This window comes from Achroia grisella, unplaced genomic scaffold, assembly GCF_030625045.1.
Source record: "Achroia grisella isolate CSIRO2021 unplaced genomic scaffold, CSIRO_AGI_Agris_v1 utg2167, whole genome shotgun sequence".
Taxonomy (NCBI): Eukaryota; Metazoa; Arthropoda; class Insecta; order Lepidoptera; family Pyralidae; genus Achroia; species Achroia grisella.
In genome coordinates, this window is record NW_026712716.1 from 1,351,457 (window position 1) to 1,423,545 (window position 72,089).

General features: G+C 32.8%; 4 non-coding genes across 4 annotated transcripts; 2 read left to right on the plus strand and 2 right to left on the minus strand.

The window, feature by feature from the left end:
* The first annotated feature begins 30,145 nt into the window (after positions 1–30,145).
* LOC131842380 (5S ribosomal RNA) lies at positions 30,146–30,264 on the plus strand. Its single transcript, XR_009357488.1, has one exon. It is a non-coding gene; the product is annotated as a 5S ribosomal RNA (ribosomal RNA).
* A 437-nt stretch (positions 30,265–30,701) lies between these two features.
* Trnah-gug (transfer RNA histidin (anticodon GUG)) lies at positions 30,702–30,773 on the minus strand. Its single transcript has one exon. It is a non-coding gene; the product is annotated as a tRNA-His (tRNA).
* A 2,116-nt stretch (positions 30,774–32,889) lies between these two features.
* On the plus strand, positions 32,890–33,008 carry LOC131842381 (5S ribosomal RNA). The gene has a single exon (XR_009357489.1). It is a non-coding gene; the product is annotated as a 5S ribosomal RNA (ribosomal RNA).
* Positions 33,009–55,165: 22,157 nt separating this feature from the next.
* On the minus strand, positions 55,166–55,255 carry Trnay-gua (transfer RNA tyrosine (anticodon GUA)). Its single transcript is given in 2 exon segments — positions 55,166–55,201; positions 55,219–55,255. It is a non-coding gene; the product is annotated as a tRNA-Tyr (tRNA).
* Positions 55,256–72,089: the final 16,834 nt, after the last annotated feature.

The window sequence follows — 72,089 nt, forward strand, 5'->3', positions numbered from 1 at the left end:
GCTGGACCCATTTTGACGGGACTTTTTTTGGCAGGTAGCTGATGTAATAAGAAGTAACTTAGGCTAGTTTTATATTAAGAAAAAAATATTTTCTTTTAGAAACATAATGTTAAATTCCACGCGACTAAGTCGCATGTACAGCTAGTATGTAATAAAGCTGCTTAGATTGATCTCGGAACAAAGGGCCCTTACAGCCTTTGGCCTTTCTGAAATTCAACCATTGTCCATTTCGCTTCGGGCGGCATAGTGACATGACCAGTTTAATTGACCTTTATTAATCTGAGGAATCCTCCAAACTCCCCATACAGTGTGAGCACTGGATTGGGTCTGTTTGAACCGGTTATAACCGCATCGAACCAGATGGAAGGGGAATGAACCGGAATATTATACTCGGTAGGAACAGAATGTGGTCTCCGTATATGAAATGGTGACATCTGATCACCTATCAGTGTATAGGTATATTATTATTTTGTAGTGATGTTTTGTGTGCTTATGAATATTTGTGTAAAAAGTTCTCTTAATTACAATGACGAGAGCCCTGCTAGCTCAGCGGTTTAGCACACCGCTTTATTTCCAATCGGTCGCGGATTCGATTCCTTGCACATCTTATTGGTATTATAAACGCGAAAGTATGGTTGAATATTTGTTACTCTTTCACGCAAAAACTACTGAACGGATTTTAATGAAACTTTACAGTAATATAGCTTATATATCAGAATAATATATAGGCTACAAATTTGACACAGATGAAACCGTGGGTACAGCTATGTTACACAAGATATCACTATATTTAAATATTTTCTTATATAAACAAAAACCCCAAAATAAATATAGATTAAAAAAAAAATTTTTAATTACACGATACAAACTAACACATCTAGTGTCTGGTTCGTTGTAGTATCGTTAGTGTAAAAGTGTTTTAAGTAACAAATAAAGATTTTTATCATTAACATACACAATTAAACAAAAATGTATGTAATTATGTGAATATTATAAAGTATCGACATATCTTAGTACATCCCTATCATTCCAATCACAATTTCCATGCTCAGAACTGCGACATGTTACGCGTTTAGGTAAACCGAAACTGAAGTTATGTTACCCGACTGTGCAGAAATGTATTACTATAATTGTGTAATATTAATAGAATTGATGATTATACTTTAAATTAATTTAATAAATATTTATATATATATGCACTATCTTCGCCAATTACTCTTAATCGATATCGATGATTCTTTTTTATAGTAAATCGATCACAGTGGGTGAACCCATTACAATATTTAATTGACAATATGTCATTACTATAAGGCATTGAATGCGAGCAGCGCAGGACCGATCGTCGTGGAGATCTTTGGGGGAGGCCTATGTCCAGCAGTGGACGTCTTCCGGGCTGAGATGATTAGATGAGATGATGTCATTACTAAATTTATAATAAGTTTCTTTAATTATATTACATATATATGTGAATATATATCAATATTTATAATATTTTTAAAACCTTAAAACAAATGGATGCCAAGCGCATTCGAAATTTAAAATAAATACGAAAGAGCTTTTTTGTCTCGTACAATAAAGAAAGAAATAAAGAAAGAAAGACAGAAAAAAAAATATTTTATTCAGTGCATATCAATATGTACATATAATCTGTCCATTACTACAGTTTACATCCACATACATTTACACTATATTGCTAGCTTTAATTAGATCCATCGCCAGAGGCCACGACAGCACGAGGCCGAGATGAGAGCGAGATAGATAGCCCCGCATGACAATATTGGTATCTCGTTAATTATGCATTAACTGTGCACACATAGTGATTAATTAATTTAATTGTATTATAGTATTCAATTATTTATAATTGGTTTCTAATGGTGAGTATATAAGTTGTGTATTATTATTTGATTATTTCCTTGACTTATTTCCAAAAAACAGCAATATTCATAATATAAATACTAGATTTAAAGATAAACTTGCTGTCCCCGAGTATCGTTTAGAAAAAGTCAATAGGTCTTTTATGGGAATAGGTATAAAATTTTACAATAAGTTACCAAAGGATTTTTTGAAATGATCCTTAAATAAATTCAAAACATCTGTTAAATCATATTTACTGAGCAAGGCCTATTACTCACTAAACGATTACTTGAATGACGAGCGTGCATGGCAATAGTTTTCATGTTCGGGATTTTCATTTAATGTTAGACATAGATACCTATATAAATACCTATGCATTGTAAACAAACTGGATTTAAAAAAAAAGTGATTAAATTGAGTTTCTTGCCAGTTCTTCTCAATTGGATCTATATACCGAACTGGACGGTAGAGAAAATAAATTATAATGTAAAACTTGACGTTCATAAGCGGCTAAAATGTCCTACATGAATAAATAATTTTTGAATTTGAATTTGAATTTGATTGAAAATTCTAGTTAAAAATACTTGCAATAAATAGTGGTACAATCATCGTCTGCTTCTTCCTTATCCCATTTATTTATGGTCGGCATAATATGTTTTTCTCTTCCATTCATCCCTGTTCGCAGTTATCTCGTTATTTACTTCCTTTCTTACCATATCATCTTTCACACAGTCCGTCCATCTCTTTTTCGGATTCCCTCTGCGCTTATCATACCATCCAAATAGTGGTACATATAAATAGTCGAAATTATTTGTTTCTATTATTAAATTATTATCATCACAAGCTGTGCCCGCGGTTTCATCTGCGTTAAATTTCAATAAATAATATAGGCTATGTGTTATTCTGATGCATAAGCTATATTACTGTAAAACAGACATTCACAAACTTTTTTGTGTCATAGAGGGGAGAAAATATGGGACCCCTTCCCATATTTTTCGGTTTTGGGTAGACCATTCTCACCTGGTATTGATATTTTTGTAAATTTCTAACTGTAGTAAAGTTTAGTGTTAAAAACAAAGTAAAAACAACAAGATGTTACTGGTTACATTATGTGCAGTTTACAAGTTCAGAATGTATTGCGACCACAAAGCGAATGCCTATATGCTACAATTTTATAAACATGTATAATATTTTTTTATTTCATAGGTACTTTTATAAATAACTAGCTGTCCCGGAAAACGTAGTTTTGCCTTAAAATAAAAAAAAAATTTAGGGGTGGACTACCCCTAACATTTAGGGGGATGAAAAATAGATGTTGGCCGATTCTCAGACCTACTCAATACGCTCACAAAATTTCATGAGAATCGGTCAAGCCGTTTCGGAGGAGTATGGGAACGAAAATTGTGACACGAGAATTTTATATATAAGATATGTATATCTTTATATATATGTATATCTATGTAAGATAGCATAATGTAAATAAATAAGTAGGTACTATCAGTGTATGATAGATCCACTATCATGGATAAATTTTCGTTTCATGAACCCCCAAAGTTTTTTTTGCTGTCGTAGACCCCTTGCAGTTTATCATAAACACGTGGAGGTCGATATAGACCACTTTGGGAATCACTGCTGTAAATTTCATGTTTCATAAAAATGCATTCAGTAGTTTTTACGTGAAAGAGTAACAAACATCCATACTTACAAGACCAATAAAAACAATCATATCATATATTCTATCAGCTGTCCTCTACTATTGTCTGGAAGAGATTGCTGATGCAATTAGACCGTCTTTTGTACCTTATTATTCTAATTTATATTTTTTGTCTATAATATAGAGTTCAGAAATAAATATTCAGTAATAAAAATATTTGTCTTAGGAATCGAACCTATGACCATCGGAAGTTAGATGCTGCACCAAACCGCTGGACCACCGAGGTCATAATGGATACTTTTCCATTTTATATACGGAATAGCTCTTACACATGTCCACTACTACGTCACTATCCCATAATCCTGAACCTAAATCACCCCATAAGAAGTCCGGGGCGTTTATCTTCCCGCGATGACAGTTTTATGCGCCCCACTCCGACTACGGCGTGAACAGCTACATAAAATATTAATACACAATTTGTCCAAGTGGCCGTCTGTTAATCTACTTTTATAGAGGATTTGGTGCAGATTAATTATCTAGAAGTGAGTTAGTGAGAAATATTGTCCGAGATTTTTTGCAAGTAATAACACGTCGTTTTGGTTTTATTTTAAAGTGAGTTAGTGAGAAATATTGTTTGAGATTTTTTGCAAGTAATAACGCCTCGGTTTGATTTTATTGTTTTATTTTAAAGTGAGTTAGTTAGTGAGAAGTATTGTTCGAGATTTTTTGCAAATAATAACACGTCGTTTATATTTCATTTTAAAGTGAGTTAGTGAGAAATATTGTTCGCGATTTTTTGCAAGTAATAACGCGTGTCGGTTTGATTTTATTGTTTTATTTTAAAGTGAGTTAGTTAGTGAGAAGTATTGTTTGAGATTTTTTGCAAGTAATAACGCGTCGTTTTGGTTTTATTTTAAAGTGAGTAAGTGAGAAATATTGTTCGAGATTTTTTTGCAAATAATAACGCGTTGTTTCGTTTATATAATAACGCGTTACGTCGATTTGGTTTTATTTTAAAACTCACTTTAAAACGGCTTGATCGGTTTTTATGAAATTTTATATGCATATTCAGCAGGTCTGTGATTCTGCTGCTATCTATTTTTCATACCCCTATTGTTGTCCTCCCCTAATTTTTTTTTATTTATAGACAGAATTTATTATTTTACTTGTTAATAATGTATTTGTATTTGTACAAACCCTACATTTTCACCGTTTTATCACAACCTCTATTTTTAATACTGATTTTAATTTATATGGCAAAACAACGTTTGCGAGATCAGCTAGTTTCAAATAAATAAACAAATTACAAAGAATGTAAAATAAAAATAAATTTTATAATACATCAATAGTTCAAAAATTTATAACTTCATAGTACAGCACATTTAAAACAAAATATTTAATTTACTAATAAATACGTAAATAACTTATTAATATATACATACTAACTTAGCGAACAAATTGCTTACAAAATAAGTTTCAAGCTTCTAGAAAAATAAGTTAAGACGATAATTCCGTACAAATTTTATCTCTTTTTCAACCCTTTACAACCTTTTAAACACTTCAAATTCCTTTAAACCCTTTTTCCGCATTAAAAATTAGCCTATATCCTCTCTCCGGATCTAGACTAACTTTGTACCAAATTTCATTTAAATCGGTCTATCTCATTAGTTTTGTCGTAGCAAAAGCGAGACATACAGACAGAGACACAGACAGGTATACTTTCATCTATACTTATAAAAAATCTGTAGAGAGGTCAATTCTGTACATGAAATATTTTTCCATAATAACTATCTGGGGGTGATTAGAGATCGATACTGATGCCAAAAATGTAATCAGTAAAATTTATTGTTTGTCTGTCTATCTGTCTGTATGTTCGTTATAGAAACAAAAACTACTGGACGGATTTTAACGAAACTTAGTACAATTATTCTTCATACTCCTGGGCAGGTTATAGTATACTTTTCATCACGCTACGATCAATAGGAGCAGAGCAGTGAAGGGAAATGTTAGGAAAACACATCAAAACCACTGAAAAGTGAGGAAGCACATAGGTTACTTATTTTACGAAAAACGACGGAAATGCAGACGAAGTCGCAGGCAACAGCTAGTATAATATTAGCAAGGATTAAATATTAACTAAATGAAAAGACTGTATAATATATTCGACAATTATTATACAGACTCCATAATATTTATACATACTACAAATTAATTGTTTTTCAATAACAATTTTGTTGGTAAATTCACAACGAATATTGAATTTACAATTAATTGCACTGTAAAAGGGACTCTGGTAATGGAACAATGTAACGCAATGGGAACCGCTTTGATATTATAATTTGTATGTATGTATGTATGTAATAGTATCTATACAGTTATCTCAATTCCAATAATTGCACACGTGATGCCATATCGACATTCTGTCTCATTAGGTGCAATGTTGATGACGTGGACCATAGGTTCTCAAATCTATATTTGCCACCTCACTTTGAGAATTATATATGTATCATTCTATTATATACATTGCATATATAATGTAGTTACGTATATTTACATATATAGTACATACGCATACATAGAAGTTTAATTAAGTAAAATAATAAATGAGTTTATTAATAACTTTGTAAGTAAGTAATATAACTTTAAAAGAATTTAAATTGATGTTTCTGGGAAGGAACTGACTTACGCTAATTAGGAAGTTAAGACTGCAGAAAACTGTGATGAAAGTTTGAAGAAACATTATTAATATTATAATATAATAGTATATAAAATATACGCTTATCCTATATAGATATATATATATGTATGTATGATGATACGATATACTTTTCCTATATTTTACATATATAGTTTCCGACTAAGCTGTAAAATATAAATAAGTATGACCATTCAAAAGTGCTTAAATTTAAGTCTATGAAAATATTCTATCAACTTAGACATAAGATAATATAGAATTAAAATAGTAAAAAATATAGTGCAGCAATTTCGGTGCTTATTCACTGCTGTTGTTGTTAGCAATTAAAAAGATACGCAGTTTTATACAATTCACGTACAGAATTTATTTAGTAGAAACAAAGGAACAAGACATTTCACACAGTACAAGGATTTCACACAAGAGAGAGAGAGAGAGAACAAGAAAGAGAAAGTATTACATATCCGTTTCCAGCACAGATTAATTATATGCTACATTGACACAAATTATAAACAAAGTTAGGGTTGACATACACTTCTTCAGTAATTATAACAAATGCAAACGAACAAACAATCTAATCTTATATATATATATCCCTCATAATAGATTCTAGAAGCTATAATTAAAAAATTACAAACAAAGTACCTTATATTAAAATCATTTAAACCTATCCACACTCTCCACAGATTATACAAAACTAATAGATACAGAGAATTAATTAAATAGATTTGCACGTCACGTCGGTATGTCTGTGCCGGTCTAATTACAGTGACATCTGCGGTGTCACGGTCCACTGATGATCATAGGTTGCAATTAGTTGGGTCACCATCCGTGTAATTGTAATTTTTGTCGACGTCAAATCCAGGAGCTATGGACAATGTAAACAGGGGTCATTTAAGAAATAGAAATAATCTTTATTTTATTAATTATGAAATAGAAATAATTATTAAACATTATTAATGATGAAATACAAATAACCTTTATTCAAATAAACTTAAAGAAACACTTTTGAGTAACAATCAAATGTAAATAGTCATATTTTTTCTCCTACCACTCATTCGGAACGCAAATAGAAGAAGAATGAGCAAGAAATTTGCGTGTTGCTCTTTTAAAGGTAAGTTGATCTTAAATTAATAATGAAATAACCCTGGACACTGCGCCATCTAGTCCCACGGTAAGCAAAGCTTGTGTTATAACTACTTATTACTGATATAAATACTTAGATATTTTTTTGTAAATACACACGAATATACATATACATAGAAATTACCCAGATCATACTTAACAACTATACTTTCGAATACAAATGTTTGTACCGTGCTAGGAATCGAACCCGCGACCATTGGAACTAAAGCGATGTGGTAAACCGCTAAATCAATGAAACCATCAAGTAATGACGATAATGGGTTCAGACCTGTTGTGTTATTTTTTATCTAATATAAATATTAATTGTATAAACTATTCTAATTTTAATAAAAATAAAAAAATGAAACATCCTAGTGAGCAGCAAATAAAGGTTATTAATAAACATTTACGATGTACAATTTCTCTTTAATAGAAATGAACAAAGAACCATGAAGTCAACAAAACTGATATTATTGCAATAACCGTACCATTCCCGGTCCATTGTAAAAATGAAAATATATACAAACAGTCGTAAGATGTACAAAAGATAATTGTTTATATGGTGTTTCAACACCAGTGAATAATATAGAATATACCAATAACAGGTTTAGTGGTGTAATTATTGTTTATTATGACTACAATTTGAGGTAGTTCCTATATTTAGAAACTATCTCGAATCTAGACTGCTATCTTGAATTAGATATTTATATTAAACCTGTAAAAACGAATCAAAACTGCTTAAATATTATATTGTATGTATTAAATACCTACTATATATTTATATTATATACTACTAACGGACTGACTGGAGACTGACATATTTGTTATCGTGGAGTGACACTACGAGCGTAGCGTAAAAACATAGGCTTATAATCTTAAAGAATTTTCTATTCTGTAAAATTCTGGTCTGAACAAAAATTAATAATTTCCATGGCATTAAATCTCAAGTTAGGCAAGCTTTATACCATTTCTATATTTTATACATACTTAACAATCCTTAGCTTAAGTTAGTGTAGTAACCTACCTAGAAAAGACTCACGACCCAGTTGTCGTTGCTCCTGGAGCAGATGCCGGGATAAAGGGGCCCCGAGGCCCCAACCTACATCAGAGGGTATTCAGATGACCTGTCACATCAGAAACACACAGTTTTGCTTGTGCACTAATAAAATAACTACATAATGCAATAAACCGCACACCCAAAACAAGATAATATCATAACAGTAACTCAATATATTCCACAAATTGAACACGAAATCAAAATTTTCACAAATTGCCGTGGAATTTGCATGCTATGGCGTTTATTGGATTTGGGTTTAGGTGATAAATACGGTCTCACTTAGCGTGATTAAAATCGATGGAACACAGCGTTAGCCGGCAAATTTATTTTACGTTTAACAGCTATTTACTGGGATTGTGGCGTTTCTGGATTATTTGCGATAGTGCCTTCACTTAATGTACTAGTTTTGATCACTATTGCAGTATAGTCAAATACGTTTTAGAGTTTGGTTTGACTGCAGAAGCACTAACCACTGCTTTAAAGGAGCAAGTATATTTTACAATAATTTTAGTTATGGTCACACACAGTTCTTCTCAATTGAATCTGTATACCCAACTGGACGGTAGGAAAAAACGATATAAAAAAAATTGCGTTCATAAGCGGCTAAAATATCCTACTTAAATAAATTATTTTTGATTTGCTTTGATAATTCTAGGTCTATAAATGCTACTGATTAACAACAAGTCCTTTGCCAGCCTTAAAAGAAGGAATAAGCAATTTTCTTGAAGATTTTAATATTGTATTAATTGAGAAATGCCATTGCTGGAAGGTGATTCCACAATGTAGTTTCATCTAGTATTAATCCGAACAATTCATCAGAATGCTCTCATTTTTTTCTGTGCTAACTGACCTAATTTCTTGCATCTTATAATACTCCACTGGTGCCCCACCACCGTAAACCTTTAGCACAGACGGGTGCACCATTTCAATATCACGGATAAAAAAATGCTGATAAAAAAGTAACTAAACACAGATATGAAATTTAAAAGCAAATTATTTATAGTTAAATAAAAGTTGACGACAAAATTGTAGCGTAAACAGGACGATAAAATGCAACCAGTAAACTGTTTTATAGTAAAACTCACTTTAACAGAAACGAGCCAATCAAAAGTTACGCTAATGCTGCGGCAGTTAAACTTTAGAACCAGAATGCAAATGGTTAGTCATGTCTTATACGTTCATGACGATGGATAATGATCTTTGGTTTTACGGTTCACTTTGATGGTCATAGTATTATTATTATTTTATTTAACGAGTATAGGAAACAACTGACAGTCATGCTAACTGTAGCGGAATTAAATTGATTGTTGACTTCTACGACAAAAGAGATGAGATCTAAATGGGTGCCAAGTTCAATGGTCTGTCCTAAAATGTATTTATAACAATATAAAATATCATTTCTTCTTATAACTTAGGATAATATACTGTAGCCTAAGGTCTAACTTGACCAGTTTTCATATACCAATTATTACTTTCGATTGCTAGTTACTACTAATATTAAAATAGGAACCGACAAGTAACATGTTTAGAACTTGCAAAGGCTACAGTATATTTCGTATATGAAAACTAGCCAAGTTAGACCTTAGTCTACAGTATATTATCCTAAGTTATAAGAAGAAATGATACTTTATATTGTTATAAATATATTCTTAAAAATCATTACTACCTACCAATACGATTCTTCTCCCTATGGAAGTAAAACATATCTTAGTATTTCAACTTTAATGTACCGATAGCAGCATTTGTGTGGATTTACAATGCTTTTAGTCACACGCCAGTGGTCGGCTCACACGTTTGGTTCTGTTTTGGGGAATATAAGCAACCGATGTAGGAGTATGAACATGGATACGGTAAATGTTTATTTTATAAAATACACATGACGTGAATGTAAATGAAAATGTGTTATGTAAAGTAAAACTAGATACTAAATAGATTCATTCTTTATTTAACAATTACAAACAGAGAATAAATGGTACAGACAAAATAAATAAACAATTAATAGAAATAGAGATAACTTTGTACCAAATAGAAATAGAAAATCATTTATTCAAATATACTTACATTGAAGCACTTTTGAATAATCATTACATTTTTTTAATCTACCGCTCGTTCGGAAAGCTGTCTCATCACAAGAAGAACGAGCAAGAAATTTGCGTGTTGCTCTTTTAAATAATTTTATTATTACTTTACATTTTTAAGTTTAAGTGTGTGAATACAAACCACCAATTAACCAACCACCAAATGGGTGAATAGGCAATCTACTCGGTATAAAGCTACAGACCTGTAACGCTTATATTCTGTGGGCTAATATAACGATTTATTATTTGATAAATGATAAACATATAAATTTATGTGTTTACTATATTAATTGATATACTTCTGCTAATTAGATATAGCTACAATTTTGTGCCTAATTCTATGGTTCTTAGTTCTACTTTTAAAAAGCATTGTGCTTACTAACTTTCTCAGTTTGGCTTTTTAATTTATTCTTTCTTATAATAATGACGACCTCGGTGGCCTAGCGGTATAGCACACCACTTTACGTCCGATGGTCGCGGATTCGATTCCACGCACGTCACAAACATTCATATTTATGAGTATGATTGTTTGTGTCGGTCTTGGTGTTTTCTATGTGAAAAAAAAATCTATGTATTTGTATCAGTTATATAGTAACTGTAACACAAGCTTTAGCTAGCTTAACTTGGGTCTAGATGGCGCTGTGTGAATTGTCCTGAGATTATGATTATTATTAATAAAGAATGATTAATTATAAATCTACCATTTTTCTACATTATAAATCTGTTTCTAACTGCGGATGAATGGATGTTTGTTACTCTATCACGCAAAAACTACTATATGAATTTTAAATCAACTTTACAATATTACAGCTATCAGCATCAGACTAACATATAGGCTAAAAATTTCACGCGTGTGAAATCGCTAGCACAGCTAGTGTTAAATAAAAAATGCCTTATCCAAATAAGCAATGGTTAGACTATAGCAAATGAAGTCAACAGTACCAAAGGGGAAATGCAGATCGCACTTTGCCATTAACATGTATATCGCCTTTAATTTATTGTGAAAACCTTTCTGCGATGAACGTCTGCTATTTAATTCGAGAGAGACACATTTTCTATAATCTTACTAACGATATTGACAATGCCAGAGTATAAGAATCTTTCCATTGTGATGAATCTGAGATTTTCTATAATCTTACTAACGATATTGACAATGCCAGAGTGTAAGAATCTTTCCATTGTGATGAATCTGAGATTTTCTATAATCTTACTAACGATATTGACAATGCCAGAGTGTAAGAATCTTTCCATTGTGATGAATCTTTATGTTAATACATGAAGCAAAAACTTTGCGTCCCTTTTTATAAAAATTGCGCGGACGGAAGTGTAAATTGTAATTGTAATTGTAAATTGCGCATATTTATGTTACTAATATTTAAAAAGCGAAGGTATGGGAGTGTAAATGGATGTTTGTTACATTTTCTCGCAAAAACTACTTCATTGAGTGTAACGAAACTTTATAATAATAGTCTATGCGTCTGTTATAGATGATTTAAGGCGTGATGACTGACTTCGGGTCGTCCGCTGGTCCTTGCGGACCGCAGGGTGCGGGCCTCGAGCAGGGCTCTTTACCCGAGCTTACTGCTGGTGTGAACCAACCCAGCGTCGTTCGTTTACCGGCCGGCCTGTCAGCCGGCCGGCTGTAGGCGTTATGTGACGGTGGTCGTACTTTGCTCGCCGAGCCGGCTTAACGCCACGTCACGCAAGTGACGTGATCACTCGGTGGAGAGTAGGTCGCGCGGGAGCGCGCAAGTGGCGTCCGGTGGGCGCACGTGTAGGATGGCGAGGTCTCGTAGGTGTGTTTCGCGCCCACTGTCCGCACGCGAGAACATCGCGATTGGACCTTGAGAACCAAGGGCGTGATGGTCCGTGAACAGCTCTTTTCGTGGCTGTATAAACCGATACGAGAGCCACATGGCCTACCACAGGCTCGACAAGAGAAAATATAGACAGTCAGCACTGAACCGCCTGGATGGCGCTACCGTTTCTTGTCAGCAAGATTTTGAAGCCAGATATCATCGCAAATTTTTCGACCCTCCACTACACGTCTGCACTAATCTGAACGAAACTTTACAGAAGAAAAAGAAATAGAAATAATCTTTATTCAAATAAACTTAATATAAGCACTATTGAATAGTCAAGTTTTTTTTATTCTATCGCTTATTCGGAATGCAGATTCATCACAAGAAGAATAAGCAAGAAACTTGTGTGTTGCTCTTTTAAATAAATATTGATTTACTTATATTTAATTAACAACAAGGATTAGGCATGCGACAATCAACATAGACACGCTACGCACTTAATCTCTGTTCAATCAGATAACATTGTCAGCGCTATGAAATTTAAGTTAGATATTTTCTACAAAAACATTATTATCATTTATAAATTCTTCAATTTTACAATAAGCTTTTTTACAAAGAAAATAATTTATGATACATTTGAATTTCTTTTCTGGCAAATTGACAACAGTAAGAATAATTTATAGGCTACAAGTTTTATGTATGTGAAACCGCGGGCACAGCTAGTAGTTTATATAGAGAAGGAGTGCAGAATGCTTATATTATTGTATAATTGAAAATTTCTAATGGAAGAGCTCATAGTAATTAAACACAAGTCGGAGTCTTAGACTGTGAAATCAATTTTAATATCGCTCAATTTGATACACTTATATTTCAAGCAATCAGTCCTCATTTAGGACAATTTGAAAACGGCAGTGCTTGAGAGCAATCACCGAAATACGACATAAACTTCTATTGTAGAAATGTACAACAGCATCCAACATAGCTAGATCTGTCGACGTTTGCAGTCGCTATAGAATTTGCGAAGCATTGAATAGAATGTGTTGTGATTTCATAGGTCAATATTGGGTGGATGTATTTGGAATAAAATAGGGAAAATAGGGGCATATTCGGCAGGGAATCTTGAATATCACTTAGCGAAAGAAAAGTTATAACAATAAATTGATGGTAACATTTGCATACGGGTGTTTGAGTCGGAGGGTGTTTTCATAACGGATCGCTTAACACCTTAATGTGGACTTCAGTTCAGGCATTCGTTTTCCTGTTGAGATTTTGGGTTCCTGCAAAACTGGTCAAGGCGTAACTGCCATGTTATTTATGGTAAGTGGATTGTATAGAAATGGGAATATACAAGTACTATTTTTTATATTAAAAAAATAAACTTTTTTGTAAACGTCTGCAAAATGATGTAGATTTATTTATTTATTTATTAGCATACAAAACAGATTACAGTCAATATAATAATATAATAGGAGCGTGTAGTTCGGTACAGAACTGGATTGTAATCCAACACTATGTATGCCTAAGAGCTAAATTATATAGACGCATTTTAATATACGCTAGATAATTAGATAAGGTTATATAAAAAAAGTAAACTAAATAGAAAATGATATATAACTACGTAATGCAATGAATTATCATGTTAACAGAATTTTATTTATATTAAAGAAAAGAAAATTGGTACAATGTTAAATATAACATGTCTCTTCACGGTGGAAATTTAATTGTCTCCGGAACTGGACCAGCGTTGAATGGAAAATATCTATATTTCTATTCGAGACAAGAATTTCAGATTATTATTCTTTGACTTAAAAGAGTTATGTGCTCCTTCCCTTAAATTTCTTATTTCTTTTTTAGGGTTTAGAGCTATTTTCAGGTGCTTAGACCTGTTGCATGCGATCTACAAAGATATATTGTGCTCGCTCTTTTTCAAAGTCTCATATCTAGACCCATCAGGGACAACAATTCGATATTCTTAGGAGCGATGGTTTTTATCTCCTCAGAATAGAGTGTATACTTTTCAACGGAGACATTTCGTTTATGCATGAGTGGGCTACAACCACATATGTATGATGTAGTGGCGTTTCCTCTTCGGCTTGGCTCTTACACATATTATACCTATATAACGAATCTTACATATTGCTTATTTGATTTAGTAATCTTATTAATAATTGCATTGTCATGATAATATTAGAACTAAAATTAGCATCATATTAAAAAAAGAAATAATATAATTTAACGAATTTTCGTACATTTATGTTTACTTACATAATATTCGGAATATACATTTCCAGCAGTAAATTAAATATTTAATAAAATTGTCAAAGACTAAAATGAATCCACATATTATACTAACTCTTTCACTGTCCAAGCCATTCGCCTTTGGAACTCCCTACCACTCTCCATTCGATCCGTTCAATCCCATGCAATATTTAAGAATCGTCTAAAGTTTCATTATCTCTTTCCATAGCTTATTTTTTTTCTATTCATCTCTGAAATCTTCTAATATGTAGTATATATGTATGTATATGTGTATGTCTATTTATTCATTTAATAATTATAGTGTCTTGTGTATGCCATCTACCTCTTCTATATACTTTAGTCCTATTACTTATTAGTAGGTTTAAGAAATTGCTTATAGCGATAAGATCGTCTTTTTTAATAATTTTTATTCACTGCTTTTTTTCCTATTGTATCTCTTCTATGTGTACAATAAAGGGTTTATTATTATTATTATTAAAATTAAAAACTATTAATTCATCAATTTTAATTTCATAAATAATAAAGCACAATTAATTTCATTCAATCAACGACCATTCACACTCGCCCCTACTATGTTGCTTCGGAGTTCTCACAAACACTCGAACGGATTCCGAGCGAAACAACGCGATCCGCACCGCACACGGAAATGACCGTAGATTTGTCATTGTCAAATTTGAATACGACAAAACGGATGTGGGAAAAACGAATGTCATCTGTTTGCAGACTCCGACTGTCTAGATGTGTTGATTGTTTTGCTTTTGTTACAAGTCATACGCCGTTCTAAAGTTGGGCATAGATGGATCGTCTCATTGCGATTCCAATCTTTGAATTGGGATTATTTCTTTATTATTCATATCTCTATTTGCTGTATTATATTACTAACTACCCGCCACGGGTTCGCATGGATGTACATGTATTATACATACTATATTATATATACTTTCCTCTTGAATAGAAAGATTACTACTTACTACTACTAATAGACTATTGTTAAAAACTACATTAAAATCCGTTTCGTAGTTTCAAAGATCTAAGCGAACAGACAACGGAAGCGATTTATTTTATTCTATGTAATGTATTCATAGGTATTATTATTTGTAATGGACAGGTATTTTCTATGTTTATTATGTTAAAAAAAAACTTTTATATGTCTTTATAGCAGTTGTCTAATACCCACAACACAATCTTTGCTTAGACTAAATGACTCTGTGCCCAGGGATAGTATTTGATATTGTAGCCGAGTGTTACAGCTACAACGAGAAAAAAATTTGCATACAATAATGATAGGATTTAGTCACTTCTTATATATAATAATTCAAGTTAAGATAGGACACAATTATTTTTGTACAAAGATTAAATAAATAATTTGCTAAATTTTTAATAGTATAAACATTTTGTTATTACTATTATTTATTTTAATTTTGTATATCAAAAATATACATTAGCCCGACTATGAATAACTACTAATATAAATAATGACAATCTAGTACAATAATATTTAATACCGTGTTACGAGTACAAAGTCCCTAAGTCCATATAACTACCTACCTGTAGTTACACAATCGGCATGGATACAGTGATTGTTCTTGGAAAGTATGACCTAATACTTTCCAACAGTTACTGACTGAAATGAGCGGCATCCAAGAAGTACGAGAACAAAGGAAGGCAGGTGGACGAGCACTCTAGTTTAAGTCAAGAACGCGAATAGTCTAATCTAAATATATATAACTCAAAGGTGACTGACGTAGTGATCTATCAACTCACAGCCCAAACCACTGGACGGATCGGGCTGAAATTTGGCATGCAGGTAGATGTTATGACGTAGGCATCCGCTAAGAAAGGATTTTAATTAATTCTACCCCCAAAATGATAAATTAGGGGATGAAAGTTTATATGAAACTTTGTCAATTTTAAACCGATCGGGCTGACTTTGCATGTATAAAGCTATTATGACGTAGCAGCCCCTAAAAAAGGGTTTTGTTAAATTACACCGCTAAGGGGATAAATTACCGCGAGCGAACCGCGGACAAAAGCTAGTTTAGTATAAGACGAATCAATCGCGATTCCTAAATTGTAAGTTGGAATTAATTAATTAAATTAATTAAATGAACTTTTAAAAAACCCATCACAGACCGTCCGAAAGTAATAACCGCGTCTACAATGCTTTACATTGCATATTTATTATGTATTACAGCATATTATATTGCATATGTAGTACATAATAGTATCTACCAAAATACTTAATTACCTGTGCATTCACATCGTATTCTCAATAAAACATACGTCATTTAAATTCCTATTTTGCACCGGCCATCTATTATTTAACACGCAGGCTTAGTGGGATTCACAATTTCCGTGTTGTGTCGTATCTCGTTCGGGTATTTGTCATAATTTCGAGTTTTCGTAGTTGTTTTATGCACCTGCGAGTTTCTCGTCCGCCATATTACGATATTAATTGGAATGCATCTGTTTCTACGTTTGCATGGAGCAGTATTTAAAATTACGAGAACTTATTAATTATCTATATATCTGTACATATAAATAATATTGGAGTGTTTGTTTGTAAAAATCGTTGTCGTCTGTTGTTCAAAATCGGACCAGTAGTCTTGGAGATTACCCCCAAGATGTCTTATAATAATTTAAGTAATATGTATTACTTGATTATGAGAAATCTATACATATAAATAAAATTGGAGTGTCTGTTTGTAATATTGTAATAACCGTTTTTTACTACATACATATGAATATAAATACGGTACATACACCAAAATTTTTTTACCTGTCTGTTTGTTCCGGCTAATCTCTGAAATGGCTGGACTGATTTTGACGAGACTTTTTTTTGGCAGGTAGATGTAATAAGGAGTAACTTAGGCTACTTTTATTTTAGAAAAACAAAGTTAAACTCCAAGTGGACGACGTCGTGGTCACAGCTAGTTATTAAATATATTGCAAGCAAATTCTAAAATAAAATAAGATTTTATCAGGCCGCCTGTTGTTTTCTTACTGTAATGGAATTACGCTTTTTATATTTATATAGGTACATATTAGTTTATATTTATGTATTTTTTTTTAAAGAAATAAGAAAGATTCACAAATGAGTGAATCTTTCTTATTTCTCTAAAAAAAAAATAATTACATAAAATAAATAGATATAAGTATAATGTATTAATATATTGGAAATATTCTATTTTTATTTAAAATTGGTGTCTTGTTATGTAAATCTGTTTTTATTATACCTTAGTTCTCAATATTGACAAAGTAGAGGCGTACCTACCACGGGTCTCACAACTTATTTTGCATATACTAGCTACTCACCCCGGCTTCGCACGGGTGTACATGTATTATATATATAAACCTTCCTCTTGTGTTGTGTGTTCCACTCTATCTATTAAAAAAACCGCTTCAAAATCCATTCCGTAGTTTTAAAGATTTAAGCATACATAGGAACAGACAGTGACAGTGACTTTGTTTTATACTATGTAATGATATAATATGAACCGGTTTATATTTTTCTTGTTTTGTTACAGATAATATACCTCTCTTTGTGGTTGTTTGAAGTCATTTGATAAATGATATTCATCAAGCATAAGTAAGTAGTACAAGAGTTACGTGCATTAAATAAACATGCGAAATGATGTCCATTGACTTGGATTCAGCTCGGTAGCGGGTTCAATCATTAATCATTGCAGACTTGTATGTAAATTTGGTTAAGTGCCGCTGATAAATGGTCAGTGGTCAAGCTTTGCTTGTTCGACCACATGAAGTTTGAACTTGTGTAAAATTCTATAATTTTATTTAATGGGTTTAGGACGTTGTTGGGGCTCCCTCGGTTCTGTAGCGCATCAGAGATGTTTGCAGCAGCGCGGGTAGATGGATTTGAAGCCATAATGCGTAAAAGAGCTGCATCACTGATGTCTAGAATTCGGGGCAGCTCAAACAGCATCCTAACTGTTGCGAATATACCTGATTGTTCGCTCCAGAGGCACTGGATATCGTTGCATTGTGGACCCAGTGCTTCTGGACGTGGACACAGATATATGAAATAAATATATCTCTGGATCTGTATGTTATAAGTTACTAACATAGTTTTATAAGTTTTTACTAACACAATATTGATGTAATCCGAATTAAAATAAATAATAATAATTTATAGGGACTTGAATAAAGAAAGAGATATGATGAAGTTTGAATTCGAGTTAAATTGTCCAATTTGATAGGGACTTAAATATAAATGACAAAATACGCACCTCTATCTGTTGAAATAATTAATAAGACTATTTACTTTCCATACAAGTATAGGCTTACCCACCAAAAAAATGTGACTTAAATATATTACTAAGTATAAGAAAAAATATAGTTTTTTTTATTAAAAATATATTTTTAATAAAAAAACCTCAATTAAAAAAAGGCAGTAATTAGTTAGTACTTAATACTTGAAAAAAAAAGTTATTAAGATTTTTACTGTACTAATATATTCGCAGCTATTAAAAAAAAATGTAAATATTTTCATAACCTTATACGTTTGTTGTTACAATTGTTTTAACTTATTATACATAAATAAAGTAATCATATAATTATAATAATCTCAGGACAATTCACACAGTGCCATCTAGACCCAAATCAAGCTAGCTAGATCTTGTGTTAGGTACTAAATAACTGATACAAATACATAGATTTTTTTTCGTGAATACATACATCTATACATAGATAACACCCAGACCGACACAAACAATCATACTCATAAATACAAATGTTTGTGCCGTGCGAGGAATCGAACCCGCGACCATCGGTCGTAAAGCGGCGTGCTAGACCGCTAGACCACCGAGGTCGCCTTTTAATTGTTTATTTATTTTGTCTGTACCTTTTATGCTCTGTTTGTAATTGTTGAATAAAGAATGAATCTATTTAGTATCTAGTTTTACTTTACATAACACATTTTCATTTATATTCACGTCATGTGTATTTTATAAAATAAACATTTACTACAGGAATCGAACCCGCGAATTGGAAATAAGTCGGTGTGCTAAACCCCTACACCACCGAGGCCGTCATATATTGTGTGAAGTTCACATATTAAGTAGTCTACGGACAAACACTGTCCACTTGATTTCATTTTTCATTCTCACCCGTTTTGTTTCGCTGACAGGGGTGTAGTGTATCGAAACAGTTTTTGTTGGACCCTCTTCTCCAGTTTTATGGGCTTCCTCGCGAGGCATCATTAACAAAGATTTACATAGGAAACGGGTATTCAGAGTTGTTAATAACACTGGTATTATTATTAACTAGCTGGTACTCGCGACATCGATCGCGTGGAAGTTAACTTTATTTTACTAAAAAAAAAGGATTTTTTTAAAAATAAAAGTAGCGTAAGTTACTCCTTATTACATCAGCTACCTGCCAAAAGAAGTCCCGTCAAAATCGGTCCAATGGCTTTCAGAGATTAGCCGGAACAAACAGACAGACAGACAAAAATTATAAAAATTTATTTTGGTGATTGTACCGTATTTATATTCATATGCATGTATTAAGAAACGGTTATTTCAATATTACAAACAGACACTCCAATGTTATTTATAATTTATATGTATAGAGGTATACATAACTGAGGTACATATATACATGTTGATAACTGAGTAGGTATGTTTTGCTTCATTTATTTTTTTATAACTGAAATAGTAAACTAGTTAAAAGTTTGCCCGATGATTCTCCATCGTATGATACAGGCAGGAGCCTGTTGCCCAAATACATGATATCATAGCATACATTTGAGAGTTCATAGCTACCAATAGTCTAAAGATAGCTAGATAGATAAATAAAATCTTTATTCGTATCGGAATATTACTCCGATGTTCATCATATAGCACAGGAATAGCGTATTATAACAGTGATAAAGTCTCCTGCATTATTATTTCGTGAAGCACACAGACACCCCACTCGAACACGTCATATATATGCGGACAATCTGTATATAACATATAGATAACTGAAACGTAAGAAAATTACACATTTTTTTGTAAATACATACACAATATAGCTACATAAACAACAACCAGACCGATACGAACAATCATACTCATGAATACAAATATTTACACCGTGCGAGGAATCGAACCCGCTACCATCGGAAGTAAATCGATCTCCTAAACCGCTAGTTTGCTGAGACCGTCAGCATTTAGGCTTAATTATACGTTTATATCATGAAAATGACCCTACTGCATCTCAATGACCAATACAAATGATATTCACTATACGTGAAATTATAGAAATTTGTCTGTCCGACCGTCTCTCAATCATAACTACATAGATTGATGGTAGTTTATCAATGACATTACGAACGTCTCTTGCTATTGTGGACTTTATTGTTTGTATTTATGTGCGAATTTTGATTGCATTATTGACTTTAGTATTGATGGGGGAATAAAGGGTTGGATATTAGAATGGGGTAAATAAATTGTTTAGTATATGAGTTGTATCTCTACATACATATAGAATAAAATCGTAAAACCGTGTCGAAGCGTGATTTGTCTGTTTGTGTATTAAAGTTGCTCATAAAAAATGTAATACAGTATAATACACGGAAATGAAAAAAATAAATTAGGCATTAATAATTATTTTTAATATTCCAAATAATATTTTATAAATTAATTTATTATTAATTATAGATGATGTTATATAGATATTTTGTTTATTGATGTCCTTTGATTGTTATCAAGAAATATAAATAATAATAAATATCCTAAATCCTAAATACTTTTTTTTTGTAAATAGATAGGTAATACACATAGATAATTTTGGAGATCTGTAGTACAGGTTTTGACCTAGTTCAGACTCCAGACACAAGGAATAACTTGTAAGTTTAAAAGTATTTTTTTATTCATATTGTAAGTTTCCTTGCGAGCAGTAAAATAAAGATTCTTGTACATAGACCACAGAAACAATAAATACAAATATTTATTACGTGCGAGGAATTGAAATCGCGATCATCGGAAATAAAACGGTGTGCTTAAGCAGTCAGTTAGACCATCAAAAATACTGGATATCATATCATTTTATAACATTATTCTGTAATTATAAATTACTTAACGTATAATTTATCAGGTTATCCACGCGAAGCTCTGTTTACCAGTCACTGAAAACTAATTTAAAGTGTGATTTATAATTTCTATTATCTGTGCGCAACCCCTAAATATTATGACACATTTTAATTATGAAATGCGTCCGCCATTTTAAATTTAAAACATAATCCGCTTACGGCAGTGTTAAAGCACAGTTGAAATTACGCAATAGTGTTGTACATTTAATTACAATATTTAGTTATATCGATAATAATTTCTATCATTAAATACTTATAGCTTAAGCGGCTTCTTTGTATCGAATGTGTAAAATAGTCTTGATTTCCAAATATAAATAAATAAGAAATAACTGTATTTACTAACAAAAGCTTAAATACTCGATTTTGTCTACATAGATTAGATAGTAATATTGTTAAATATTAAATATTTAAATGACTTGTCTAGTGCCCATAATACAAGCTATGCTTAGCATTGGTGATTACTAGAATATGTACTGTGTGAATTAAGAAAGGTGTTACATATGAATGTGTGTGCCGAAAAAGAGATGGATGGACTGTGTGAAAGATGATATGGTAAGAAAAGAAGTAAATAACGCGATGACTGCGAACAGGGATGAATGGAAGCGAAAAACATATTACGCCGACCCCAAATAAATGGGATAAGGAAGAAGCAGATGTACTGTGTGAATTGTACACGGTTAAAATGTAAATTGACTCTATTCTCCACATTTCGCCTCCCATTGGCCATTATGCATATAGAGCCGAGACTAAAGTAGCCAGCCAAGCTTCAGAAGCGCAGAAGCCTCCTAGTATTTTCACAGGCTTTCTGGAGCGACCTCGCCTCTCTGAAGATTTGTGTACGTTGTTTGTTCACTGCTACGCAATTCAGGATCACGTGAGAGGCTGTTTCTTCAGCTTCAAAGTAGCCCTGATCATCTATAACAACTATTGTGTGCAGTGTACAATAGACAGTGTCGTCATTGTTCGTGTCATTATTTTAAGGTTTTACCTATTTAGGTTTATTGGACATTTTGTACAGGGTTATTATTATTATAATAAAAATAAAATATTACACAAACAATTACAATTGATGGCTGGCTCATCCGTCATACTCGTGTACGAGTGCTGCTTATAGGGACTGGTCTGCTCTTATCACTACGACTGATTTAATCTTATTGCATATTTATATTTGAGCCAAAAAATTAGTGCTTGTTGGTAGTTTGTATTCACACGTTTCGACTTGTAAATGTAAACTTACAAGGATTATTTAAAAGAGCAACACACAAGTTTCTTGCTCGTTCTTCTTGTGATGAGACAGCTTTCCGAACGAGTGGTAGATAAAAAACAAATTGTTATGACTATTCAAAAGTGCTTAAATTAAGTTTATTTGAATAAATGATTTTCTATTCTATTCTTTCTATTCTAATTAAGTACGATAATACCTTTTCTAAGTGACTTTCGGTTTATCGATAACTACACAATACATCACTATGTAACGACAACTCCTGCACCATTGCAATAACGACAATTAACAGCGACTAATCCGACCGCGACAGGTTTCTTATTAACGCCATTTGTCGTCTGTCGTGTCGTCGAGGATTATACGGAATTATCATCACCATCTCTATTATGACACTGTATTGAGGTTTAATAAAAAAAATATAATTAACAAAAAAAAAAAATGGCGACGGATTTGCATTCATTTTTACGTGTACCTTTATGATTATTACCGATGGGATAGTCGGTAGCGTTTTCTATTCGATATTGTTGTCGAAATATATCTTATATATAAAATTCTCGTGTCACTATGTTAGTTATAATACTCCTCCAAAACTGCTTGACTGATTTTTATTAAATTTTATATGCATAATCAGTAGGTTTGAGAATCGGCTACTATCTATTTTTCACCCCTAAGTGATGTCGGATCTCCTCCTAACATTTAATTTTATGCATTTTGTTTTTAATTATAATTAAAAATACATACAACTATTTTCAATAACAATTTTAATTTATATGACAAAACAGCTAATAAATTTTAAAATTTATAAATAATGTCTTAATATGTTTTAATAAACTATACATTTTAATTTACAGCTAGTATATAGCAGCTGTCCCGGCAAATATTTTATATATATATATATATATATTTAAGTAAATGATAATAAATGGTATATATGGTGCTCCCACCTGCGCTAACGGTGCTCCAGTGGAAAATGAGAAGATGAGTATGGAGTCTGATCAGACAGAATCATTATGGCAAATCAGAGATCAACCTTGATGCTTTCCAGGAGCGACCGTATGGAGGACAAATTATATTTTTAGTAGTAAACGTTAAATTAAAATAATAATAGATTCTGAAATTATTTAACATATATAGGAAGTTACTAGTATTAAATTGAGTAACTAAGATTTAAATTAATGAAAAGTAATTTTCATTAATATCGTATTGTGTATTCAAGTTACAGGAGATAATCACAAAATATGTCATCACTCTATCACAGAAACATATCAAAGGAGACTGTATTAACTTTTGGACAGTCACAGTGGTAGCGAGTGGTAACAATGCATTACAAATAGCTGTCATCAATAATGCTTTATGCAAGGAGAGCACCCTTTTAATATTGAGTTGACAGTTTATCTGATATAATAATCATTGTTTAGCTTCTGTCGGTACGTGAGATAACAAATATAAAAAATTAAAATCTTACTAATATTATACACGAGAAAGTTTCTGAGTTTGATGGGATATATGGACGGATAATAATAATATTATTTATTCTCCTTTAAACAATATCGTTCAATTATGTATCGTAACATCTATGCTGGGAAATCCCCGTGTTATAGATTGATTATTACTCTTTCACGCAAAACTACTGAACGGATTTTGATGAAACTTTACAGTAATATAGCTTATATATCAATATAACACATGGGCTATAATTTTAAAAGATATTATGTAAATTGGGCGAAATGTAATATGTAATATAAAAATATGAAATGGCGAAGTAGGTGTCAGACGAAGTTGCGTAGGTAAGTTAGTAATAAATAATAATAATACTACTTTATCTTTAGTGTTGTCATTCTGTATGTGGTAGTTAGAAGCTCACTGTACCATGGGAAAGAAATATATCTAAAGACCATGCAATAAACAAATATATATTACAACCTATAAAATGATTCACTAAAAATGGCTGTGTAGGTAATTTATATGCGGTCGAAGTGAGGGCGAAAGGTATACCGGCGAGATCTCTCTATATTCTTATAAAAGAACTGCAGTAAGTACTATACTAGAACGTGTGTCTAAAGTTGCACTATCAGGCTCCTACCAGATTTGGCTGAGCAGGAAGAGAAACACGAGCGTTAACCCCCTTTAACCCGGCTCACAAGTCTCGGAAACTGCACAGAGTATCCCTCTCTGCCACAAGATGGACCTATGGTATCTGCACGACGAATCCTTGGAATGCTAAGAATTTTGACTCACTTTCATCTACACTGGATTAGGGAATCAGAAATAAGTAATATAACGCCTGACAAAATATTATAGCAATTATTTACATAGTGTCTCTTTTATGGGCCTAATTGAATAGGTGCAAATTAATTACTTCGTAACTTGCCTGTTACTTTTTCGAATCGAACCCACGACTATCGGAAATAAGGCAGTATGCTAAACCGTTACACCACCGCGGCCGTTGATAATAAAATAATAACGTTGTAGAAAAGTCTTTGCATATTTTTTATTTTGTTTTGTGCCAATTTTGAATGTATTTTCTTTACAGTTTTTAGAACTGTCATGTTTTATTGTAATTTTTTCACTGTTACTGTATTTACCATTTTTATCCGTTGTTTCATTAATCTCACACATACAGTCCATTCATGATACCGCCCACAGGAATAGAATAGAATAGAAAATATTTAAACAAATAAACCACTCACGCCTACTTTATTTTTATTTATGCTCTCTTTCCTAAGGTTGTCTGGAAGAGATTGCTATAGCCATAATACCGCCTTCTGTACCATCTTCTTTGTTTAATGTATTGTTATATATTATTTTCTTTTTATGTATCTACTTTTAATATTGGTGCAATAAACAATTATTAATAAATAAATAAACTTAATTTTAGCGCTTTTGAATAACACACAAGTTTTATTGTAATATATACTACATGTTTATTTATAGTTTATTTATAGTTGTTATTTCATAACATTGTCATTATCATGATAGAGTCTTAAAATTCCAAATTATGGACTAGTTTACAGTGAGATGTACAGTCTATGTCATAAATAAGTCAGCAATCACAGTCATCAGATATCAGTCCCCTCAGTTCAATATCCGACCCCGCCATAATCCTTCTTGCAATATCTGTCTCATTACTGTTACACATGTAAAACTATAACGTGTACTTATGATGTTGCAGTGACTTTCGCGGATTGGGATATTTGTATTGTGTCCAATATGCAAGATTTTCAATATTAGTGACGACCTCAGTGGTCCAGCAGTTTAGCATACCGCTTTACGTACGGTGGTAGCGGGTTCGATTCCTCGCATGATATAAACATTTGTATTTATGAGCATGATTGTTTGTATCAGTCTGGGTGTTATTTATGTATAATATGTATGTACTTATTAAAAAAAACTGATATGTATATGAGTTGTCTAGTATCCGTAACACAAGCTCTGCTTACCTTGGGACTAGATGGCGCTGTGTGAATTGTCCTGATATTATTAGTGGTGCCTGCAACTTCATAAGTACATATCGACGGAAGTTTTTTTTTCAGACTACCATAATGCTGTTGGCTACCGCTGGCCCTTACAGCTTCAATAGACAATAGGGGGCTAGTACAGATGACACTGCAAACACGCAGAAGGACTTATGGAGAGGATGAAGGCCAACTCCTGCCAGACGGATATGACATTAGTCTGAGGGCACCGCTAGGGGTTCGAACCTCGGCTCAGGCCATCGTAACATCGATCCTCATTTGAATTGGACGTCGTGAGATCGTCGAATGTCGTAACTCTAAAAAAAACAACTTTCCAAAAAGTCTTATACATTCTTTTAATACAAATATTTATAACTCATATATATATCGAGATAGAAACTCAACTGATAGGCAGCTTAATTTTTTATGATTATTTTTAATTAGCATTTTTATTAATCTACATATACTCTTTGTAAATAATTGCAGTAAGTTTATTATAATTTATTCAAACACAAATAAATCTTCTCTTGTATTTAATTAGAGTCCATTATTATATAGCAGTACAATCACAGTGGCACCCACTCACGCGTATCTAGTAAACCCAATTGTAACCCTTGTTAATGCTAGAAGATATTAAGATACGGCTAATCCTCACATAACTTAGGATCAAGACCGTTAAACGCGGTTTAGACTGACCATTGTCCTCCGTTTAATTTAAACGGGAAGCGAAGCTTGGGGCGGCCGGTAATGATTTTAGTATCCACTGCACAATTTTACTGCCACATCAATTTAATGGCAATGAGATTTATGCCTTATGTATATAAGGTTCAAATTGCTATAACCCAATGTGTAGTGATAGTAAATTTGATTTGTTAGGAAGTGTACTAAGATTTTATACGTGGATTCTCTTTATGCAAACAGGTCCTATGGGTGATGTTCTGGTTTTTGGGCTATTGAAACTTGACCCGTCGTTTTTGGTTATGACGTCATAACCGGGGATTACAATTTCGCTCCATATCCGTTATGGGATGTGTTATAATGATCATATTTTGTATTACAAAGTCAATTATTATAGTATCCGGTATAAACATTTTGTGACTCATAGGGTATTTTAACAACCCTTAAGAAACCTTAATATACCCTGTATTAAGGTTTTTTAAGGGTACGTAACACTCCTGGTGTTTCATGCGTCCATGGGCTACAGCAACCATTTACCATCAGATGGGCCGTATGCTTGTATGCCACCTCAGCAGTATAAAAAAAAAGTGAATGGTGTAAGCTATTCCAGAATCAGCTTTCTTTGTGAGTTTTGGTTACATGTTGACATATGGTCGTAAAATTACTTTTTTTTCGAACTATTCAAATGCTGTTGGCTGCAGCTGGCCTTTACAGCTTCACCGGACGATAGGGGGCGAGTGCAGATGGCACTCCAAACCCGCGGAAGTACTTATGGAGCGGCTGAAGGCCAACTCCTGCCTGACTGATATGACTTTAGTCTGAAGACATCGCTAATAATACATCGCTCGTAAATTCGATCTCAGTTTGAATTAGACGAGAAAAATGTGTTCGCAATAGATCTACAACAATAAAGATAATTTTATTTGATAGAATGTGTCTGACGACCTCGGTGGTATAGCGGTTTCGAACACTGCCTTACTTCCTATGGTCGCGGTTCGATTCCTCGCACGGAACAGACATTTATAATAATACGTGTGATTGTTTGTATTAGCCCGGGTGCTTTCTATGTACATTATGTATGAGTTTAATCTGTTGTATAGTACCCATAACTTGGTTTAGCTTGGCACTAGATGGCGCTGTATGAATTGTCCTTAAATATATCCGTAAGTATGCTTGTTTGTATTGGTCTGGGTGTTTTCTACGTATATTATATATGTATTTACAATAAAAAATATATCTATGTATTTGTATAAGTTATCTAGTACCCATAACACAAGCTTTAGCTAGCCTAACTTGGGTCTAGATGGCGCTGTATGAATTGTCCTGAGATTGTCGCATTTTCTCAGCGTCAACTGTTATTTTACCATACTTAAGGGCCGAAACCAAGTAATTATTATTATTATTATTTTGTATGGAACGAAAACTAAATGAATTTCATACAATTATTGATTACTAATGTCAACAGAAATCATAACAAACCGTAACGTTGTTTAATCGCGGTCGTTAATATAAACAATAGGCAATGCTGGGGGGCGAGGCGAGTGTAAAATGTAATTGATTGTATAGCTTTGTTGGTATGACGTTTAATTTCATTGAGATATGTACACGTTTGGTAAAGTTTGGTATTTATATTATACACTAGTTGTGCCCGTGACTTCGTTCGCAAGGAATAGAGGACGAATAAGGAATTTCCATTTCATCCCCTATATTGTTTTACCCCCTTAAGGGGGGTAATAAACTTTGAATGTCACATTGAGAGTCAAAAGCATAAAAAATAAGTTTCAAGCATCTAGTTTTGAAAATGACGACACTTCCATACAATCTTTCATCTCTCTTTCAACTCCTTACAACGCATTTTTCTTTATAATTTAGATTTAATCAACAGCTTAAAAATAAGTTCAGATTTCTAGCTTCAAAAATGACAATACTTCCATAGAACGTTTCATCTCCTTTTCAACGCCTTACAACCCTTCCTTCGCATTAAAAAGTAGCCTATGTCTTTTCTCAGGGTCTAGATTATTTGTATACCAAATTTTATTTAAATCGGTGCAGTAGTTTTGGCGTGAAAGCGAGACAGACAGACAGAGTTACTCGCATTTATAATACTAGTATGTAATATTATGTTATCTGTGATACTAGTAACGAGTAAGTATTACTAGCTGTGCCCGCGACTTCGTTCGCGGGGTTATCAAAAACACTATCGCGATTAGTGGTGGACATTTTTTTAGATCATTTAAAGAGGAATAATTCTTTCATACATATTTTTTGGGTAACTTGAACCGTTTAATCACAGCACGCAACTGAAGTCCTCATAAATGAAATATGAATAATTTTCTCCGTTTTTGCAACATTTTTCACTGCTGCTTCGCTTCTATTGGTCGTAGCGTAATGTTATATAGCTTAAAGCCTTCCTCGACAAATGGACTATATAACACAAAAATAATTTTTCAATGCAATTTGTTTTTGTGTTATTTTTGTTGGGTATTGAAATATATTGTTTAAGTTTGTATAAAATATACTTATTTTACGTTTAAATGTAACATGTAAAATTATAATCATATATAGTAATGTATGTAATGGTAGCAGGGATACATAACAATTACTATCGGTCCTGACCAGTCTGACGTGTGCTGCGAATTATGAACTCCCATATTACGCGGCCTAGGTCATTTCTGAAACCTCGGAATGTATTCCTGTTATCTTTTGTGTGAAGTCCGTCACTTTGTTATATTTTTTTACTGATATTGTGAAACCTATTATTAGCTATACTATTGGTTTGTACTTTCTGTTTTTATGTATTGTGTATGCTGTTGGTTTCAAATAAATAAATAAATAAATTCGAACCAGTAGTTCCTGAGATTAGCGCGTTGAAACAAACAAACTGTGCAGCTTATAATATTAGAATAGATAGTATAGATAATTGCAGCGTCAGTGAAACGCGGTTAATTAAGTAATAACTGTATATTATAGCGAGCCATAAGTTCTGTTACAAAAGGAAAACGATTTTATCGCTTTTGATAAAGCTAGTGCAGTTTTAAAGTAAGTTTTACTTTATAATTTAATATTATCACATTTACATACTGTATAATTTTTTTTTTCATAATTATTTATAAATATACATACTTAAATTTCATCTTAAATCTAAAATGGGATACATACATTTTATTAGTTTAATCGCCAACGTCCATACCACGTTGAAAACACCGGTTCTCGTCCGATCACCGAAGTTAAGCAACGTCGGGCGCGGTCAGTACTTGGATGGGTGACCGCCTGGGAACACCGCGTGCCGTTGGCTTTTTGCAAATGTCTATTCGATTTGCAAATTTGCATTAATGCATATTTTTTGATAAATATTTTGTCAAAGCTTTTGTAAACTCATTCATTTTTATAAATTCCTTTTTAAGTTCTAGTCACATTATACGAGTATAATACTAGTTGTGCTAGGAGTTTCACTGTCATGAAATTTATAACCTCCATGTTATTCTAATTTAGAGTTTCATCAAAAATCGTTCAGTAATTTTTGCGTGAATAAGGAACAAACATCCATACATCTATGCATCCGTTCTCACAAACTTTCGCGTTTATAATATTAGTAAGATATTGCGACTTTGTCCGATCTTGTGTTTATTGAAACTGCAAAAATAGTGACTGTTTATAAAAATGTTAAAAATGTTTAACAAAATTAAAATGAAATAAAAAAAAATAGCTCCGCCGTAACAGTGTTATTAGCACTGCCGTGACCAGGATTCGAACCTGGGTTACTACGGCCACAACGTAGGGTCCTAACCACTAGACGATCACGGCTATCGGAGGCATGAAAAATTTGTCGAAAATAACGTACACTATGTACAGAGCCTACGTCATACCCCCCGAGGGAAACATTATCTGCATCTTTTAAACGTTCAAAATATATGTATATACGTATATATGTATATTATATATGTAGACGTTGTTTTGCTATATAAATTAAAATCACCATTAAAAAATAAAGGTTGATACTAGAAGATTAAAAAGTTATATAAATGTATACATATAAATAAAATTGGAGTGTCTGTTTGTAATATTGAAATAACCGTTTTTTACTACGTGCATATGAATATAAATACGGTACATACACCAAAATAACATTTTCTACAATTTTTGTCTGTCTGTCTGTCGGTCTGTTTGTTCCGGATAATCTCTGAAATAGCTGGCCCGTTTTAGACGAGACGTTTTTTGGCAGGTAGCTGATGTAATAAGGAATAACTTAGACTACTTTTATTTTAGATAAATAAAGTTAATTTCCACGCGGACGAAGTCGCGGGAACAGCTAGTACTGTATATATTTATCTATAGATAAGGGACTAAATTAATTATAGATGTAAACAGAGAACCCTTAACTTCGTCCCATATCTATAGATAAATATACACAATATAATATATGGAAACAACCAAAATAACGTAGGTCTGTACATTAAACGATAATAAAAACAGACACGCTTCCAAAACCGCCTCGTTATTCCACGCTTATCGTAATCAAATGACCAATTATGTAGTTACGGACAAATTGACAGACAGAACAACATAACAAGGGAATGCTTTTTAATATATACGGTGGTTTAAATAATTTGTCAATGGGCACATTTCACCCCCGCGAGCATCGGCAGGGTTAATGATGGTTCCTATAAAATATTCAGGTGTCAACCCTGTGAGTGCTTGAGAAAATTGTCGTGTATTGTGTTATTTATTTTCCCTTGTTGCTTGTTGTGGCTTAGCGGTTTTCGACCATTTTATATTTATTTAATTATTTATTTATTTATTTATTTATTTATTTATTAGCATACAAAACATATTACAATCAATATACCTAAATGCCGTCTACACAAAGTTAGTAATTCATTTTATGGTAATTGCAAGATTCTATAATCTACGCTAAATCTGACAGAGAGGCAATTCAAATTTTATATTAAACAAATGTTATGTAAAAAAACCTATTATAGGATAGATGAATTTATAGATGACAGCAACATATAGCAAGTATAAGTTTATTTGCGGACAACGTTATAATTTATTTTTCATACTGCTTTCTTGATATATGATAGCGTAGCGGCTTTTGTATTGATTGCCGCATGCATCCTCATGTAAAGTGCGAATACTGTAACTACCATATAGTAATTTTTGTAGCTGTGACGTGGTCGAGTGGAATGAGTAGTCATACCTCACTAAAATGTCCAGACATGGCGGCGTGGTGGGCCGGGTCATTGGGCTCCCTAAAATATGGTCGAGCGCAGTGATGGCTGGCTCATCCGTCATACTCGTGAACGAGTGCTGCTTGTAGGTACTGGTCTGCTCTTATCACTACGACTGATTTAATCTTACTGTGTTTTTATATTTGAGCCTAAATAAATTAGTGCTGGTTGGTAGTAGTATATACATATATATATGAAGGTAATAATAGAAAAATAAATGTTGGCCGATTCTCAGACCTACTCAATACGCTCTCAAAATTGCATGAGAATCGGTCAAGCCATTTCGAAGGAGTATGGGAACGAAAACTGTGATACGAGAATTTTATATATAAGATAAATAACCGTGGACAATTAACACAGCGTCATCTAGTCCTACGGGAAGCAGAGCTTATGTTATGGGTACGAGTACTAGACAAGTGATAACATAATTAGATATATTTTTTTTTATATATTATGATATATATAGAAAACACCCAGATGATACAAATAATCATACTCATGAATACAAATATTTCCACCGTCCAAGGAATCGAACCCGCGACCATCGAAAGTAAAGCGGTGTGCTAGACTTCTGGAGCACTGAGGCCGTCAAAAATTATGAGACGGTGTATGTAAATGACAAACCAAAACAAAACATTAATACAACTGATACGATTGTAGATAAAGAGATCGTAGGTTATAGAAGTACAACTGCCAACGTCCATACCACATTGAAAACACCGGTTCTCGTCCGATCACCGAAGTTAAGCAACGTCGGGCGCGGTCAGTACTTGGATGGGTGACCGCCTGGGAACACCGCGTGCCGTTGGCTTTTTACATTTGTTGAATTTTTAGTTTATTCGTTTTATTTTCTCCTCATATATTATATTTATTTTATAAGTAATTATTTACTTGGAGTTATAAATTTTATTCAATAATTTCGCTATTTATGCACATATATGCAGTAGTGGCTGGCTCATCCGTCATACTCGTGAACGGGTGCTGCTTGAGTGGACTGGTCTGCTCTAATCACTATGACTATATATATGATATAGAGATATGATGATAGAGAAAATATCTCTTATTAATTGTTTAACCAGTTGTTGTATATTGAATGTTTTTTTTTTCTATTTTATTATTTCATTGATTAGTGCTAATCGGTGGTTTGTATTCACACACTTAAACTTAAATTGTTAGTAAGAACAAATTATTTAAAAGAGCAACACACAAGTTTCTTGCTTGTTCTTCTTATGATGAGACAGCATTCCGAATGAGCGGTAGATTAAAAAAAAAATGCTATGACTATTCAAAAGTGCTTCAATGTAAGTTTATTTGAATAAATGATTTTCTATTCTATTCTATTCTATTCATAAATTTTTTATTGTTATTTTCTATATTGGTCTTAAACTACTTTTAATCCCTTCCGTCTAGTACCTTTACTTGATAGCAGTAGCAGCTTACTCGAAAAGATCTGGCAAGATATCTGGAAAGGAATATTATTAATTTTGTAGTAAAATTGCAATACACGTTCGAGTCGTTATCAAAGACTATATATTAGCGGGAGTAGGCCTTCAGTCTCTCCATAAGTCCTCCGAGGATTGGAGTGCCATCTGCACTCGCCTCCTATCGTCCGGTAAAGCTGTAAAGGCCAGCTACGGTCAACAACATTAAGATAGTTCGAAAAAAACCACTTCTCTGTATAAACTATAAGTGTGCAAAATTTCATACTCCTACGTCAGAGCATTTTCGTAAAAAGTAGTAAAAAGTTTTTGCTTCACATATAAATATTATGATATGTTGAAAATTTCTTACTTAAACTACTAAATGCACGTGCAAGTCCTAAATAACCGGGCAGAATGTATTTCTTATCTTAGACTAAAATCCAAATTAAAAAAAGAAACTGACATCAATTTCTAACAGTGCTTATTTAGCTGAAAGGTGCTATCAGTCAAATCGCACTAGTCATAAATATAATAATATAGAAACAGATAAATAACAGACCTCCATTCCTTTGCTTGACTATCACAGCGGGACGGTTATGACCCAACTTAGAAGCCAAGATATCTCATCCAAAATCAACATGCACTCATCAAACTAACCAATAACTCTTATTATAACGCCATAAAGTTTAATATAAAAGAAAACTGTAGCCGCGGATTACAAAATAGACATTGTATTTTAGATGCGTCTCATTCATAAGGTATTGTGTTTTGATTGCTGAATGTCAGTTCGCAATAGTTTCGAATGTTCCAAGTAGGAAATGGTTGTGCTTCTGCCATAGATTTCCAAATGGCACGCGTATTGTTCGCTCGGTTAGCTTGTTTTATTGTCTTTGGTATAGCTCAGCGTGTAATCTATGGACGTTTGATGTGCTGAAAACGTTTTCAATGGCTTTACGTCTAGTGTATTATGACTGTTGAAAGAAATGACGTGGATTTTTATATCGAGGTTCTAAACTACATTTTTATTCCAAAACTGAGTATTGTAAATTGAATGAAGGAGTTGGTAGTACATATTTACTACCTACCCTCTTTTTTCGATGTCATCGAAGTGTAGTAAGACGTTTCGTTAGCAGATTTATAATGTAGAACGTATCGACCTATTAATATGTTTCATTTTGTACCGTAAGTTTAGTCAGCAAAAATTGTTTCTTATATTTTAATAAAATCTATTTTCAATATAACGGAATACAAAAAACTAAGTATTTAATAATTATGAACCAAATAGCTACTACCACCAGCGTTGTGATTATCCCTACTATAAAGTACGATATAATCTCTGGATATACCAATTTCCATGCACTCTCTGCAAATACTATTTAACGAGTAAATAAAAATATAAAATAGGAAGTAAACAAAATAAGTGCAAAAGAATTATATTTGGACACACAAAAGACTGTCCCCGACCAAGTATCATTTTAGATCAAACACGTGATAATAGCTGTAAGGGTGCCCCTATTATTCGATACAATAAAAGTGAAGTGCCGACATACTCCGCATTCTACTGCGAAATGACTGAGGAACTGATGACCAAATTGACGATACGAATACACCACATCTTGATTCTTAATCCTGAGGTAATAGAGTTGGTATTACGATAACAGTAGAAGAGATAGGTGAAAGATTTTAGGGTGACAGAGCTAGAGTACACGCTATCGCAGCAATGAAAAGGCTCGCCAGATACGAACTAATGGTGATTGAGAAAAATATTGTTCGTGTACCAGCATCAATTCGCGGTTATGTTAGCGATGCTAGTGAATTATATTCAGAATCTAATTATTAAAGAGATAAAGCTCACATTGCCACAAACAGCGGTATCGGAGAATCGATGATGCCTTCATGAATATTGAAGGTATTGTCATACTTTTATTTGATTATTTCAGTGATACAGTACTTGATGTGGCTCGTAAATAATTGATAGGTGTGCAAATGTCTGTTTTATTTTCAAGAATAAAATTAGATGTTATATCGGATGACAGATCGATTTTTATTGTCTAATTTTATCGGGAGCAGGATGACATATAATTTGATAATGAATTATGTCGCCTAGTGTTATTTATGAAATATTTTGTTATTGTGAATCTTTAGGCAACGAAGATAATCAAGTTATGAACATTATTTAAAAAAGAACTTAAGTTTCATGCTCGTTCTTTTTAGCTGAATCTGCATTTTGCATGTGGTGAATTAAAAAGAAATTACTGGTCATGAGTGCCTAAAATTGGGTTTAGCTAGGTTTAATTTTCAACACTTTGATTTGACTAACAAATATTGCTATTTTATTTAGTATTCTTTTATTATTATTTGCTATTTTAATCTATTTCTATATTTGAGTTGAACTCGCGTTCTCTTCGGTATTATTCAGCGTAGAAAACCACCACGCTCTCTTCTAAATAGTCTTCTCTAATTTTATTTAATTCGGTAATTGCCATTGTTTCTTTGTTCTTCTGATTACATTCATAAAATAATAATTTATTTATACATATTATCAAATGTTCTTTGTATAATCTGTAGATACATAGTATAGAACAAAATCTTTCAAATTACGCAATTCTTTTAGATTTCAGCAATACAAATAGTGATTCAATAGCAAGGTTTATATGTGTAATACATGAGTGTTATAATAAAGAATAAGCAGAGAAATTCAAAGATTTATAATGTATTCCTGCAAAGCCCAGACGAGTCGCTAATTTGGGATAAATTGTTATTTATTTAGTACCGACTACTGGAAATAATTTCTCTTGTCGAGCCTGTGGTAGGCCATGCCGCTCTCGTATCGGTTTATACAGCCACTAAGAGCTGTTCACGAACCATCACGCTATAAATCGTCTATAACAGACACATAGACAATTATATATAAATTCAAATTCAAATTCAAAATTCATTTATTCATGTAGGACATTTTAGCCGCTTATGAACGTCAAGTTTTTACATTATATTTTTTTTCCCTACCGTCCAATTCGGTATATAGATCCAATTGAGAAGAACTGGCAAGAAACTCAATCGAATTACTTTTTTTTTTAAATCCAGTTTATTTACAATGCATAGGTATTTATATAAGTGTCTATGTCTAACATTAAATGAAAATCCCGAACATGAAAACTATTGCTATGCACGCTCGTTATTCAAGTAATCGTTTAGTGAGTAATAGGCCTTGCTCAGTAAATATGATTTAACAGATATTTTGAATTTATTTAAGGGTAATTCCAATATATCCTTTGGTATAATAATAATATCTCAGGACAATTCACCCAGCGCCATCTAGTCCCAAGCTAAGCAGAGCTTGTGTTATGGGTACTAGATAACTGATACAAATACATAGATTTTTTTTTTCGTAAATACATACATATAGAAAACACCCAGACCGATACAAACAATCATACTCATGAATACAAATGTTTGTACCGTGCGAGGAATCGAACCCACGACCATCGAATAGTAAAGCGGTGTGCTAAACCACTACACCACCGAGGTTGTCAGGTTTATATATTGTAGATATGTTTATGATAATAACAAATCCGTTTGCGAAATAAGGGTATTAATTACCGTATTGTTAACGCACGCCGGGTCTGACGCGAGTCTCGTTAAATTTATTCACCCTATTCTTGGCTAGTTGACTGAATATTTATATACGATCGCTGACTACAGTACAATATCTGACAATTAATGTTTCAGTGTAAATATGTCTGTCCCTACCATTTATTATCTACAAAACGGTGACGAGATCAAAATTTTGCATAATAATTGTTTTTTTTTAAAGCTAGAGTGGTATGTCTCCCAGGGCTGACAGTGCATTGGATTGTTACCTTTTTACATCTTTGTGGTAAACAATATAAAGAAAAAAAAAGGAAGTTCATAAATGAAATTGCATATATATAGGTATTTGATTCTTCTTTTTTTGTATATTCTGCTTTATACTATGTTGTAAAATATATACCTATATGTATATGTCGCTTGATGTAAATAAAGTAAATATCTATCTATCTACCTCGACTTACACCCAGAAGATCGTCAGTTGAAATCTGGCTAAACCAAAAAAAATTGTGTGTTATCTCTTGTCTGACTGACTGGCGAAGGAAACACCGTTAACAAAACTAAATTTGCCACGTTAGTGCTACTTTTACCAAGATAACTGACAATACCGTATAATAAGAGTCGTGACAGTATAGTATAGTTATATTTTTTAATAAATAGATAAATTTAAACTCATAAATAAGTAATTTAATTAACAAATGAATAATATGAAATAGACAATGATCTATGGTATGATATTGTAGTCTTCCAGAATGGTCAAATACTAGTCGACCCGCGTAACTTCGTCTGCATCACACTTCTTTAACATTTATCATTATATTTCGCCGAATTTAACATAATATCTTTCTAAATAATAGCCTATATGCTATTCTTTATTTAATAGTTTTTGCGTGAAAGAGTAACAAACATCCATCCATACTCACAAACTTTCACGTTTATAATATTACTCTCTGTGCCCACGGATTCACCTGTATGAAATTTATAGTCTATATGTTATTCTGATGTGTACTGTTAGATCGACTTACTTTTAAATTGTGGTTATTAATTAAAAATATGTAGAACAAATTATAACACGTTGTATTACATTCACCATTGAGATACAGAGAGAGAAGTGATAGATATACCTATATGAGCAGAGTAATTACAAGTTATATCATTATAGAGTTGTAGTCGATTTTCACTACCAACATGTACGCTATATTACTGTAAAGTTTCATCAAAATCCGTTCAATAATTTTTTTCGTGAAAGAGTCACAAACATCCATTCATACATTTATATCCAACCATACACACAAACTTTCGCGTTCATATATTAAATTAAGATTTAATTTATAACAATATATACACTAAACCACTTAAAATAATCGGCCCCAATTCGGTGTCTTTTTTCTCTAATCCCCAACTGAAATTTGAGGTATCAGTCTAAAATCTGTCGCTGGCAAATATGACCATATGCACAAATGTAGGCAGACTAAGTTTGGCGGGACATTGACTGGGTATGTCGTATAGTGTAGAGATTAAGTGCGTAGCGGTTTCTACGTCGATTGTCGCATGCCTAATCCTTGTTAATATAAATATAATTAAAACAATATTTATTTAAAAGAGCAACACACAAGTTTCTTGTTCATTCTTCTTGGGATGTGTCTGCATTGCGAATGAGCGGTAGAATTAAAAAACTTGACTATTCAAAAGTGCTTATATTAAGTTTATTTGAATAAAGATTATTGCTATTTCTGTTTCAGATAAGCAGTTCCTTTTATTTCATTTATAACTAGCTGTTGAATGCGACTTCATCACCGTGGAATTAAACAATTTTAATTAAATAAATATTATTTAAAAATATAGTCATTATAAATTTCTAAATAAAGTTACTCAGCTATCTGAGATTGACATTCCCGTCAAAATCCGTCTGGCCATTTCAGAGATTAACTAGTACAAACAGACATTTCAATTTTATTTATTTATATACGTATTGTAAATTATTTAATTGCTGGTGATAGAATTGAAAAATTAATTATTAATCCATAGTTAATGTATTCTTTCATAAGATCGTAATATAACGTTATTTTATTTATACTCTTTATTGCACCAATTACAGAACAAAAACAAAAAAAAAACAATTAAAATGGAAAATATACACTAAATATAAAGGCGGTCTTATCGCTAAGTTATCAAAGAATAAGAAACCATAATTTGGCAGTTTCCTTAATTTCATTCTTGAGTTTACTTGAAATATAAAAAATATAAAAATAAATATGAAACAAATAAATAGACACATAAATTATCTGACATGGTGAAATTTTTAATCAATAATATTAATAACTAAGTGACTTATTGTTAATTATTATAGATATTTGTAAATAAAACACCGCTGAAAATCTACCTTTTAACAAGTTAAATATTTTTTTAATCAGGTTTTTTTTATATTATGAGGTGCTACCCCATACCGACTATCCAACGTCACAGCACAAGTCATACCCGACACCCTGACACGTAGGGGTGAATATATTACGGATTCCAATTCGAAAATTGTCAACCCTAATAACGGTTGAGTTGAACAATCGAATTGTTGATAATGGTATTACTCTGTGATTATTTCCTATTAGTTATATGATAAACATTTTGACATCCATGGGGTTTCTGTAATCAAATTTTCGTTAATAGTTTATTATGGTAAAGTTTATACTTTCTCCATGCGGTTCCCGTTAGAAACCATCGTGACAAATTGCTGGTGAATTTGTTGCGATGGTCTACTGACCTTTTTTTTTTTTTCGGACTACTCTAATGCTGTTGGCCGTAGCTGGCCTTTACAGCTTCACCGGACGTTATGGGGCGAGTGCAGATGGCACTCCAAACCCGCGGAAGGACTTATGGAGCGGCTGAAGGCCAACTCCTGCCCGACGGATACGACTTTAGTCTGAGGGCACCACTAGGGGTTCGAACCTCGGCTCAGGCCGTCGTAATTTCGATCCCCGTTTGAATTGGACGGGGGATCGATCGGAGGGGGGTCTACTGACCTGAACTCCTGATCATCTTATCATCCTCCACTGGTGCCACGCCGGTGTAAACCGTTAGCGCTGGCGGGTGAACCATTCCAAAGTGTAAAAGAGCAACACCTATGTTTCTTCTTCGTTCTTCTTGCGATGGGAAAAAAATATGATAATATAATTAAAGTGGCTCATCCGTCATACTCGTGAACGGGTGCTGCTTGTAGGGACTGGTCTGCTCTAATCACTATGACTGATTTCCTCTTATTAATTGTTTAACCAGTTGGTTATGTATTCAATATTTTTTCTTTTTGAGTATTTAATTGTATTAGTGCTAATTGGTGGTTTGTATTCACACACTTAAACTTAAAAATGTAAAGCAATAATAAAATTATTTAAAAGAGCAACACGCAAGTTTCTTGCTCGTTCTTCTTGTGATGAGACAGCTTTCCGAACGAGCGGTAGATTAAAAAAATGTGTAATGACTATTCAAAAGTGCTTAAATTAAGTTTATTTGAATAAATGATTTTCTATTCTATTCTAAAGAAACGTATGACTAATCAAAAGTGGTTATATTTTTATTAATGTTTATTTTATTTATTATTGTATATTTTATTATAATTATAATATAATTAGAACTTTATTTAATTTGTTGAATTTTAAATGTTTTATTTTTCTCAACTTTTGGAGATTTCAACATAATAGTTTTAATTGCACAGGTGTTACCTACTCACTACTAGCTATGCCACATTGTTGGGTTGACTGGTAGAGATCTCTCTTAGAGATAAGTCTAAGTTTGCTCACTCTGTATATGTTTAAGTTTACAACTGTATTCAAAAGTGCAATAAAGAATATATATATATATATATATATATATTTTATTTAAAGTTTATTTAAATTGAGAATTTTCTATTCTATTTTATTCTATGGTATCCATTTTATTATAGCTGTAGGTACCGTTGACTTGCAAATGGAGTCTTGGTTTGATTACCAGTTGAGTTAATTTAAAAATGGAAGATTTTTAAAATAGCCATGCATACATAAAAATGGGAAATTACCAACAATTCACGGTTGAAGACTCTAGGTACTACAGGGTACTAGTAAATCAAAACTCAACCCTAATAATATTTGATTTGGACAATCGAATCGTTGATAATGTTATTACTCTGTGATTATTTCCTATTAGTTGTATGATAAACATTTTGACATCCATGGGGATTCTGTAATCAAATATTTGTTAATAGTTATTATGCCTATTACTCACCAAACAATTACTTGAATAACGAGCGTGCAATAATTGTTCATGCATGCACTAAATGTTAGATATAAACATCATTATAAATATACATTTTAAATAAACATGCTTTTTATAAAAAAATGTAAGAAATTAATTTGAGTTTCTTGCCAGTTCTTCTCAATTGAATCTGTATACTGAACTGGACGGTAGGGAAAAATATTATATAACAAAATTTGACGGTCATAAGCGGCTAAATTCAAAAATCATTTATTCATATAGGACATTCTACATGAATAAATTATTTTTGTATTTGAATGGTTGTTGAAAAACAATTGTTTATACAGTTTGTAAGAGCAACACACAAGTTTCTAAAAGAGCCAGGCATAAAAATGAGCTACACATAATTAAATAAACGACAAAAAAATCTTCTTTTCTTTCTTAAGATTTTAACTTTAAGGGTAATAAAAAAAAAACAAATTTTTGGTCTATGCAACTATTTATTGACATTTTCAATACAGTCAATAGAACCATATAAATTAAAAAAATAATGAATAAAAATACCTTGGACGAAATGAAACCATAGCTACTTTTACTTTTTAAGTAATAATAATTAAAAGTAGCTATGATTATAGAGTATATAATTTTTTTATTTTGTTAAAGGTGTTTTACATAATCAGAAAGTTAGTTAAGATACACACAATTTTTCTCCGATATGTATAACTATCTGTCTCGTAGCGTATCGTCTAACGACTTTTGAGGTGCGTTCCGTATTAATAAAAAATTTAGAATGTTTGCGTGTCTGTTATCACGACATTTTAATAAAAAAATATAAAACATTCTGTCGAAATAATTAGCGTAAAGATTGATGTTGTGTTTTACAGTAATTTGTGAACATTACCGCTATAATGGATGGTGCCGTCATATTAATTAATTTTTTCCTTCATAATATGTTGTTAGCCTATGGGGCGGTGTCTCCCATAATATGGTATTAAAGTGAGAGACAATTAAAATGCATCTAGCATATAGATTATGGGTAATCTTATCTATACATATAAATAAAATTGGAGTGTCTGTTTGTAATAACCGTTTTTTACTACATGCATATGAATATAAATACGGTATATACACCAAAATAACATTTTTTACAATTTTTGTCTGTCTGTCTGTCTGTTTGTTTCGGCTAATCTCTAAAATGGCTGGACCGATTCTGACAGGACTGTTTTTGGCAGGTAGCTGATGTAATAAGGAGTAACTTAGGCTGTTTTTATTTTAGAAAAATAAAGTTAATTTCCACGCGGACGAAGTCGCGGGTACAGCTAGTGTATAATAATAATCTCAGGACAATTCACACAACCCCATCTATACCCAAGTTAAGCTAGCTAAATCTGGTATTATGGGTACTAACCCATAATACCAGATTTAGCTAGCTTAACTTAAAAACATCTATGTATTTGTATCAGTTATCTAGTGATAACTGATACAAATACATAGATGTTTTTGTAAATACATAGATAAATAAAGTGGTCTCGGACAGTGCGGTTTCAGAGGAGCTTCCACCCGCGTACACTTACATTGTGGAATGAACTACCTGCCGAGGTTTTCTCGAGAGACTACAGCATGGGGTTTTTCAAGAAGGGTATATTAAGGTTTCTTAAGGGTCGGCAACGCGTATGTGACACCCCTGGTGTTTCAGGCGTCCATAGGCTACGGTAACCGTTTACCATCAGATGGACCGTATGCTTGTTTGCCACCTAAGTGGTATAAAAAAAAAAAAAGATAACACCCAGACAGATAACAATCATACTCATGAACATAAGTGTTTGTGCTGTATGAGGAATCGAACCTGCGATCATAGGACGTAAGGCGGTGTACTAAACCACTAGACCACCGAGGCAGTCAATGTACACGTCATCAATGACTAATCATCTTCAAATTGCAACCCTTCATCATCAGATATTCAAATTGCAACCCTATGATTAAAAATGACATTAAAAAAACCGTTTCACAATATCGTACAGTGATGACGTATGGTTAATGATGTCAGATTAGATACGTGCATGATTGAAAACCGATGAATATCGAAGCAGCCACATCGAATTTGTATCGTTTGTTATCGATAAAATCTCCTAAACTTATCGATCAATCCACGTGACATGTGGCATATAATTGATTGTGTAACTGTCATTGTGTTTTATTTATTGACAATATTACTATTTACAATTATTTATTATTACACTATTTTTTTTATACTTATAAGTAATAATAATTGTAAGGTAGCGAGCATGACACAAGTATGCAGATAGACAGAGAGAGAGACATTTCTTTCCAATCCATATGCCACCCAGTGGTCTGATGATGACTTACGGAACTGAGACGTGGTTGCTAACTATGGGCCCCATCAACAAGCTCAGAGTCACTCAGAGGGCAATGGAGAGGGCTATGCTCGGAGTTACTCTGCATGATCGAATCAGAAATGAGGAGATCCGCAGAAGAACCAGAGTGACCGACATAGCCCGAAGAATTGCGACTCTGAAGTGGCAATGGGCAGGGCACATAGCTCGTAGGACAGATGACCGTTGGGGCAGTAAAGTCCTCGAGTGGCGACCACGGACCGGAAGACGCAGCGTGGGAAGGCCTCCAACAAGGTCTAGCATTATTATTAAATTAAAATATTTATACTAACAAATAATAATAATTGTATGGTTTACTCTGTTCCTTATGATGATGGAATGGTGCACCCGCCTGCGCTAACGGTTTACGCTGGCAGGGCACCAGTGATAGATAGATAAATTCTTTATTCTCAATCCCATCAAAAACATAAATGTGAAATGATAGCCGAGTTTAATATTATGATATATACCTTGATTGTTGACTTCTACGACAAAAGAGATGAGATCTAAATGGGTGCCAAGTTCAATGGTCTGTCCTGAAATGTATTTATAACAATATAAAATATCATTTCTTCTTATAACTTAGGATAATATACTGTAGCCTAAGTTCTAACTTGGCCAGTTCTCATATACCAATTATTACTTTCAATTGCTAGTTACTACTAATATTAAAATAGGAACCGGCAAGTAACATGTTTAGAACTTGCGAAGGCTACAGTATATTTCATATATGAAAACTAGCCAAGTTAGACCTTAGGCTACAGTATATTATCCTAAGTTATAAGAAGAAATGATATTTTATATTGTTATAAATACATTTCAGGACAGACCATTGAACTTGGCACCCATTTAGATCTCATCTCTTTTGTCGTAGAAGTCAACAATCAAGGTATATATCATAATATTAAACTCGGCTATCATTTCACATTTATGTTTTTGATGGGATATCATTACTTTTTGTACATAAATTATACGAGGTACTTATTTATAACTAAATTAATACCAAATTATTTTTGATAAATTACTGTGTTTTCTTATATTTACGGGGTATAATTGTCTTTTTTTTGTGTTATTTTCTATATTTTCTTGTAACTTTTAAATGTTCAAGTGCAATGCCAATTCAGTATCAGGAATTTTTGGGCAAATCGGGGCGGTATAACGTCCACAGATGGTTGTACTCTACAATAGAGCTCTCGTGACTTGGATCTAAATTGTTAAGACGTACTCCATCTAAGGTTTTAACTCTGGAGAGTACAACGTAAACCTGCCCTAAATATAGAGGAGCCTATGTTGAGAAGAGGACTGCTAAAACTAAGGCCTTGTGATTTGTGGATAGTAATAGCATATGTTAAGCAAATACGGAATTGTTCTCTTTCAACATATACATTATTTAATATATGAAATTTCGTATTGACACGTTATAGTTAGTAAAGACGATTATGTAACAAATTGACTGTTATCTATTGAATTCTCAAGAAAACAATTTGTTACCAATGAGTTCTCATTCTCGAGTTAACTATACATTCCTACTTATAACTATACTAAAATTGTTATTAATTTTTGGTTTAAACTATTGTCTATACCCTACGTATTTACTAAAATAATGTAATAATAATATAACCACAAATATATAAGTATAATTTAAGAAAGCTATAAATTTCGTAGCATAAATCGCAACCTTATAGGTTAGATATCGAGAAACAAAACATTGAGACATATGAGGGCGGCTGCCATTCGCTCGGACAGGTTCGCGTCAACGTTATATCGCACCGCTCCCACACGGCGCCGCCGCGCCGCGGCGCCCTATACCGAAATGCCTATTATTTAATAATTATTTATAAAAATAATGATTTTACACTATCGATGTTCGCTAAATATTGAAACAATAATTAATACCAAATCTCAGTTAATAACATAATAAATACGAAATTCGACTATACTCCTAGTTATAAGTACGAGTATGTTTTAGACAGAATCTAAATTATAGCAACTAGTGTTTACCGCTCAATGCAATATTTGAAGTTTGCTAGTTATCGACACTGATGTGATGGGGTCAACGTAAATTGGTAATGATCGACGTTTTCATACAATATTACTTTCCGTCCAGTACAAGATGAGATTTTTCGCCAGGGATCAATGTCAATTGGTGGCTATCGACGTTTTCATAGAATTTTAGTATTCGTCCAGTATAAGTTGAAATAGAATCAATTAAAGTGAAAAATTGTAGTAAAATGATAACAATTTACCAGTTTCAGATTTTTTCCTTTATATTCACCTAATTACCTATCTGCATGCCAAATTTGAACTTCCTAGGTCATCTGGAAGTGGGTTATAATTTTGATCTATAGTTGATCAGTGATAAAAATGACGATTTTTGGACATTAATATCTAAATAACCGTTTGAGATATGTTTATGAAATTTGGAACACATATTTATCTCGCAAGTCTCAATATATGAACCAAATTTGACAGGTTTGTGTGAAAGAATTTTTGAGTTATGACGGGGTCAAAAGTGGCTCCAAATGGTTCGTGTAAATATACACACGGTGCTGCTTGCCAGTTTACTTGAAACTCGGCTTGACACGCTACCGCGTGTCTAGATTACAAACACATAACATACTTGAGATACAGAAAAAACACGAATTAATAAAAGAAATGTAGGTGACTTTATGTGCCGCAAAAGTGAAAAGGCAGCCAACTCAGCATAATGCTACAGATAACACTGCAGCGCTGATATTCTGTTGGCTCCTTACTTATACAGTTGCAGTGGAGGATGATAAGATGAGCATGAGGTCAGGTTAGTTAGCACAACGTGACAAATTCAACAAGAATTTATGACGATGGTTTCCAGGGGGAACCGCGTGGAAGTCAAACTGACATGGTACCTGATAGCAATAGGGTTACTGAGAAACATTACTAGCAATCCTCTCCCCAGTCGTGATAAGTTAATAAGCATACAGACAGACAGAAATTTCTTTTAAATACATATGCTAATAGTATGGATTCTGTGATAGGAATGCTCCCGGTGATTTAGTGGTTAAGCACTTTACTTCCTAAAGTCGCGGACGCGAAAAAGAGAAAAAATATAAAAATTCTTATAACTTTTTTTTAAGTTAAAAGACTATATTGCTAATTTTTTTTCTTGAAATCTTCTAAAGTGGACACGTAACGTATCGTGTCTGAGTGATGCGGGCACATTGTACGCACCGTCTTACCATCAACTACCACCGACCAATCGATCAACGCTCACCAGCAATCTACTCGCTCATCTGCATATTAATTCGCTCTAACTCCCTCAATGAGCGGAGGGCATTTTAAAATCGAAGTACACTCAGTTACATTTTATTCTAAAACCAATTAAAATTACGAGTTCCTTTGGAACTATATCTTTACATAGTATAAAACAAAGTCGCTGTCGCTATCAGTCCGTCCTTATGTATGCTTAAATCTTTAAAACTACGCAACGGATTTTGAAGCGTTTTTTAATAGATAGAGTAATTCAAGAGGAAGGTTTATATGTATAATACATGTACACCCGTACTAAGTCGGGGTGGGGAACTAGTATAAAATAAATAGCTGTCACATAATATTTATTGTAAACTTTAAAGAAAAATTTTCTGAGGTGTGCCACCATTATTACTTAGGCTTATATATATATAAATAGATAACAAACTATTTAAACCTACCAAGCATACATAAAAACTTTCATAAAAATCAGTTGAATAGTTGAGAATTCCATCGCGGACAAACAACGTGACAATTATATATATATATATATATATGTTAAGAAAAAGATAACAAGAGTGTATTGTACATTCGTAGAAATATTACAGTTTAATTATTTGTTGAAATTATATATAACAGGGTGTACTATAAATGAATAGAATAGAATAGAATAGAAAATCATTTATTCAAATAAACTTAATTTAAGCACTTTTGAATTGGAATAACAATTTATTTTTTATCTACCACTCGTTCGGAAAGCTGTCTCATCACAAGAAGAACGAGCAAGAAACTTGTGTGTTGCTCTTTTAAATAATCCTTGTAAGTTTACATTTACAAGTCGAAACGTGTGAATACAAACTACCAACAAGCACAAATTTTTTGGGTCAAATATAAATATGCTATAAGATTAAATCAGTCGTAGTGATAAGAGCAGACCAGTCCTTACAAGCAGCACTCGTTTCACAAGTATGACGGATGAGCCAGCCATCACTGCGCTCAACCATATTTTAGGGAGCCCAATGACCCGGCCCACCACGCCGCCACATGTCTGGACATTTTAGTGAGCATGACTACTCATTCCACACGACCACGTCACAGCTACAAAAATTACTATATGGTAGTTACAGTATTCGCACTTTACATAAGGATGCATGCGGCAATCAATACAAATGCCGCTACGCTATCATATATCAAGAAAGCAGTATGATAATTAAAATTATAACGTTGTCCGCAAATAAACTTATTCTTGCTATATATTGCTATCATCTATAAATTCATCTATCGTATAATAGGCTTTTTTACATAACATGATTATTTATAATTCTCTCTTAACAAATAATATATATTCAACATTAAAATAAATCTGCTTGCTATATTTTTTCTACCTATAAAATGCGTCTGACTGTACTGAGCTGCAGTTGTATCCTAAATAGACTATGCGGGCAATTAGGTGTTCATTATTAATACAACATGGGCCATAATTGCGTGCGAATCAATTTACTATTCATACATAGTACTTACTCTTCAATGAAAGTATTAAATTAGAAAAAAAAAACAATACCTACCTACAGAAGACTGTACATATACAACATTTATTTGAAAAGAATACGAGCTGAGTGTCTTGTCAGTTCTTCTCATCTCGAAATCATTCCGAACTGACGGTAGATTTGACATATCATAAGAGTCTGTAATAGACCTACATGAATAAAGATATTTTGAATTAAATTTAATTGAAAGATAATGTACGTAAATTTAAGTATCTACTTAATATAATTAAATCAAATTAAAAATTATTATTTACATTGCAACTAAGAATCTAAAATTAAAAAGCTTAAAAAATATAATATAATAACTAAAATATATTATTAAAAGGGGAATTGAGAATGAGAATAGAATTAGTCTTGCTATTCAAAGAGGGAACGCTGCCAGTATCTTCGGAACTTTGCCTAAAGGGACCACTTTTAATAATATATTTTAGTTATTATATTATATTTTTTAAGCTTTCCATTTAATTAAAAATTAACCGGCTCGATGGTTTAGCGGTTTAGCACACCGCTTTACTTCCGTTAGTCGCGGGTTTGATGCCACGCACGGCACAAACATTTGTACTCATGAGTATAACGGAGAAATCCTTCTCCAGGATTCCTTATCGTTGTTAATTTTTGGTATTGATCGATATAATATATTGCTATTGCGAAAAGCGTGGACTTTTCAAAGAAAACATTAGTATATAATATTGCACTATATATGCATTATTATATTCATAAGTACCCAATTATTTATTAAATTAATAAGAACTATCAATATTATTCGGACAACAGAAGTTGACAATATAATATTTTGCTATTGTAAAAATACTAGGCGTTTCGCATCAAAATATTGTGCATAACTTAAAATGATTACATCCTTTTTATTGATACCTTTCCCTCAAGATTTTATAACAGCCAACTATGAGAGCAAAGCACAAGGGGTTCAAGTGAATACATTAAAATAATAAACAACCTCAACTAAGAAATAACTTAATAAGAAAAACTTTTTAGAAACCTCAAAACCAAATTATCATTACAAAACAATTACACACAAGCTAGTGTTATACTAGCTAGCATTAGCTGAGGTATATATATTCTGGTATCTATACATATAAATAAAATTGGAGTGTCTGTTTGTAATATTGAAATAACCGTTTTTTACTACATGCATACGGCAAATAAATAAATATATATAGGTATATACATGAAAATAACATTTTTTACAATTTTTGTCTTTCTGTCTGTATGTTCCGGTTAATCTCTGAAATGGCTGGACCGATTTTGACGGAACTTTTATTGGCAGGTAGCTAATGTAATAAGGAGTAACTTAGGCTACTTTTATTTTAGAAAAATAAAGTTATATGGTAGGAATATAGCGCGGACAGATGAGTATGAAATTTCGCACACTTATAGTTTATATAGACAAGGAATGCAGAATAGTATTTTTTTTTTAATTATTCATAAAAAATAATACACTATCATATATTTGCATACACACGCATAGAAGTATGTCTTTGTCAATAGAACCTTAACAATGTTGAAACTTATAATTTAAATTAATTATAATAATAATAATAATAATTCTTTATTGCGCACAGACAAACAAAGAACAATAAAAAAAAATGATAAAAAGTTATACAAAATTATTATAGTCGCACTTCGACCACTACTCGACCACTATTATTCTTAATTACATATTAAACTTATTGTGGGGACTGGTCTGTTCAGGTTGCGATCACTGATTAGATTTTTTTTTAATAGCATATGCTGGTTATCACTCTATTCTCCCAAATTTTAGTTTAAATGAAACTGTATAATGTACAACACTAAAAAAAAATACGAGCTGAGTTTCTTGTCAGTTCTTCTCATCTCGAAATCATTCCGAACTGACGGTAGATTTGATATATCACAACAGTCTGTCATAGACCTACATGAATAAAGATATTTTGAATTTTGAATTATCTGTTATAACTTTATTCATCAACGACCATCTACTTCAAAAATATAACTTTCAAAGTTCGAGCCCAGATTGTGACAGATCAGTGTTACCACACCTTTACAGCCCTTGCTTCTCAACCTTAAACTTTCAAATTCCAATTAGATGTTAGCAACAATTGGTACGAAATTGCTGCACAATCGCTAATCCCTTCATTACTCTGTGATCAGTCTTACAGACCGAGTCACGCCCATCAGTCAAGAAGACTCGAGCGTTGAAATTAAATATGCATAGAAAGGGTTAACGTTTGGTCACATTTGCCACGCTTTCGGTATTAATATCTTGATCCATCAGCGGGTGACGGGTTAAGATGAATCAGTGCCAGTCATGATGGGGTTAGGGACGGTGGTTCTCAAAGTTTGATATTTCGTTTTTTTTATTCAATTCAATTTCAAACTCTCGAAGTCGGTGGAGTAAATATAGCATATGTAATTTTCCTTTAATATAGTTTTTAATGTGTAAAACAAAATTAAATTTGAATAATTTTCAATGTCAAAGTCAGTTCAATGTTTCAGCTGACCCATTAAAAACAAACATACTTATAAAAAAATAATTATTGAATTAATATTAATTTTTATTAGTTGAGATTATATCAAAACCATTTTTAATATTTTATATAATGCCAATAAAAATATTTAATATAGATTTATGTGTATATATCAGCGTTTAATTTAGGTCAAAACATACATTTTACGAGGTGCTTACAACAAAAAAGTCCTACTTATGATTACATAAAAAAACAGTTATCTGCGATCAAAAAAATATAACAGTATTTATAAAACTAGAAAAAAATTCGATAGAATAAAAAAAAATATGTGATAGGCACCTAATTAATATTATTTTTAAATATTTCTAAAACTTTGAGCACCATAGCTGTGATTTATTCAGCGTCACAGACAAAGGGTTAAGTTACCATTAATTAACGGGATTCGTTCGTCCACGAGCAGCGAGGGGGTTAAATTGCAATATTTTATATCATACAAAGTAATAATTGCATATTTTGTTAAGAGATATTTTATTTAATTTTTATTGCATACCTTTATTGTGATTATGGATGGATAGTTGGATGAATGTATGTTTGTTACTCTCACTCAAAAACTACTGAACGGATTTTAATGAAACTTTACTGTAATATAGCTTATACATCAGATAAACACGTCTTATAATATTATAAGGCGAAAGTTTGTGAATATGGATGGATGTTTGTAACTTCTTGACGCAAAAATTACGACTGAACGGATTTGATGAAATTTTATAGTAATATAGCTTATACATTAGATAAACACATAGGATATAAATTTCATCCGGGTGAAATTGTGGGCACAGCTAGTACGTTACAAATGTAAAAATATCTCCTTTGGAAAGTTTACACTTTATCCTGAATAAAAACTATCTCTCCTAAGAATATCCTTCAATTCTTGTCCCTTAAGGGTCTAGGTAGCGCACTCTGAAAAATGACTAGCACAATAGCTCTATGTAGGTCGCAGTGCTACAGGTCTTAGACCCTGACAATAGCCTAAAACCCTGAAAAAAAAAGACATCCCAAATATGAAAAATAAAACCTTTCTTCTACAGTATTACATTTTCAAATTTAGAATAGAATATAAATAGAAATAATTTATTTAAATAAATTATATTGAGTAATATGTAAAATGTGATAACTTTGAAAAGGTTATTACATTTTCAATCTACCGCTCATTCGGAAAGCAGTCTCATTACAAGAAGTATAAGGAAGAAACTCGCGTGTTGCTCTTATAAATAATTACAATATATTTTATTTTAGAATAAGGGATTCGAAATTTGAAAATGTTATACTGTGTTCCAAATTTGAAAATTTAATCAAGTGATAAGTTTATCAAAGTGAAATCATGATAAGAAGAATGAGAAAGTTGCTTTTTTAAAATAATTACAATATATTTTATTTTAGAATAAGGGATTCGAAATTTGAAAATGTTATACTGTGTTCCAAATTTGAAAATTTAATCAAGTGATAAGTTTATCAAAGTGAAATCATGATAAGAAGAATGAGAAAGTTGTTTTTTTAAATAATTACAATATATTTTATTTTAGAATAAAGGATTCTAAATTTGAAAATGTTATACTGTGTTCCAAATTTGAAATATTAATCAAGTGATAAGTTTATCAAAGTGAAATCATGATAAGAAGAATGAGAAAGTTGCTTTTTTTAAATAATTACAATATATTTTATTTTAGAATAAAGGATTCTAAATTTGAAAATGTTATACTGTGTTCCAAATTTGAAAATTTAATCAAGTGATAAGTTTATCAAAGTGAAATCATCATAAGTAGAATGAGAAAGTTGCTTTTTTAAATAATTACAATATATTTTATTTTAGAATAAAGCTTCTAAATTTGAAAATGTTATACTGTGTTCCAAATTTGAAAATTTAATCAAGTGATAAGTTTGTCAAAGTGAAATTATTACAAGAAGAATTAAAAAGTTGCCTGTTTTAAATAATTACAATATATTTTATTTTAGAATAAAGGATTCTAAATTTGAAAATGTTATACTGTGCTCCAAATTTGAAAATTTAATCAAGTGATAAGTTTATCAAATTGAAATCGAATAATAATCGAATCGAGATGCGTTTAAATCGCTTTCCATTCGAATCGGACCAATTATGCCCAAATGAAGTTAACCCTTTGTAGAACTTTTTAATTGCTGTTAAATCGAAACGGGATCCGTATAAAAACGGCTCAGCCCATTGTCGGGAGACGGGAGGAGTCATTAATCTATGTGGGTGGGTACAATTTCATGGTGTCGTAGATTCAATTCTAAACTGATGACTATTTTGATTCGTTAGATTAATGACAATATTCAGAATATATTTTTTTGCCCCTTTTTGTTTCATTCTGTTGAATCCTTTCTCGGTCAACTGTAGAGATATCTTAAATACATAATTAGTTAATTTTTATCACAAAATGAAATGTAATTATATTTTTTGACAAAATTAGTATCGCATAGGGAGTAAACTGTATCAAATAGAAAGTCCTTTAATGAATAAAAAAAAAATTGTTCTAAATTGTTTCCTTGTTTTGGTTTTAATATAAATTACAAAAGAATAAATTTATTAATAAAATAAAGATATATAGTATATGTAATTGAATTTTACTCATATGTATGTTGTACTATATAAGTTGTTTTGAGGCCCAAAACAACTTATATAGTATCTTCGCAGTATTAGTATTTTTTGTTACTAATTTTTAATCCTATGAACCTAATCAATTAATTAAAAAATTCTTAAGAAGTAGTTGTATAGAAAAAAAGTCTCTATTGTAGCAACTCCAAAAGTCTTCATTAACCGTTCGCATTGTCACCGATTTTTTTTTACAAATTGATTCTGACTCGATACAAGACGTTGACTACAAGGGTCTCTTTCTGTAATCGATTCAACACGCTTCGCTTCAGAAATGCCATTGCGGTTTAGGGTTAAGGTGCGTTCGGGAGCGTGGAAACGAATTGAATTCAGGGTCTAATTTGATTGTGGTATTTTTTAAAAGTTTCATCCGGTCTGAATAGGGTTGCCAACTTTTTTTGATTAAAAAAATAAAGTATTAGCAAAAAAAAAAGTATTTTTGCATTATTGTTTTTTTATGTGCTTTTAACATTAGAGCTGTGACAAATGTCACAACTCACAATTGACATCTAACATTTCGTTCAGTAATTATAAATCGTGCCCATAATGAGTATTTTGTTTTACGCATCACAGTAAAGGTTGAAAATAAATTATTTTTGTATACTTTATCTAAAAGTATGAAGTGTAATTACTGAAAATAAAGTAGGATACGTTATTATAAAGTGTGGTTGTCAACCCTAATTCTGAATGCACATAATTAAATTAAGAATTTCGTTGTCGAATTTGAATTTGCAATCTTTTTATCGTAATCTGTGTTGCGAATTAATTTTAATGATTGGAATTCTATTCTATGCTATCTGTACACGCGACTTCGTACGCGTAGAATTTAACTTAATTTTTCTAAAATAAAAGTAGCCTAAGTTACTCCTTATAACATCAGCTACCTGCCAATAAAAGTCCCACCAAAATCGGTCCAGCCATTTCAGAGATAAGCCGGAACAAACAGACAGACAGACAAAAATTATAAAAAAATGTTATTTTGGTGGATGTACCGTATTTACATTTATATGCATGTAGTAAAAACTGTTATTTAAATATTACAAACAGACACTCCAATTTTGTTTATATATATAGAATACTTAAAAACTAGCTGTACCTGTGACTTCGTCCGCGTGAAATTTATCTTTAGTTTTCTAAAATAAGATGATTAATATTATTATATGAGATTATTTTTTTATGTTTATTTTTTTATTTCCTGATCTTGTTTGCCAATGTATTTATATATAATATAGTCTAAATCTTTATCGTAAATTTTTGTTTTGTTTTAATCTTTTGGACTATAATGTTATTGAAATTAATTAATAATAAATATAGTGTAACTTGATTATTATAAATAAATTATAATATGTTTAAATACTTGCGTAAATGTTACGCAATTTGAAAGAAACATAAAGTTACATAATTCTATTATAAAATATCAACCATAAACAAAAAAAATCCTTCGAGCCGGATTTGAACCAGCGACCTATGGATGCCTATTATTTTACCAACTACAGTCCACCGCTCTACCAACTGAGCTATCGAAGGTGTGGTACAGTAGTCCAAATTACGAGACACTTTATCTGATACCTATTGACCCAGATAAGACGAGTGATTTAATAAACTTGCTGACCTTGTATAACAAATCCAATCAAAATATGTTTATTCATATTGTTACGGAAGGACTATATTAAGGTTGGTTTTTTTATAAATGATAATGGAATGGTTCATTTGCCTGCACCAACGGTTTACACTGGCGGGGCATCAGTGGAGGATGATAAGATGAGCATGAGATCAGGCCATCGTGACAAATTCACCAAGAATTTAGAATAGAATAGAATAATATTTATTTCATAAAACTTAACTTAAGTAACATTGTAACTATGACCCCACACTAGGCTACGCCTGTATCGAATTATTATATTATAATAGTAGAATTTATCGCGATGGTTTCCAGGGGGAACCGCGTGGAGGAAATATTAGACAATAAAGATATTATTATTATTATAAGGTCAGGTCAGTTAGTCCATCGTGACAAATTCACTAAGTATTCATCACGATAGTTTCCAGGGAGAACCGCGTGGAGGTCGACCTAACATGGTACATTGCTAGCAATGGGAGTTACTAGTTCCCATTGCTCACAATCCTCTTCCCCCCAGCCGGGGTGGGTCGCTAGTTATATAATAATTTATGTTAGACGTTTACCTACGACATACGTAAGTTTGCGGGTAGTAACTGAAAGAGAAGGGTAGAAAAGGGATTGTTAGTAATGTGGACTGATGATCATATTGCTAAAAATGTACCATGTCAGGTTGACCTCCACGCGGTCCCCCTGGAAACCATCGTGATAAATTCTTGATGAATTTATCACGATGTGCTAACTGACCTGACTTCATGTTCATCCTATCATCCTCCACTGGTGCCCCGCCAGCGTAAACCATTAGCGCATCAGGGAGAAACGAGAACCATTCCTTTATCATCCTTAAAAAAAAAACTAGAAGAGAAGGCGGGAAATGGGATTGTTAGTAATGTGGACTGATGATCATATTGCTAAAAATGTAGTATGTCAGATCGACCTCCACGCGGTTCCCCCTGGAAACCATCGTGATAAATTCTTGATGAATTTATCACGATGGGCTAACTGACCTGACCTCATGTTCATCCTATCATCCTCCACTGGTGCCCCGCTACCGTAAACCGTTGGCGCAGGCGGGTACACGATTCCATTATCATCAATAATGATTAGATTGATTGCTTGAATATTCATACAATGTTATTAATACATTTATTATCAATACAAGTCGAGAGAGTTGATAACGAATTTATCCGTGTTAAGAGCTACTCGTGTATTCATAATAAGATAGACCGGCTGCTGCTTGTGGCGAATGATTGGCTCTGATAACTGATGTACATAATTTGTTATTCAAGTAGATATTATATTTATTTACTTTTACCTATCTGGCTAGTTGACAATTTGTATTCACACTAAATCCTAAATGTGTAAAGCTGAACAACATATATGTATTTAAAAGAGCATCACGCAAATTTCTTCATCGTTCTTCTTGTGATGACTTGCCGAGTGAGTGGTAGAATAAAAAACAATGTGAAATAGAAATAGAAATATTTTTATTTAAATAAACTTAATATATAATACCTTTGAATAATCACATTCTTTTCTACCACTTATTCGGAACGCAGACTCATCACAAGAACTATGAAAATGCTTATATTAAGTTTATTTGAATAAAGATTATTTCTTTTTCTATTACAGGCTGTTCCTCACTTAGCTACAAAACCGAAAACCTAATAATCCTAATCTATAAATCTTTACGAATGAATCAACGAAACGCAACGAGTCGACAAAATGGCGACGAGGCAGCAAACAAAATGGCGGCCATCAAGATAACGATATCGTTCGCAATCAGCATCCCCGTACAAAATACCACGAATATTTCATCATGAGCGGTGCCACTAAATTATCTAAATAGAGATCACTCCTCAATCACAGATCGTGTACAAGGATGCAGAGGATCTAGAAATGAATGGAATAATTTTTTATTTTTAATAAAACATTAAAAAAACGTAACTAAATTTGAGCTTTACATTTTTAAAATAAATGAGTATCTGTGCAAATATTAGAAATATATTATCTGTGGTTATTTATATCTGTAGTCATTATTTTATATGATATCTTTTCATGTATTTAATTGTCAAATACCATTTGTTTTCCGATTTAACTGTATACGACTTAATGTTAAAAAAAAAGGTTCTGAGTGTATCACCCCAGTGATTATAGCAACAAAAATACATCACATTAATCTGAGAAAGGACAGTAGGTTTGAACCCTGACATGTTGGTTTCAAATATATATAGTCAGGTGTGATTATGTCAAATGTTGCGTTGACCACAATGTCGGCAGTAATTTGATTAACTTAATATGATTGTTACATTTTTTATTTATTTCGAATATTCATCAGAAATTTAACCATTCATTAAGTCTGTGATGAATGGATTTCTCTCGGTTAGCCCGCTCCTACGTCTCTCCATCATTTCCCATAAGATGAGGTAAGACCAATCGCAAACCCATTCATCATAAAAAAAGTTGCAACGATTCCACAACCGTGCAGTGGTGTCCAGTGTCTCTGGAGTGGGCAATTGGACATATGTCCAATTGCCCACTCCAGAGACAATCAAAGACATCTTAGCAAATATTTGCTAAGAATTAGGCATTTATTAATTATGCATATTGTGTGTTCCTTGTATTCTAGCAGCAGCAGGAAAGGAGGAGGTGAAGTGATGAGTCTAGTGGTGGCTATTTACTTATTTATATTGTAGAAGTATTTACGATACATGGATGTAAAGGGAGGGGACGCCCTAAGAAAAGATGGATGGATTGTGTGAAAGATGATATGAATAAAAGAAGAGTATGTTTAGATATGACGACTGATAGAGAGCAGTGGAAGAGAATGACATACTGCGCCGACCCCAAATAATGGGATAAAGGCAAGGCAATGATGATGAAGTATTTACGATACATAAGAAGTATATTTACAAGAGGCAATTCGGTCTCGAATGACGGGCTTGTTATTTCTTCTCAACGTCGTAACTAGGCAACGGTGTTGCCACGGGATAATAGTAAATTCGCTACAATGCTAATGCCGCTTCCAGATTCATGCCATAGATTAAAAATCGGATGTGGCGCGTTCACCGAAAGATGCCGCCGGAAATCTGTCGCGCCTGTCATGGCGTCCGGAAGCGTCGCCATTTTGATAAATAGTTGTTCTTCAACAGTTTTTCTCATGCAAATGAGGGGCCGCATGACGAATGGCGTTTGTCACAATTTCCTTGGATGGATTTAATTCGGGGTTCGGGTAACAAACCTAGACCCCGGGGTCGGATCTGCTGATTGCGCCGTTCAGTTGTTTCTCATTTTATTTGTGGAAAAGTTTAAATTGTCTCGCGCGTTCTGATTTGCAAAATAGAATTTTCTGGAAAAAAATATATGGTGTTACAGACAAGTTTTATATGATTTGGTAGGCATTTTTGGACTGTATTAATAGACATTGAATTTGACTATGTGTTTTTTTTTAATACATATACTTTTTAGATATGCTAGGGTGTATCCGCTTTTGTTACTAGTTTACGCTAGGTAGTTAATGAGGGATGGTGAGAAAGGAAGAAATCAGCTCATATAGTTCTTGACGAATTCAAGATGGTTACTAGAAAGAACCGAATTAAAAAAAGTCCAAAAGTACAGAACATTACAGTTACAGTACATCTATATATATATATAACTCAAAGGTGACTGACATAGTGATATATCAACGGGCAGCCCAAACCACTGGACGGATCGGGCTGAAATTTGGCATGCAGTTAGATGTTATGACGTAAGCATCCGCTAAGAAAGGATTTTGATTAATTTTACCCCCAAGGGGATGAAATTGGGGTTGAAAGTTTGTATGAAACTTTTTCAAATTTAAACCGATCGGGCTGAGGCTTTGCATGCATAAAGCTACTATGACGTAGGCATTCCCGAATAAACTCATTAACGCGAGCGAAGCCGCGGGCAAAAGCTAGTTTCTTTAACTGGAATGACTCACAATCTGAGTAGTTTAAACCGAATTGTAAAAATTTAAAAACCCAGGACGCTGTTCATGAACTGTTCAGGACGTCCCAGGACAATACAAAACCTAGGACATGACCTGGCAAAACATGACCGTTGGTAACTCTACTAAAAACGACCGATACGATGTTTCTTATATTTTGTCTGCTTGTTCGTACAACGTAACAAGTTTTTCTTCTTCCGCCATCACTATGTTTTTTTAATTATTCGCGTTCGGTTAACAACACGTCTACTTAATCTAGATAGACAAAACCTCAAAATAATGATAGGGACAATAACGGGCCATTGTTCCTTAAACAAACACTTATACAAAATTGATGCTACAGACAGCCCCCTCTGTCGGGGCTGCTTTGAAGCTGAAGAAACGGCGGCTCACGTAATCCTGGAGTGCACGGCAGTGGCCGAACAACGAAAACAAATCCTCGGAACGGTGAGGTCGCTCCGTGAAGCCTGCGAAGACACCAGGAGTCTTCTGCGCTTTTGGGAGGAGCTTGGCTGGCTACGTTAGTAGTCTGGCTCTACACGCACAACGGCCCGAATGTGAGGCTAATTGCGGAGAATGGAGTCTAACATACCATACCATACCATAATTATTCGCGTGCGTTACTTCCTGTTAAGTAAAGGTGTGCTCCAACAGATGTTTGCGGTACAATCAAGTTAACTAGATTAGTAGAAAAAATGTGGTACGTGTCGCTTCATGGGTCATCTAACGGATTGTATTGTAGTTAATAATTATAGCATTACGGGATTACTGACCGTATCTACACCTTCATATCCATGCTTTTTTTTATTGTCGTTTGTAGTATTACAGAATGAGAGACTTGGGTATAATGTTTATTTGTTTGTTACTATTTTGTTCTTTCATTTTTTTTGTATATAATGATTTCATCTCTAATTTAATGAATTGTTTTTTATTTACGGTTATCTTATATAGTAATTTATATGCAGCTGTAAGCATCGTTTTTATTGTGTTGTGATGTGTGATGTAATAAATGTTATTCTATTCTATTCTATTCTATAATGAATTGTAATTATTGTATGTTTTGAAGGCCTCGGTGGTCTAGCGGTTAAGCGCACCGCTTTACTTCCGATGGTCGCGGGTTCGATTCCTCGCACGATGCAAACATTTGTATTCATGATAGATGTATTCTATGTACATTTGTAAATTATCAAAGTATATGAATCAGTTGTGTAGTGCTTATAACAAAATGCATGCTTGTTTTGCATAGTCTTAGGACTGAATGGCGCTGTTTGAATTGTCCAGGATTATTAATGCTTAAATATATACAGACAATAAATATTTTTTTTTTGTAAATACATATATAGAAAACATCCATACCGATGTAAACAATCATACATATGAAAACAAATATTTGCAGCGTGCGAGGAATCGAATTCGCGACAATCGGAAGTAAAGCGGTGCGCTTAACCGTTAGACCACCGAGGCTAAATTAATAAACAGACACAGTATATTTTAGAATCACATACCGCCAGGTGGGCAGTCTGCCATCTGTCGCTATGAATTCCACAGTATAAAAAATGAACGGCGACTAATTATCCGCAAAAACAGTGTCCTAAAGGTTAACCTACAAGAAAGTGACCATATGACCATTGGTCTTTAAGGGCACGAATGAGTCATAAAATTATGCACCCTGTGACTTACCGAGCATGAACGCACCTGGTTCAAGAAAATGTACTTTTCTAATTCATTTTGAACTTTAGTGCATTACCATAGAGACTATTATAGTAATTTTTTTGGTAGTATTGTTAGTCATTGTAATTTAAACTGTATGTCTATATAAATAAAGATTATGTGATAATAATAGTTGATTACTAGGCAGGTGTGAATGAAGTTGAATGAACGTTAGGTTATGAATGTGGTACAAAAAAACTGCAATATTTGTTTTTTATATTTTGTCGGGTTGTTACGTATAAAAAAAAGTAGTGAATCAATTTAAATGTTTATGGACCTACTTCCTATCTGTAGTCTTTGGTTTTGTAACTATGTAATTAAAATCTAAATATATATTTGCTTTTTTATAGATTTCTATACTTTTTTACTTACTTACTTACTTTATTTCTCCCCTTTCTAGGCCAGCTGCGGCCAACAGCATTAGAGTAGTCCCAAAAAAAACCCTTTTTGACAACTTTAGTAAATATCTTTATTAAACAATGTTTTCTTTTCTTTCTTTATCTTTATTATCTCTCTCTTTTTATTATCCTTAAATATTCCGAAACGCTCAAAATACATGAAATAGTTTATCACACCTTCCGATGGTCATGATTTCACAATGACAAACAATAAAATAGAAATTCATGGGTTTTTTTATTTATATGAATTTTGGGTGTTATATATAATACTAGTGACCCGTCGCGGCATCGCATGGATGCATTGCAAATCTTTGAATTTCTTGCCTTGTTCTATTCTATATTACGTAATTATCTAAATATATATAACTCAAACGTGACTGACATAGTGATCAAAACCACTGGACGGATCGGGCTGAAACTTTGTCAATTTTAAATCGATTGGGCTGAAACTTTGCATACATAAAGCTACTATGACGTAGGCCATAGAAAGAATTTTGATAAGTCCATGATACACTCCCTAAGGGGATAAATTAACGCAAGCGAAGCCGCGGGCAAAAGCTATTATATGTATAAACCTTGAATCTATTGCTGAAAATGGCATTAAAATTGGTTGAGTTATTTGACAGAATTAAGCGAACAGTCAGCGGAATTGGCTTCATTTTATATTATGTAAAGATCACATTGTACAACGTGATCTCTAGTATCCATAGTACAAGTTTTGATTAGTTTCAGTCTAGATGGCGCTGTGTTATTTCTCCAAAGTAAATTATTTAAATATAATATATCTTTTTATAAAAAAATTAAACGTACCTCCAATATTTCACTGTAAGAGAAGTTTGCAAATAAATTCTCACACGTTTTTTTTAATTTTGGTCACTCAACAATCGACCCCTATATGTCCGGTCCATTAAAACTAAAAACGTGACTTGAATGATGCAAAACAATATTATCTGCCATCTCTCTTACACCCTTCGCGAAACGGAAGCCATCAATAAATTCACCCAAAACAATAGCCAAATACTATTTCACTTTTATTTCATTAGTGACCTTATTAGAATTTCAGTTAGGTTTAAAATTGCTTAAATATTATTAAAATTTTCGGCACAAATAATTTGATGTACAATAGTGAAAACAAAATTTGTTGATCACCAAATGTAACCTTTATTTCCAAGGAGTAAAGTTTAAAATTATTACAATGAGTGTTGTAAGCTATTGTTGTAGTTTTTAAGAGCCCACGAGTCCAGTCGAAAAAGGCATGATAAAGAGTCAATACGTTAATCTGCATAATAAAAGGAGCGATTTTAAATATTCGAGGCGCGCGTCCTTTTAATTGTCGGATGGTGGCTATCAATTGCGAATAAAAAAAACTGTCCACTCCATTGCTTTTTGTTTGATAAACAAAAAATGCAATGGAGTAGTTTCTTAATACTTAAGTTGCTTTGGTGATTTGCCTGAAATAAATATGTTCTATTTGAATATACGTTTTTTATTTATTATATACATACCTCTATTACTTACAAATTATGCCTCATATTATAGTATTATAAAATTATATTTCTACATTCATATATTTTAGTTATTTATTAATAATAAGGCCGCCAGCAAGGTGGACCGACGATCTGGTCAAGATCGCTGGGAGGCATTGGATGCTAGCAGCGCAGGACCGATCGCCGTGGAGATCTTTGGGGGAGGCCTATGTCCAGCAGTGGACGTCTTCCGGGCTGTGATGATGATGATGATGATGATTAATAATAAGTATTTATGGCAAAGTAAGTTAAGTTAATAGACCAGTGAATTATTATTTCTATATTAATATTATAAATACGGAAATATTTCACTCTTTATTTGGACTGTAATAAATAATACTATAGAAAACTGAACACTTGAAACTGTAGAAATCTGTACTGTTAACATGTCATTGTAATATTTAACAATTATTTTATTTACTATTTAATTTAACATGTTTTATTACAAATAAAATAATTTACCTAGTAAAAAAAAAATAAACCTTGTTATAATTGCACCCATGTGCAATTATAACAAGGTTTATTTTTTTTGTAAATATATAGAATATATATTAATAATAATATATTGATATTATTATTAATATATATTATATTTTGTAAATATATAAGAAATATAGTCCAATTTAAAAATTAATTCTTTACGAAAGTACAATCGACTCTACCCCACCCAATTTCACTAACAAAGGGGTGTATATAGTCCAGTTTCATCCCAAATGACCCCAAATAATGATCTCTATTCATTGACCGTTCCACTTTCCCACCGTGAAGATACGGGCACTTTGATTTGCGACTCAATACTCTCATTTGAATATCAGTTAATTAACCAATTGCATGGACTATGGGACGGTTTAATTACCTTTATGGATATGGACTCAAGAATAAACCCCCGCCCCTCATCGCCCTGTTGAGGTTTGAAATTATCTTGCACTATGTATGTGTGGTGCTATACAATTTCGAAGTCATTAATCTATAGTAATTATAAAGTGAAGTCAAGTGTATATATGTATTAATAAGAAAAGTCTTTGAAATTAAAAAAAAATGTAACAGAAAAAAATATTACGATATATGGATGATAATGGAATGGCGCACCCGATTACGCTAACGGTTTACTCTGACGGGGCATCAGTGGAGGATGATTAGATGAGCATGAGGTCATGTCAGTTAGCCCATCTTGACAGATGACAATTTACCACGATGGTTTCCAGGGGAACGACCCAAGATGTCAACCCGACATGGTACATTGCTAGCAATGGGGTTATTTCTCCACGTTACTAACAATCCCTTTCCCCTTTATTTTTTGTATGTTTGAAATCAATACACACAATAGCAGCTGTTGTAATGAAAAAAAAAAAAAAAAATAGAAACAGAAAAATAAACGTGTAGCCGTGTGACGATATAAGAAATCAATATTATTTTAATTGCATTTATTTTTATTATTGTATGTGACATATTTTTTTTTTACATGCCTGAACTTGAACTTTGAGCTGCCTCCCGGCCATAAGGACCTACGTCTAGAACTCAATGCAGTAAATCAGCTCTCACAATATTTATTGAAGAAATTGATTACAATTTTTTCAAATTTCGAATACCTTTTGAACTTATAGACCAGTTCATTCATCCGGCAGGGGTGGCCAACATTTTACGAGTATCTACTAATAAACTATAATATATAGTTGTATCTCAATAACCCACACGAGTGTATGTGCCCGATTAATAAAGCTAGGTACCCACGGAAGCGCAGATCGTAAACCTTTTACGAGCGGTGCACTGTGCATTCGTAAAAATATTTCGGAAACGCTCGCTGGCGTAACGTCATTACGCTCGTGACGTCATTATCCGCCATGTTTATTGCGCACGCGATTCGCGTTTACGATCAAATGTTATAATGTGTACAAATGGGTTATTAACGCTTGATATGGATTTTTTTTTATTTTATTTTATTTGTTTCACTGACATTATTCGTTCAGACTCAGACTTCAGCTGCGATTTGATACAGCAGAAGTTTTCGTAGAGCTAGTTGTGTTTCACTAGGTGTTTATTATATATATTTATATAGATGACATGCATATACATATTTACATTATTTATATATGTAATAGTTTATGTTTATATATACATATATATGTTATTTTTAGGAGTTGTCATATCATTTATCTTATATACAAAATTCTCGTGTGCCATAGTAGTGTTGCCATACTGTGTAGTTGCCATACTCCTCCGAAACGGCTTGACCGAGTTTTAGGACATTTTATATGCATATTCAGTAGATCTGAGAATCGGCTACTATCTATTTTTTATACCCCTAATTGATAAGGGTTGTCAACCTCTAACATTATTCTTTTTATTTTTTAATAATGTGGCATTAGAAAATACATACAACCCTAAATTCTCATTCTTCTACCATCAACCTCTTTTTTAATAGCGATTTTAATTTATGTGGCATAACTATGTTTGCTGGGATAGCTGGTATGTATATATTATTTTCAAATATTGACCAATAGGTAGAAATTTGACCATAATAAATTTAACATACGCAACTAAGTAATATCATAAGAAACTACAACGTAAGAACAATGATATTTTTATACTTTGCTAGTGGCCGCCCAGTGTTTAATTAAATCTACCTACTTTATAAGAGAAAAACAACATATCATAAAACAACTGCACAATACAAAACCAAATAAACCACACGATCCGAAACAAAATGGACACCGAAAAAAAATCGTATACAATCGTGCATCAATTACGATCACCCCAACGATTTGCGTCATAACATCTCGACGCGCTCACGCAATAACCCAGAGTCCGGCGGCCGGCCGGATGGTTTACGGCCCGGAAAAATCGGGCGAGTGGAGGTGGAACGGCTACGTAGAATAGAAATAATATTTATTCAAATAAACTAATATAAACACTTTTGAACAATCAATTTATTTTTTAATATCACTCACTCGAAGAACGAGCAAGAAATAGAAATATTCTTTTTTTAAATAAATTTAATACAAGCACTTTTGAATAGGCATATTTTTTTATTCTACCACTCATTCGGAACGCAGACTCATCACAAGAAGAACGAGCAAGAAATAGAAATATTCTTTTTTCAAATAAACTTAATACAAGCACTTTTGAATAGGCATATTTTTTATTCTACCACTCATTCGGAACGCAAACTCATCACAAGAAGAACGAGCAAGAAATAGAAATATTCTTTTTTCAAATAAACTTAATACAAGCACTTTTGAATAGGCATATTTTTTATTCTACCACTTATTCGGAATGCAGACTCATCACTAGAAGAACGAGCAAGAAATAGAAATATTCTTTATTCAAATAAACTTAATGTAAGCACTTTTGAATAGTCACATTTTTTATTCTGCCACTAATTCAGAACGCAGACTCATTACAAGAAGAACAAGCAAGAAACTTGTGTGTTCCTCTTTTGAACAAATTAAGAAATTCTCGTATTGCGGTTTAACGCGAATTCATCATCATCATCATCATCATAGTGAATTACGTAGTACCTAATGCGGAGTGAAATTATCTATGAGCTATTTCTAATGACACAAATCTCAGGAACTACTAGTTCAGATTTAAAAAATCATTTAGTGTCGGATATACCGTTTGTCGAGGAAAGCTATACGCTATATAATATCTCACTACGGCCTATAGAAGCGTAGTAGTAATAAAAACTGGAAAATCAAGAATACAATAATGTTTAATATAAATAAATTAAAATTATTATTAGCTTTTTTAGTTTGTCATTACATTCGTGTTTCCATGTCTTATGGATCATTATTCTTGTTACTTTTACATTAAAGAGTCCAACAATTTGACTTATTTTGTTGTATGTATGTACACTAACTTCCTCGTTTGTAGTTACTTATAATATTTTTCTTTTTTGTTCTCTATTAGATTGACAGAAACTCCCATTTTCACCTAATATTATTTTCCTCCACCCACAAAATTCTCAAACATTTCTTCCTCCCAAATCTTCGCCATCGTCACTTAATCCTCCAACTTCTATGGAAAATATGCAGTATATTTCTTCCTCTCAAATTTTTTTCCTAGGTCACAGAATCCCCCAATTTTAGGGGTAAATCTAAGGTATATTTAATCCTCCAAAATTTTCTTCATCGTCACAAAACCTTAAATTTTTGGGTAAATTATGCAGTACATTTCTTCCTCCCAAGTTGTTCCTATCAGCCAAAATCTCCCAATTTTCGGGGAGAACATCCAATCTGGTATCACGATGGTCGTCTAAAAATGCTTCTATGGCCGTTCTCCCTTGCCTATTAATCGGGATGAATATTTACGGCCCGCGTGCCGGACACTTTATGATTATACCCCGATGTTGATTGAATGGCCGCGACCACTGCGGGGGGCTGTATTGCGAATGTTAATTGCCACGAAGATGGGTTTACTGCTGATGGAAATTATGATATAGGTGAGTAATTCATATCGATCTCTCTAGAGGGCTCTGTTGTAGTTGTAGCAGCACTAGGTGGGGAATTAATTACAGTGCTATCATATAGGGGAAGGTATGTAATGATAATAACTAGACGTCCAGTGGTCGAAATTAGAAATTCGAGTTGATGTATTTAAATTAGAAGTTTTAACATTATTAAGATTCTATTGTCAAAGATTTCTATAATCACAGATTTCGTTAGGGCTACACTGTTAATTTACCTATTTATCTACACATATATATAAATAAAATTGGAGTGACTGTTTGTAATATTGAAATAACCGTTTTTTACTACATGCATATGAATACAAATACATACACCAAAACATTTTTTTTTCATTTTTGTTACCTGTCCGTCTGTCTGTTTGTTCCGGCTAATCTCTGAAATGGCTGGACCGATTTTGACGGGACTTTTATTGCCAGGTAGCTGATGTAATAAGGAGTAACTTAAGCTACTTTTATTTTAGAAAAAATCTCTAATTAACTTTTTGTTAAATTCTATGCGGACGAAGTCGCGAGTACAGCTGGTATAAAATAAAAAAAGATCTCTATGTATTAGTTTCACGTATTAATATTTGCATGTGTATAACTCTTTATTACGCACAGAAAGATATAAATAAAAAGTAATATTTAAATAAATGTATTGAATAAAAGTCAGCGTTATAGCTTAAAGTAATTTTTTGCAGACTAGTGTACCTAAGGTATGAATATATAAAGATAGACGAAATTATTTAAAAGAGCAACACACAAGTTTCTAGCTTGTTCTTCTTGTGATGAGACAGCATTCCGAATGAGCGGTAGATTAAAAAAACAAAAAAATGTTATGACTATTCAAAAGTGTTTCAATGTAAGTTTATTTGAATAAATGATTTTCTATTCTATTCTATGAATAATATTCACTGGCTTTAAAAGAATAACAAATTTTAAATTCGACATATAAATTTACCCCTTTATTTCATATTTCTCCTCCCTAAACATGTTACGGAATTTATTGCCCTTTTCTAAGAAAATCGACTTCCCATAAATACGTATCAACACCTACAATCCCATCGTCCACAGATAGCATATATGTAAGTTGCTGGTGCCAATAAATTTATTACTCAAATATAAGCAATTATTGCAATGAATAATAGTCAACTTTCAACAAATCCAAGCTTTACCGTATTTATCATCATACAAATTTATTGCCCCGGAAGGATTTATGCACGCGACGCGATGCTCGGATTACTTCTATGTCATAATTTTGAGTTAAAACATTTCCCTATTTACATGTCTCGCAGGGTTGCCACTTTCAAGAAAATTGAAATCGTTAAATTTTTGTAATCTTACTAATGTTATAAAGGAACGAAAAGTAACCTGACATTGAGGGTGACGCAGCTGGAGTCGGGCCACAATGCGAGTTTCAAAGCGTTTGTGGTCCGGATCCCCACCAACATGCTGCCCACCTTCATGAAGGAGGACTATTGTCCGAAAAGTGTGGTGTATCGGAGCTACCGTGGCAGATTTCCGTCACTAGTGCTGTAACCACACAAACAATTTCAATATCTTAGTTCTATAATATAATTTCTAATATTATTGTATGTTACTTTAAAAGGTATATATAATATGGGCCTAGTAGCCTGAAATAAATAAAAAAATAATATTATAAAAGCGAAAGTTTGTGAGTATGGATGGATAGGTGCGAATCAAATGGGCCTATTGAGGCAGTATACCCAAGATACTGGCAGTGTTGTCTCTTTGAATAGCCATTTCTAAGTTCTGGACAAAATAGATAACAACTCATATCAGGACTCATATCTGACTCATGTCAGGTCATATGTAACCTCGAAGAGTCACGCTGAATCCTCAAAACAAGTTTTAATAGGTTCTTAATTTTATTTTAATATTTAGCTTCCGAGTTCCACGCGCCAATATCTCCACGGCAAATGGCAAAAACGAATACGACCCCTCCAGATTCGAAAGTCAAAGTAATTTATTTACTTTTAATTTATATTTGTTTTCATATAATTCCTCAGGACCTTATTTTATTTTATTTATTTATTTAATTCAGGCTACATGGCCCATATTATAAATACCTTATAGACTAACATACATAAGAAATAATAAAAAAATATGTAAAATATGTTGGAACTTAAATTTATATCTGGCCGTTATTGGTAGAAGATAATTTGAATTTTGTATAAAGAAAATATCTTCTATTGTTCGTAAGATTTTCTATTGACATATCGTATGTGAGCCTTGTTACTTTTACCAAATATATATATTTTACTTTCTTATTTCACTATATTTACTGCCGCTGTGCATTCTACCCCTACAAAATAAAATTGTCTCTATGGTCACGGCACTGACGACGGCAATCTGCCACGGTAGCGCCGATAGACCACCCCCTTCGGCCAGTAGTCCTCCTTCATGAAGGTGGGCAGCATATTGGTGGGGACCAGGGCCACGTACGCTTTGAAGCTCGCGTTGTGGCTCGATTCCAACTGCGTCACCCTCAATGTCAGGTTGCTTTTAGTCCGGATGTAGTCAACAATGTCCTGTTCCTTGGTAGCGTAGCTTATAAAATAAACAGTGTATCTACATGTAAAATAGGAAGTGTGTGAAACATACCGAGCATGATATGACCAACCAACAAATATACTACTTAATGAACCATCCCAATGTGCTGGCCAACCTACTGATAGTCCCTGAAAACATATATCGGCTTAAAAGGCGTAGGCTACTGGAACCCGATGATTAATCAGGACCACCAAAAGAGATGATGATTCTGCTGGGAATCACACTCTACCCGCGACGTAACACCTATACCACATCTGTTCATAGTCTTCGACTGATTGCAGGATATACAGAAAGAAAAATTGTAACAGACTGTAGTACATGAAAATACAAAAAAAAAAATTTCGTTATTATTTTGTTGTATATGACAGTAATAAAATTGCCAACCCTATAAATAAAGCGGTATTTCCACGAGTATGACGAGAGCTCGGCCAATTCTTTAATATTACTCCTTTTTCTTTCAGCAAAATATATGCGAAGAAACAACTATCTCTTAGACAAATGTGCTAAAAAGACAAACGTACTCCGGGACATATGATAATGGCTGGCGTTTTCCCTTACTACAGGAAAACGTCATCGTACATAGAAAACCATTGAGCTATTATACCTATATATTTTTCGTATTTTATTATTTTATTTTTCCATTCGGACAACAATTGAAAGTAAATTAAAAATATTACTAATGTTTATAATAGGAATAAATATATACAATATTCTTTATTGTGATATTCTATGGTACCGATATATTTTTCTTTTTTTATGTACAAATTTTTGCGTAGCACATTCTTTTATTTTTCGATTTAAACAACAACTGAAAGAAAATATAAAACATTATTCATATTTATAACACGAAAACATATATACAATACTAGCTGTCCCGGCAAACGTTGTTTTGCCTTAAAATGAAAAATAAAAATTTAGGGGTGGACTACCCCTAACATTTAGGGAGATGAAAAATAGATGTGTTGGCCGTTACTCAGACCTACTCAATGTCAAAATTTCATGAGAAATCAAATAATTTTATATATAAGATTATTTATTTTTATATTCTAGGGGATAGAAAATATAATGTAATTATTCGTTAAAGAGCTAATGTCATATACATAAATCAAATACTGGCTACTGTACTATAGGCTACTGTAAGTATAACTCATATCTTCTTAATTTGCATGCCTACTTTTCTAATCGACAGATAGAGTGGTGGACACTATTTCTTTCTAATGTTTCAATGAACTGCAGTGATACCGCCGCAATTTATTTAGTCATCTGTAACGTTCGCTAAAAATAATACAACAATGTTGGAGATACATCTTAGAAAATGTCAAATTAATGTCAATTTTGATGCAGAATCGTGTAAGAGGAGAAAACTTCAATTTGGTGACAATCAGTGAGTTTTACCTAAACTAAACTGTATATTGGATTTTCAACCGATCAGAACGTAATATGCATTTCAACTAGGCTTATTTTCTATGCGAATGGTAGATGATATTTTATTTAATAATCTGTAATAATCCTGAAATTATCTCAGGACAATTCACACAGCGCCATCTAGTCCCAAGTTAAGCTAGCTAAAGCTTGGATTATTACAACTGATAAAATTAGGTATAATTTTTTCGTAAATACTTACATATAATTATACATAGAAAACAGACAGATCGATACAAACGATCATACTCATGAATACAAATGTTTTTGCTGTACGAGGAATCGAATCCGCGACCATCGGAAATATGGTGGTGAGCTAAACCGCTATACCACCGAGGCCGTCAAATGGTCTACTTATACTGTGTATGTGTGCATAGTACACTTACAACTCAAAGAATATGAAAATTCGATTTTATTCCGATATTGCGATGACTAAGTTAACAATCGTAGGGGTCATCTTTACCTCTACAATTCGCAACGAAAATTCTGGAATATTTGCTGAATAAACTTCATGTATCTCGCCGTAGTTTATGTTACACGGAACCCGTTTCAGTTTGAACAAGCTCTTCAGGTTTTATTCGTGAAATTGGGTAAATATGAAGATATTCGAATGATGAGAACAACGGGCAGATACGTACCTAGTTATTTTAAGAATAATAAGTGAAAGAATAGAATATATATAAAATTATTATTCTTTCA